Source organism: Nicotiana sylvestris, chromosome 7 (genome assembly GCF_000393655.2).
Source record: "Nicotiana sylvestris chromosome 7, ASM39365v2, whole genome shotgun sequence".
Taxonomy (NCBI): domain Eukaryota; kingdom Viridiplantae; phylum Streptophyta; class Magnoliopsida; order Solanales; family Solanaceae; genus Nicotiana; species Nicotiana sylvestris.
The window spans coordinates 123,307,117-123,379,205 of record NC_091063.1 but is presented as its reverse complement, the minus strand read 5'-3'; the positions used below and the strand labels follow the sequence as shown (position 1 = coordinate 123,379,205).

General features: G+C 41.2%; 4 protein-coding genes across 4 annotated transcripts; 1 reads left to right on the top strand and 3 right to left on the bottom strand.

The window, feature by feature from the left end:
- The first annotated feature begins 13,705 nt into the window (after positions 1-13,705).
- LOC104217189 (probable serine/threonine-protein kinase PBL11) lies at positions 13,706-17,820 on the top strand. The gene is made up of 5 exons (XM_009767364.2): positions 13,706-14,001; positions 14,604-15,290; positions 15,909-16,166; positions 16,348-16,467; positions 16,976-17,820. Exons 2-5 carry the CDS (start codon positions 14,637-14,639, stop codon positions 17,597-17,599), a joined length of 1,656 nt encoding a protein of 551 aa, XP_009765666.1. The 5' UTR covers positions 13,706-14,001; positions 14,604-14,636; the 3' UTR covers positions 17,600-17,820.
- A 911-nt stretch (positions 17,821-18,731) lies between these two features.
- On the bottom strand, positions 18,732-20,270 carry LOC104217190 (pentatricopeptide repeat-containing protein At1g62680, mitochondrial-like). Its single transcript, XM_009767365.1, has one exon. The coding sequence runs from the start codon at positions 20,268-20,270 to the stop codon at positions 18,732-18,734; it is 1,539 nt and encodes a 512-aa protein (XP_009765667.1).
- Positions 20,271-37,813: 17,543 nt separating this feature from the next.
- On the bottom strand, positions 37,814-38,555 carry LOC138873717 (uncharacterized). The gene is made up of 2 exons (XM_070152194.1): positions 38,500-38,555; positions 37,814-38,372 (listed from the first exon to the last, which is right to left on the bottom strand). The coding sequence occupies exons 1-2, from the start codon at positions 38,553-38,555 to the stop codon at positions 37,814-37,816; spliced, it is 615 nt and encodes a 204-aa protein (XP_070008295.1).
- A 27,884-nt stretch (positions 38,556-66,439) lies between these two features.
- Positions 66,440-67,561, bottom strand: LOC138873716 (uncharacterized). Its single transcript, XM_070152193.1, has one exon. It carries the CDS (start codon positions 67,559-67,561, stop codon positions 66,440-66,442), a length of 1,122 nt encoding a protein of 373 aa, XP_070008294.1.
- Between the last annotated feature and the right edge of the window lie 4,528 nt (positions 67,562-72,089).

Sequence of the window (72,089 nt, the reverse complement as noted above, 5' to 3'; positions counted from 1 at the left end):
GTGAGAGTTAAAGCCTCAAGTTCTTGTTAATTAATCTTTCCCAATCCCAAATTATATTTCTCAAAATTAATTCGAAGTAAATGGGAGATTCTTAGGGTTAGCTAATCCCTTTGGAAACATTAAAGAACAATAATAATTAAAAAAACAATAACTCGCTTCATAATAAACAAAAATAATTCAATACATAAGCACAACAAGATATTTAATCCATATTTTAAATATGAATATTCCCATAAATAACATTCAAGTATTGAAATAAATACTACACACTTAGATATTCAATACAAAGCCAAATGAAGAAATGAGCATAAATGAGTAAGAGATTCTCAACCAAAAGCTACAAATCTTCAAGACCCAAGTGTGTGTGCAAGAACCCTAGCTCCAAAACTTGTGTTCTCTAGTCAAGAGATGTCAAAGACTGTCAAAAGATATCTTTCCAATAAGCTAGGTCATGTATTTGTGGGTTTGGAATCGAGAAAATATGAAATGCCAAGACTATCCATAGCTGAAGCTCGTTGATTGCACCTGCGGAAGATCATCGCAGGTGTGGCTCCGCAAAAGTGGGCTCTCTTTTGCAGATGTGACATTTGGTGGAAAATGTTTAACCTACAGAAGCGGACACCTGACCGTAGAAACGGTTGCGTAGCAGCAGAATACAAGCACAGAAGCACCTCTGCAGAAGTAGTTCTTCACGCGTAGATGCGATCCCAGCAAAGGCTGCTTAACTTCGCAGATGCGAGACCGCATAAGCGTATAGTGTTCCGCATATGCGGAATCATTGGAGGAATTTGCACTTGTTTTACCCTTTTTTCTCAACTCCACTCCAATTGAATTCAACTCTCTTCGTGACATCATTTACCTGAAAATCTAGCAATACATACCATAAACAACCTCATATCATAATTAATGGATACAAAAACTAAAGAAAAGAGACTAAAATAAATGGTAAAATCTACACTCATCAACACCCCGAACTTAAAGCTTTTGCTTGTCCTCAAGCAAACCAAAACTAAATTCAATGAGGTTTTACCATTTAAAGCACAATTAGCATCGCTATCATTTCCAAATCATATTCTCCACTTAAGCATAACACTTATGGATTTGGTTGGTACTAATAAGTAGGCACAAGCGTGTGAATCTCAACCAAATAATTCCCTCATTTAAAACAACTCAAGAATGCAATGGAGTTTCAAAATAATCAAGTGACAACAACCAAGCCTCAATAAATGACTCAAAAGCACTAGCCTACTATATATGCTCAATTTACATAATTTGAAATATATCAATATTACCAATCCATCATAATCCATGTGCCCTCACAAAAAAGAAAGTCCCAAAATCACCATATATACAATAACCACACAAGGGATAAATGCACAAAGACACTCACTCTCACCAAAGAATTTCGAGTGTTTCAAAATATCATGCCATAAGCTTGCCCTTATTTTAATTCGCCGCCTATTCAAGAACATTCGGTTGGAGATCCCATAAGGACTTTTTAAGCTTGTAATGCAGGATTAGGAAAGGGTAGGATATGCATTTGGGATACAAATGACTACACCCTCCTTGAACACTGCTTACTTTTGTCTTTCTTTTTACACTTTGCTTCTTTTTAAACCACATAGCCTTTATTGACATCTAGTTACCAATATAGAACCACCTTAAAATACCTCTATAATTTTTTCAAGACTCCATATTTTTTTTTATACAACTATTTTCTTTTGGAGCTTCAGTATCTTCATATAAACAACTTTAAGGTATATGTTTCTACACAATACATCTTCACCATTTCCTATTAACACCAACACCCCCAACTTAGGCTTTTAGACTCATTCTTAACATTCAAGGAGGGACGGGTTTAAAAGAGAGAATTATTTCACAAAAGGCTAAAGGTTTGTAATGAGGTAGCCAAAGAAAAGATTAATGGCTCAAATGGGGTAAACTAGTGATAATATTTATGCAATGGTAGGCTCAAAAGGCTAAAGAGACTTTTTCAAAGATCACAAAGAATGCCTAAGGTCATCCCTCCAACCAAACATAATTGACATTAGCATTGAAAGACCAATTGGGGAATTTCTAGATGATAAAGGTAAACACAAGAATTATTTTTAACAAAAACTAACACACATGGCATATGAACTGATCAAGACGAATCAATTTCACTCCTTAATAAGAGCATTGAGAGCAATATCAAGCCAACTAGTGGGCAAAGAGTCACCGAATGAGCCAAAAAGTTATCACAAAAATTATTCTTCCCATGCAACTTACTTTTTCAGTTTACAACCAAAATTTGGAAGGATATTGTTAATTTACACTTCACATACAAGAGACTAATTTTATTAGTACCAAACAATCCAAAAGTCTCCACAGAACAAAACAAGACTAATTCCCTTAAGAAAGTCATCACGCCATCCATCATTAGGGAAAAGTTACCTGGTTCAACACAAAAATATTCCTCGGGAAAGAACCGTAGCATAAAGAAAACCCAAGAAAATTATTGAAAAGTATATTACTACTAAAAGAGATAAAAGTAAAATAAACAAAAAAAATACTAAAGTAAAATACAATAAACACTAAAGGAATAAAAATGAAATAACTAAAAACTACTAAAGAAAATAAAATAACAAAAGTAACTAACACTAAAGGAACAAAAATAACATAAACTAAAAACTATTAATGAAAAGAAATAAATAAAGAAAAATAAAATAGAATAACAAAAGCGACTAATCCGCAAATATATCACCAATCACAAACTACGCTCGGCGAGAGCACATTATACGCAATAGTAAAACAAGTCCGTCATGGGCACACAATATCCATACAAAAGCATAAGCCCGACACGGGCACAAGTCAAGCATCAATGTACAAATAAAGAATACTCCCTAAAGCCACCCCCAACTAAAAACACTGCAGTGTCCTCACTGCACAATATCAAGATAAAATAAAAGTAGTTTGAAGGTCTCCCTGAGGTCTGCATCAGACTAGCAGACTGTGGGAGAAAGGCTAATCACTGCCGGGAACTTGTCCTCATCATCATTAGTATCATTAGCATCATCACCAGCAACACTCGACATAAAGGAATATTCTTTGCTATCATCGTTGTCCTCAACTGGTATCTTCTTGTTCTGTTGCCCCCATTTGAAGATGGCCTTGATGCCTCTCCACATCTTTATCATAAACTTGCCCTTATTATTATTTTTCACTTTATCCTTTTGGAAGTCCGACTGAAGATCTACATGTGCCTTGGTCATGTTGTCATAGGCTTCCTCGAGTTTGCTAATAGAAGCTGCCAACTTCTTATGAGACTCTGCTTGCTTCTTCTAGTTGTCCAGGTAGGTCTTCATTTCTTCCCTGGTGAAATACTTGGGCCTAGGCTGGGGGTGTGAGGGTCCACTAGGGAGCTGTGATACTAAGTCAGGGATAACGCCAAGCTGCGAGTTCAACATCCCAAATGGTCCCTCAGGAAATGCTCCATGTGAGGATGACTCTAGTCCTGCAACAGTTGTGACTTTCCTCTTCTTACTCTTTACTGCACTACCCTCGCCCGTTAATCTCAATGGATGAAAGGGTTTGTCAGTCGGTAACCAACGATCGGTGCTACGCACCTCAACATCTGCCCGCCGGCACAACTCTGTAATCAGTGAAGGGAACATCAAGCCTGAACTGTTGTCTATCAAATACTCTTTCAGCTCCTGCAGGATATAGTGGATGACATTCACATGAATGCGGTCTAGTATGCATGCAGTGATCAAGGAACTGGTATATGAGACATCGAAACATTTCCACAAGGTTATACTTTGTTGCAAATGATGTAGAGCCATATTTTGGCTTCAGTTGTGAAGTCGATGGACTTCAAACCCTTTCTCTTGTTGGCCCACTTTGCTCTCATGCCTGCAGGATAAATTTTAGAAATAAGACATTCTCCATTGTTTTAATGATCCTTTTCTCGCACTGGCTCAAGTGGATGGTCAGGAAGCCATATAATGGCATTGATCTATTCAGTCCCAAACCTCATTATTTTGCCTTTTATGGTGAGTGGTGGGTCAGCAAAGTTTGTACTCTTAATATTTGCGTAAAACTCATGAACACACTCTTCATTGGCTTTGTGCGGAGTAGGCATGAATCACGATCAGCCGGAGGTTTGTAGATGGCCGTAGGATTCTAGAAAAAGCTTGGCCAATTTATCCTCGACGATCCCCTTTTCAAGCACGATGTTTTTTGTGAGAAGTTTTTCATAATACCGACAATGAGAATCAGAAGACATGAAGCTTGCATTGTCAAATTGTTCCATAGCTTCTTCCTCAATTTCATGACTAAATGCCACATTTTCGTTCATGTTCGGATCCATTTTTGAAGCTTAAAGTACCTAAAAAATCAAAACCAAGTTGGTCGGGCATTATAATCATGTTAAGCAATTCAAAACAATGCAATTAGGCCAAAGAATCAAGTCGAACGGGTCCAGCAAGCCAAAATTGCAAAGCTACTAGTTTTTGCAAAATCTGCCAGTTACCCGCACCTGCGGAAAACCCATCGCAGGTGTAGTCCCGCTTGCGGGATTTCTTTCGCTTTTGTGGAGTTTCCCATCTGACCAGAAAGGCATCACAGGTGCGAGGCCGCATTTGCGACACTTTTTCGCTTTTGTGGTGTTCATCAGGGGTTTCAAAAACCCAGCAACTATCGACTCTACTTCAATTTAAATCACATTTTTGGCACAAAATTTATAATCAAGACTTGTAAATTTGTGCTCTACAAGTTTACACGGTGTGATTAAACATGATTTTAAGGAACTTAGCAACAAAATTTCTTTCGGACAATTTGTCGAACACACTATAGGCAGAGTACGCTTCTTCAATGTAATTTGGTACTCAGACTTCCCAAAAACATTATTTTTCATCAGTAGCAATAAACATAAACACGCTCTCAACGAATGTCCCTCGCTTCTAAAACTAACATTGATAGAAGAAAAAGGAAATGGGACTGTAAAAAAAAGCCATGGCGATAAGATGAAGAAGAAGAAGATAAAAGTAGAAGAGAGAATTGAGAATGATACATGTGTTGTCTTGTGTGTGAGATCTTGACTGTGAGCACATCAGATTGTGTGAGAGATGAGAGAGGAAATTTTTGAGTTTGAGGGAAAAATTTAGAGTGTTATCAGAGACCAGTATGGCTTTAATCTTTGCCCGTTAGTTCGCTTCTCTGAATGTTTATCCTTATATGCACTTACGCTTGTGTGGTAAACTAACCACTTCTGCGAAGTATGCACATCTGTGGTGCTTTGGAGCGCTTATGCGAAAAGAGTTCCGCAGATGCGGTTTAAGCAGAGTTCTGCTTGGCAAAACTGGGCAGCCACTATTTTGGTTTGATTTCAACGCCTCAAACTCCTTAATTCAACTCCAAAAAAATTGAAACTTTGTAGATTAGTCAAAAATAACATAATAAACTATTCTAAAAAGAAATTTCAAAAACTACTAAAAATTTGAAATGATGGGTTGCCTCCCACCAAGCGCCGCATTTAACGTCATGACACGACGTGAATCAACTTTACTACTTTTCTCGACACTTGGACGATATGAATTGGGTATCTAACTTGGAATCAAGTTTGTGACCACGAGCAACGGGGGGTGGTAAGTAGATGATAAAGCCACACATTAGTTTCTTCATTTTGCATTTCTTGGCTTTTTTGTGAGGGATGTCATTTTGCCTTCTTGAATATGCAAATAGCAAAATGTATGGCTCTTGTTTTTCTTCTTTGCACTTCCATATGGATTCGCATGGCTCAATTCCCATATCACCATGCAATTCTAAAGTTGAAAAATGCTTGGAATGCGACCTCAAGACTTCAAATTGTAATTCTTCCCAGATTTTGACATCCTCTTTTCCCCCCGAACTAGAGTCAACTGCAACCATATTTTCAATTACACCGGTTGACTCAAATTCCATATTTTTCTTGGAATCACTAACAAGAATGGATTCGGTTGGCGGATGTTAAATTCTCGATTCCTCAAAATAAAGCTCACTTTCTTCCTCGAAGTTGGACTCTTCTTGATCTCTTTCCACACTCTCAAGTTGGTGGGCATAGTGAGCCTCAACCAATATTTTCATTTGATTTTTCAAGGTGCGGATATTATCATCATTTTGAGTTAGTTCTTGTTTTAAGTCCTCAAGTACCAAACTTTGCTTCTCCTCATTTTCAAGAATGGCCTCCAACATGAGCATCACCTCTCACTTTGAGAATTTGAGAGTTCTTTTTGGTTTTTATCAAGTGCCAAGGAAGGATTTTCGGCTTCAACATCTAAGGAAGGTTCTTGGATATCATTCACTTCCGGGGTTTTTGGGACCTCTAAAGCTACAAGCGTTTCTCCCATTTGTAAGCTCAACCTTTCAAGTGCCAAATCATTTTGGAGATTAGTTTCCAAAAGCTCCCCCCCCAAGGAATTGTGCTCTTTGTTTCCTCCTTCAAGTAGGCATTCTAACATGAGCTTGAACTCTCAAATTTTACCATGCTCAATTTCTTCCATTTCCATATCTCTATAATTTTCATCACAAAAAATAGAATCATCATAGCGGTGGATGGGGTTAGGGAAAGACACATAAGCATAATTATCTCAATGACCATGATGACCACACTTATCACAAATACTTCACTCATGGGTTTGAGATTATGCGCACAATCCACCCCCGGGAGAATTTAAATAATTTTGCCATGAGTGTGGTCCTCCACTATAAAGACACGCTATGAACAACTACCATCCGATTAATTTTCATTGTGCGATGCCATTTTTCAAAACTAAGAAAATAAATAAGAAACAAACAAGAAAAATGAACCAAGATAAGAAAATAATTACACAACTATTCACAAGTTTGGACCAAAGCACTTACGCTTATTTCTCAAACAACCAAAGTACGCCAAATTATTCCCTGGCAACGGCGCTAATTTTGATGACATCCAAATCCACTACTAAAAAGTAAATGGACATGATCACATGCAATATAATTTATCCAACTATGAGTTGGGGTCGAATCCCACAGAGAACAATTTGTAGTCGATTAGGTTTGTAAGAGAATTGTCACTTGTTATGCTAATCCAAACACTTAAAAAAAATTGAGAAAATATTTATAACTAAATACGAAAATGTAAACTGACCTAGAAAGCAAGTAAAATGATCAATGGCTAGCTCCAAAACTTGTGTTCTCAACCAAAAGCTTCAAATCTTTAAGACCCAAGTGTGTGTGCAAGAACCAACAACAACAACAACAAACCCAGTATGATCCCAACAAAACTTGTGTTCTCTAGTCAAGAGATGTCAAAGATTGCCAAAAGATATCTTTCTAATAAGCTAGGTTGTGTATTTGTGGGTTTGGAATTGAGAAAATGTGAAATGCCTAGACTGTCCATAGCTGAAGCCCGTTGACCTCACCTGTGGAAGATCATCGCAGGTGCGGCTCCGCAAAAGCGAACTCTCTTTCGCAGATGCGACATTTGGTAGAAAATAGTTAACTCGCAGAAGTGGACACCTGACCGCAGAAGTGGTTGCACAACAGCTGAATCCAACCGCAGAAGCGGTTCTTCACGAGCAGATGCGATCCCAGCGAAGGTTGCTTAACTTCGCATATGCGGCCTTCTCCTCGCAGATGCGAGGCCGCATAAGCGTACAATGTTCCGCAGATGCGGAATCACTGAACGAATTTGCACTTGTTTTGCCCTTTTTTCTCAATTCCACTCCAATTGAATTCAAGTCTCTTCATGGCATCATTTACCTGAAAATCGAGCAATACACACCATAAATAACCTTATATCATAATTTAAGGGTACAAAAACTAAAGAAAAATGACTAAAATAAATGGTAAAATCATCACTCATCACCTAAATCTATAGAAACATAACCAAATTTAACCATAGTTAGGAAGGTGTTCTTAGATTTAACCCATTCTGACATTTCATCAAACACCTAATATGCGAAATTGATTACAAGGTCCCGTAATAGAAATTTCTCTACCCTCACCATGAATTTTCAATCATCCAACCAATATACAATATCCCTACAACACCCATCAACCGTCTTTAGTCACATGTATGCCCAATCATTTGCTTCAAACCCACAAAAATCACATTTTCTAGCCCTCACATACTCCCAAATTCGTGATTGAGGGCTTATGGCTTCCGGTTACATCCAACAATCCCCACGATGATAACATACTACCTAAACCCATTATTAAATATTGTATTAAAGTTAGGGATGAAGTTTTACCTTGTAAGTAGAAGGTCTTGTAAGTTTCCCTCTTGAATTCCCAAGATTTGAGCAAGAATTGGAGAGTATAATTTGACATAGATTCTCCCTCTCTCTCTCTCTCTAAATTGATACCTCGCTCTAAAACATCAAGTTATATCTTATAAAATAACCCCTTAAGGCCTTATATCAAAATACGGCCGAATAAAAAAAATCCAAAAATAACCCTCGAAGTCAATTATGTGGTGCAATTATGTAGTAGCAGAATGGATATGTGGCCAGCAGAATGGCCACAAAATGGTATATCAATTTTACGATGCAATTTTGCAATAGCAGAGCCACAAAAATAATTTTCAAATTCTGGGTTCTGGTCCATTCTGCGATAGAATAATCATTATGCGGCCAGCAAAATCATTATGTGGCCAGCAAAAATAGTTTCAAAATTTGAGTTGCTTCTGGTTTTCATTAGGTGGTCATTTCGTGGTCAGCAGAACAGATTCACTAAAGCATAATGGACCATAGAATCGTCATTTTCTGCAAATTCTTCCGAACTCCACTATGCATTGTACAATCCAAAAAGTCCGTACCACAGCTCATTTTCTACAATCTTCGAACACATTAGCCTACCTCGGCATCACAAAATCCCGGGTTCTAGGTAACATGGGACCTTACACATTTGGCCAATCTACCTGAGAGTTCGGGTTTGTGAGGAATGCTTTGTAGGGGAAATGTGGTCACCACAGCTATCAGGTGAAATTGGAAGTAAGGCGCCAGCGTCTGAGTGGCAACTACGAGAGTTAAGGCCAGCTTCTCCAAATGCGGGTAACGAGTTTCTGATCCCATTAAAATTTTACTAACGTAATAAATAGGAAATTGCGTACCTTCATCTTCAAGGACTAAAATTGCACTTACCGCCACTTCCGAGACTATAAGCTAGACCAACAATGTTTCACCTTCCTTCATTTTTGAAAGCAATAGAGGGTTTGACAAGTACTTTTTCAAATCTCTTAAAGCCTTCTATCATTTCGGGGTCCATTCAAAATTGTTTTTCTTTTTGGGCATCGCGAAGAAACGATGGCATTTCTCTGATGACCGAGAAAAAAACCTGCTCAAAGCGGCCAATCTCCCTATGAGTCTTTAAACTTCTTTCTCACTTGATAGCTGGTCCAGGATGTCCTCGATGGCTTTGATCTTATCGGGATTTACCTCTATCCCTCTTTGCGATACTAGGAATCCTAACAATTTTCCGGAACTGACCCTGAACGCGCACTTTTCGGGGTTAAGCTTTATGTTATGCTTCCTTAGGATGTCAAAAGTTTCTTTCAAATGCTTAATATGATCTCCTCTTCTTTGATGAAACTATTTATGGCCTCCGCAATAGGGCATTTCTTTTGTCTTACCGGAGGAATAATGGGATCCAAGCTTAGCTTGTGTACGACCAGTGAGCTCAGGGTGCAGTCCTGTCCCCAAGTGGAATTTTCTTTCAAAGAACTTTTCGAACAATGCAACTTGTTTGAGCTCTTCCGTTGTGGATTTTATTGCATCCGTCTCTTCTGGTACCTGGAAATATCTCGGCACCTGATAAGATTTCGATGCTTCTTCCCCCGGCTAACTTCATTCGATTCGGGAGCGGGCGCCAGTTCCTATAGTTGCTATACCGCGTTCTCCTTCCCTTTACTACTGGAGACCGAAATTGCATTCATCTCCCTTGCCTCCGGTTAGTTGCCCTTTATATGTTTGATTCTTTCGAGCATTGGGAATTTCAACAAGTGATGATATGTTGATGATACAACTCTCATTTCGTGAAACCATGGTCTTCCTAAAATAATATTATATCCCATATCACCGTCCACCACTTTAAAAAAGAATCATTTCCATCACTCATTCGTCATTCGTGGGCAGCAAGATTTCTCTTTGTTTTGTCACGCTTACAAGGTTGAATCCGGCAATGAGTTTTGTGGCTGGAATGATGCTTCCGGTAAGTTTGGCTTGTTCCAGTACCCTCTATTATATGATATTGGCCGAACTTCCTGGATCCACTAGAACGTGTTTGATTTTAAAATCTAGTACATTTAAAGAAATTACCAATGCGTCATTCTGCGGTAGCAACGATCCGTCTGCATCCTCCTCTGTGAAAGTGATGTTGTCTTCAACAACTTCCCGAAGTCTCTTGCTATGGTTACTGATATCTTTGTCTTTTTTACTGCCGAGAAGGTGACCCTGTTGATCTTGTTCCCCCCGAAGATCATGTTGATCGTCTGACACACGGTACTTTCCCCTGCTTTCGAGGGTTCCGCATTACCACAGTTGTGACTGTTGTTGTTCTTGGCCCGGTCACTTAAGAATTCTTTGAGATGTCCATTCTTCAATAGTGTCGCAACTTCTTCACGTAGATGTCGTTAGTCCCTACTCCGGTGGCCATTCGTCCCGCGATACTCGCACTAAAAATTGGGATCCCTCTAGTTGGGATCGGACCTCATCAGCTTCAAAAATCATGCTTCTTTTGATGTTCTTCATAGCCAATACCAACTATACTACACTGACGTTGAAGTTATATTATGATAGCCCGGGGTAGGAAGGATCCCGTGTACCTGATGTTTCTTTGTCCTATAATGATATATTATTCTGATCACAATCAGTCTTCCATCGGTAACGAACCTGTTTGTCGATCGAAAACCTCTGTCGCGTCCTTCAACCCATTCGTAGGGTAGAAACCGGCCCCTCGAAGATTATCTATCTGTGTCGAAATCATCTTTTTGATTTTTTCTTATTCTTCTCCTGTCCCTTTGCCGATGATGAAAAGCCAATCTGATCATCTTCAATCCTTATCTTAGACTCTTACCAGTTGTAGACATCTTCCTAAGTCATCTCTTAAAACTTGAGTAAGCTTTCTTCCCAATTTTCGGGAAGCGTCTGAACTTATCGAATTCAAACCCTTAGTGAATGCTTCAGCCGCCCATTCATCCGAAATAATCGGGAGCAACATCCTCTCCTTCTAGAATCGAGTGATAGATTCCCACAGCATGAGCCTTAATAAAAGAGTCTGCGAGCATCTCAAAAGAACCTATGGAATGCTCGGGTAACATCTAATACCACGTCATGGCTCCTCTCGTGAGTGTCTCCCCAAATTTCTTCAGCAAAATAGATTCAATCTCATGGGGATCTAAATCATTCCCCTTCACCACTGTTGTATAGGTGATAATATGCTCCTAAGAGTCTAAAGTTCCATCATACTTTGGCACGTCGGGCATTTTGAACCGCTTCGGGATTAATACTAGCGTCGCGCTTGGTTTGTATAGCAACTGAGTATACTTCTTTGAGTCTGGCCCTTTCAACATCGGTGGAGCGCCCGGAATTTGGTCCATGCGGGCGTTCACTTCCCTTATAAACCGTAAGAGTTCGTTCTTGAAGAGATCGTTCTCGTTATTGCGACCAGATCCACTCCCCCCAGCCTCATCGGAGCTAACCTCACCCCCTGGGGTGTTGTTGTCGACCCTGTGCGTTGTTTAATTTGTGGGAGCGTCGGGAGGAACTAGACCTCGTCTATTCGCGTTATTGATAGCTCTGATAACACGTGCTTTAACTCCGTCATAACCTTATCTTGCCATGTGAGGTAGCCTAGAATGATTGTTTGTTGCTCTTATAGGACCCTTACCGCATCAACAACATACTCCTCTTCAGCATCATCGGGAGTCGCCTCTCGAAAATGTTGCGGATACTGCCTGTCATGGACTGGCGTGGCATCACTCCCTTCATTATGGGTGTTACTGACTGAATCCCCATGATGAGGCTGGTCTCTTTTAGTCTCAAGATTGTGTGTGTTGTTAACACCATTATCTGCCATTTTTGTGATTTTTGCTAAGACAAATAATCAGAATACGTTAGTAAAAGAGGCAATGATCAACTAAATTACACAAGTGTCTAGGCCCCACGGTGAGCCAAACTGTTTACCCGTAAAATGCTACAGTTGAATTTATATGTAGTTTCTAGACAAGTGAATTAATTCGATCTTGAAATAATAAAGGAATTAAAGAAATATATAACACTTAGCCTTGATATGAAGATGAAATAGAAGAAATAGTAATTTCGGGAGCAAAGCTTCCGAGCACAACATAATGAAACCAAAAAGTAAGAAGATAAAATTGTATAGAGCTTTAAATAGATTATAGCATAAGTTTGCCTGAAAATTCGTCCCCTTGTAATGATAATAGAGCTCGCTATTTATAGCTACACCTAGAGAATAAGGTCCTAGGATCATGCCTTCTTTAATGTTAATTATGAGGGTCATTCAAGAAGGTGTAAAGGTGAGCATAAATGCCAAATTTTCTTTAACGGGCAATACATTAAATGCTGTAGAATATTTTCCATTAAATGCTATCGGGCGGAGGGTATTTATTGTATCTTTATGAGTGTCATTCCGTCCGATAACAAACTGAACAATTGCCTTCGATTTTAAATACCCGGCCTGAGGCTTCACGTGTCACTCTCTTAAGCAGCCACTTAGCATCGCATATTTTACCCGATACAAATCTAAACTGTTATCCTGAAAACAAAAATAAGTGATGAATTATCACCAGTAAAATTATATTGGTGATATAAAAATCTTTTATAATGGCAATATATGTATGTAGAAGATAAATCATGTTATTTATGTGTAGGATTCAAAAAGGAGAGAAGATCGTGTGTAGGAGGTAACGAGAGTTTGATTACACCGCAAAATTAAATGACAAAAGGGTAGATTTCAGTGGGACCCAATGAGTGCTTTGAAAGGCAAATTGTAGCCGTAGATCTCTCCTGCACAAGCCAAACAAACGGCCAATATACGAGAGTCAAAGACTCATCACTAAGGTCTCTTTGACCGCCGGGAAAAAAAAAAAAGAACCATCTTTTTCCCAAAAAAGAAAAAATAATTAACTATTATTATTTAATTGTAATTATTATTACTGTATTATACAGTTGCTGTTGCTATTTAGTAGTAATAATTTTCCAAACTTTGACTGGGGCTGTCACTTTAATCGAGGGCTCCTCTTGGTTGAATTTCGAGGTACTTTTTCTCTTATAGCATTTCAATTGACAATCATGCCCCTACAACTTTTTGTTTTTGAAATTTTCTTATCCTTCCCAACAATTTTAGTTGTTTAAGACTTTAAGTAACCGAAATTATCCACGGTTATTGACAAAGAAATCATTTTAAATTGTCATACTCATGATAATAGTTAGTATGTTATTTAAATTGAACTACCGCTTGACTGACATCCGATTTGATGAGATTTTAGCTGAGTCATGAGTGAAGTTAATATGAAACCAAAAAAAAAAAAAAACTCGAAAATCTAGCTTTGATCATAGTATTAAATTGGAAATTTGATAATTTATTTTAGGGAAGTGTATAAAAAATTTGTTTGAAGGGGCAAAAATGTCTTTGTGATGTGGTGTGTGGAGATAACAATAAAAGGGCATCTTTCTTAATTGAGAAATTTACTCATTGGGGGGGTTTTTGGTTGGTTTGAGTGTTTGACTACTGCTTCTTGTACTCCATTTCTATGAACTCTCTTTTTTCCTATTTCTCTCTCAAAAATCTGCTCGTCTTTACCTTTCCTCATTTTGTATTCATTTGACTTGTCTTTAGGGTTTCTTTGCTAACCAAAAAATCTAGCCATCAACAGATTTGGAAATTTCATTACTTGGGGTTGTTCAAGAAATCAGTAAAGTTTCAAACTTTAAGCTCAGAACAGTTCAAACTTCAATACAATTTGCTCGGGTGCAATTTTCTAAGGTTGGTTTTTTGCTTTTTTTCTTTTGTTCTTAGTTTCTGTGAATTGATAGTCCATTTTCAGAATTTGATATTGTGGATCCTTGTAGTTGCCAAAGATCTTTTTGTGGTTGTTTAGATTGGTTTATCATTATTTCTGCTTTTTGATAAAATAAAAAAATTCTATTGGATCATCCTATTCAATTTGAATGTTAAAATCTAAAAGTACAATTTTGGCCTTCTCTTTTTTGCAAATTTAGCAGCTCATATATTTTGTGACAGTACTCCTTCATAATTAATGATATATCACCTTTTGTTTTGTGGAAATTTGGATAAATTTTGGATTTATCTCTGTTTGTTCTCTTGCTCATTTGTCCTGTAGAACCTAGAAATTTAATTCTAACTAAATCTTTAATCCTGTACTGTTGAAGATTGGGCAATTTTTGTATATCCTACTTCAGACATAATAATCACTGTCCTAGGTGACATCAATGATACAATTCTATTTTGTATGTTACAAAATTTGTAATCCTATAGATTGATGATTTGTACCACATGAAGATTATTGAGTTTTTTAATATGTCAGAGTGGAAATCATAAGTTTCTTTATGCTACTGATTTGGCAGGAGGATATAAAACCTGAAATTGTAGACGCGAAAATGGGTTGTTTCACAGTTTTAAAAAGTAAGAAAAAGAAGTCTGAACAGAGTATCCACATCAAACGTGTGAATCCTCAGGAACATTCTCCTACTGTGTTGCCTGAGCCCCAAGTGCACACACGGGCATTGCAGTCGGCACCCCCAAGTTTTAGAACTAGAGTAAAACCTGTACAGTCGAGTAACAGAGTAACAAGCAGTAGGACACGGGCACTCTCTGCCCCATCGAGCCTGGATGCAGCAGAACAAGATACTCTAGCATCGAATGAATGTGAGGAACAAGAAGAGTTAAGGAGTCGTGTTGGTTCAATCAAGGAATACCAGTCACCAACTCCTCAGCCTCTTCCTCTTCCTTCACCACAGAGTGCTGCTACTCTCAAGACTATGGGAAGCTTTAAAGTTTTGAATGCTAGCGGCCCTTTGAATGCCTCTGGACCGCTGCCGTTGCCTCCTACACTGCCTCCAACCTTGCCTTCTACCGGAGCACTCAGGAACTTCTCGTTTGAAGAAATTGCTTCTGCCTGCCACCGGTTCTCTCCTGAACGATGTATGTCTGAAGGTCTCTCTTCTGTTATCTACAAAGCTTCTTTTGGCGATGATGCCACTAGTACAAAGAAGCTTGAAGCCACTGTAACCCGCCTTCATCCTTCTTCGCAGGTAATGTACAATTTGACTTATTGACTTTGAATTATCTTGTCTGTTCATCATCTTTTGTAATCCCCCTCTGTGTTTTTGTTTAGGGGGGGGGGGGATCTTTCATCTGATTGCCATGTGATATGTAAGTTTGGGATGGCTCATATTTGGTTAGATTGGTGACTTTGGTTCTTCCATCATGTGAGGGCAAAAACTGTCTGATTCCATGGTTTAAATTTAGGATGCAATTTGGCAGGTATTGGCAATTCTTTATGGGGTCGTTTGGTTGGAATACGGCTTATGCCGGTATAAGTTATGCCGGTATAAGTTATGTTGGGACAAGTTATGCTGGGATTGTTGTTTATTCACTGTTTGGTATGTTGTATTAAGAATAACAATTGCATAATTTATAAGAAGAAGGTATAAGTTATACCGGTGCTAATTACCCCACCCTCTATAAGGTATAAGTTATTCCGGTATTAAAATTAACACCGGGATAACTTATACCTGGTTTGCTAACCAAACAGAGTGTTAATGTGGTATTAAATTTTTATACCACCCCTATACCTTCGTATACCTCATACCAAACGATCCCTATGAGTTTTGGAAGGCTTACTATCTTTTACTTTTTGGCTTTTCCAGGGGTTAAAGGAATTTGTAACTGAGGCCAACACACTAGCTTCTTTACAACATCCGTCACTTTGTAAACTGATTGGTTTTCATGCACGGGAAGGTTCCGACCACAGAATGTTGGTTTATGAGAGGCTTTTCCATGGAAGCTTAGACCGGCTTTTGTTTGGGAGGTCAGATGGTCCCCCGATGGACTGGAATGCTCGAACGAAAATTGCATTGTGTGCTGCTCAAGGTCTCACATTCCTGCATGAGGAAGGACCTTTCCAGGTGTCAATGCTGCTTCCTGAATCTGTAGTCTAATGAGAGTTACCTTTTATTTTCCATATGCAACCTTGTAATATACCGTGTCACCTCTGTATCTCTCTTACTAAGAATCTCCAGCTTTTGTTATTGGGCTTGGGCCTATGCTAGTCACATAGTTTGCTAAGTTTCTTATTTTCCGTAACAGGCAATGTTCCATGAATTTTCCACTGCAAATATACAAATAGATAAGGATTTTAGTGCAAAGCTTTCGGGATATGGATGCATTACACATATACAAGAGACAGACATATCTTGCAGTTCAGCTGTAAGTTTCCTCTGTTAATAGTTGCAGAACATTTTTTCTCTGTTAAAAGGCCGGTCTTAGCTCCTAGGTTTGTATGGGGGGGGGGGGGGTTGTTTGTTCGTTAGAAAGGATTCCTCGTCAACCAAGTTTGGGGGGTCAGCATGGAGTTAGATCTGATGCCATTAACTATGTCGTAGGAAGGTTTGAAGAAAAGAGAATTGCTTTTGTTCAAAGTATTACTCACAGATAAACCCTTGTGCTGTGCATGCTCCATATAATAGTTGAGTCATGTATACTGGATGTGGCTTTTAATAGGAGTAACCACGAGGCCTGTGCATCTTGCCGTATAGATTAATATCTTTTTGCGAAAAAATTGTGTTTGTGCCTTCTGAAAAAAATAATCGTGTTTGTATCAGTCTCTCTAGGTCTAATTGGCAATTTGACAGGTGTTTTGCTTGCAGTTGTTCACATTTTCCTGACTTCTTCAGAGATCCTAAAACTTTCTTGTTAATAACCTTGACTTTTTCAGGCTCTGGGAAATCTCTCTGAAGAGACTCTGGAGCGAGGATTGTTAACCCCAAAGAGCAACGTTTGGAGTTTTGGGATTGTTCTTCTTGAGTTGCTGACTGGCCGGAAGAATTTAGACAGTCGGCATCCAAAAGAGGAGAGGAATTTAGTGAAGTGGAGCAGGCCTTTCCTAGCTGATGACGGTAGATTATCGCTAATCATGGATCCTCAGTTAAAAGGTCGGTTCCCTGCGAAAGCAGCAAGGACAGTGGCTGATATTGCTCAAAGATGTCTGCAAAAGGATCCATCTGGAAGGCCCACCATGAGAACTATAGTGGAGCAACTCAAGACTATACAAGTGATGAAGTACCCTTCTAGGTTTCCTCTGCAAGAGCCAGGGGCAATTAGTGTAAAACACATGTCAAAGTCTCCGAGCTTAAACGGAATCATTACACCAGCACCACGGTTAAGCTTCTCCCCGTCACCACCGATGCACCCTCTATCTATTTCTCCCACAAGGACTGCTGCTCCATTCTTGTCTCTACCTTCATGTTCCTCCAACCTCTCCATGGAGGACCTTGATCGACTGGAAAGCCGGAGGCCATCATCTTCATCTGTTCGGAGATCTAGTGTTGAAGGATTTTGATTGTTTGTAGAGAGCATTTTTTCATTATTGTTTTTTTTTCTTTTTTCTTTTTTCTTTTTTGGGGCCTTCCCTTTTTACATGAAAAGATATAGAAGATAAACTTGTGGCTTTCCACCTTCCCTTTCCTCAAGGAAGAAGATGTGAGAAATAACATTTTGTAGATATGGTTTCTATTTGGTTTGAGTAGTGTTCCCTAATCGAGATCCTGAGGGAGATGTTAATATGGCTTCTTTTTCTTTTTCTTATTTACCCCCAACCCCTCTCCTGGAAAAGAAATGTAAAAAAGGAAAACGAAAGAGGAAATGAAGAAAAAAATTCCCCTCCTAAAGTTCTGTATTTTGTTGAAAAAGAATGTATATTTGCATAGTGGTTATCTTAAGGGCAATCCTACTTAACAAGAATTCTGCTTGACAATGGTATGGCTGGTGCAAGCTTGCTACTAGAAAGAAAGAGCAAATATCAGCTAATGTAATAAAGGAGACAAAGCTGTTATCATATAGTGGAAACAGATTCATAGGTTTTATGTAATTTATTTAAAGATGAACAACGTTGCTACTCACATCTTCTTCATGATTGTAGTTATCTTCTTGATACTATTGGAGTGGCAGAAATAACACATGTATATCGGGAAGGCAACGTTGTAGCTGACGCTCTGGCAAAATATGGAAGCACTAGGCAACAAATAACAATGGAGGAAGATAGTATTATATACTGGGAAACACCTCCGGTTTTTATTTTACAAGTTTTTATTAAGACAAATCAGGAAAAACTGCAATGCGATCTATCCCTATGTAATGTAACAACTAAAACTTCTATGCTTTTAATATAATAGACTACCCTTTCATTAGCAAAAAAAAAAAAAAAAAAAACAGTAAATGTTGAAGTGCTCTTATATCACTGATAAAACTACATGACCATTAACAAAGGGGAGTGTAAGCAATACATTTCTCTTTTCTTGAACAGCCAGCAGATACACCAGTAATTGCAGCAATTTTTCTTATGCTAAATAGTAAATATACTAGATATTTCTTTATAATAAAGCTCGCCACCAACAATGAACTAAGCCTCAATTCCTAACATGTCGACTATATGAATCCTCTATATCAATTCCCGCCATTCAGACCTATTTCATTCATGAAAAAGCACACAGTGACAATGGAGTCAATACACTTCCAGGGTTGAATACCTCGTTCCCGCGCATATATACCACCTCAGGTTTATTTCTTGGCACCACCCCACTTTTCAATGCAACACCATACAAGTAACAAGCAGTCAATGGCTTTCCTTGTTGATTCAGCTCATTGATCAACAAGCTAAATGGAACACTACTGGTAGATTTTCCAACTTTCAGCATGAGAATAAAAACTAACAATGCCTTATCAACTTTTCCCTCCAAACAAAGTACACGAATAACATTAGAGAAAGTGAATGCCTTAGGAGAATACCCAATTCTAACAACCTCATGTAAACTCTCCAGTGCTTTATCCAACTCCTTACCACTACAAAAAGCTTCAATGACCAACTCATACCCAACAGGATCAACAACCAACCTTCGGCTCTGCATTCTTTCAAACACTTGATATGCATCTTTTAACAACTCTTTTTCCTTCCTAGATTGCCTGCATAACCCTCTCAACAAGGAATTCATCATCCTTCTATCCACCTCAAAATCAAGATTTAACATCTCCTTATAAATTTTCAAAGCAGCTCTAATTTTTCCCCATTTCAACAACCCATGTAACAATGTACTATAAGTTATATGATCAGGCACGCAATTTTGTTTCTTCATTTTTTTCAACAATTTAATCCCATCTAAAGGCCTTCCTTCTTTAAAATACCCGTTGAACAAAGTATTATAAGTAACCACATTAGGTATCAGCCCCATTTCAAGAGCTTCCTCAAGCAATTCTAGTGCTTCATTAGACCTACCAACCTTACAAAAACCATCCATAACAGCAGTATAAGTATAAAGATCAGGTTTTTTATTAGATTTCTTGATATTCAAAAGCAACTCATAAGCTTCTTCCACTCTACCAACAAAGCACAAACCTTTAAGCAAGCAGTTGTAAGTATAAATTGTGGGTTCACATCCAATTTGACCCATGACTTCAAAAACCTCATAAGCTTTTTGCAATTTTCCACCTTTGCAAAAAGTATTGATTAAAGTTGTAAAGGTGGCAACTTTGGGTTGAAACCCATCTTTCAACATGTTACCTAAAATGGATTTGGCTGTTTCAGGGTCATTTTTTTTGCAGTACAAACTGACCCAAATTGAGTATGTGTTACCATCTGGTGCTAATGCATAAGATAATGAGCTTAGTTTCAAGGCTAACTCAAACTCATCTGCTAAAACCAAAGAGATAAGCAAATGATTAAAATCAGATATGGTTTTAAACCCACCATTTTGCTCAATTATTCGTGAAATTTCAAGATTTTGTAAAGTGGATGAGGCTTTAATAGCTTCAAGAATATCTTGCCACTGGGAATTAACAGTACCCTTATTATCAAGATGAAGACTGCAACTTGACTGAGTTTTTATCGGAGCAAAGTCAATATGAGTTCTATGCAAGGGTTTGAGCGTAATGTTAAGAAGAGGTTGAACAGTGGAGATTAGAGGTGAAATAGAGAAAAGGGAGTGTTGCTGGCTAGGGGAGATAATTAAAGAAGGCATAGCGTGGTTGCACCTTTTTGCTTCTGTTGCCACAATAAGGAAGAACTTTGACTTTTGTTATGAATAGTTTGTACATTAGATACTACTTTGGATACTATATTGGATGCCCATGTTGTGAATAACTTAAGATTAAATTTCCTACTTTATGTTCATCATATTTACTTTTTATGCATATAAAAGACCATGTAATTGCAATGGAAAAATCACCAAAGTGAAAGAAGAAAACACTTCTCCCTTCTTTCTATCTCTTCTTATTTACATTTTACTGCATTGCTTTTATTTTATTACACGTTATCAGCACGAAGTTCTAATTTTATTCTTGACTCCCGCTAAGTTGAGCCATATTTTATTAAGGTATGTATCATTATAATCATCTTATTTATGGCAGTACATATCATATGCTCACTGTTTGCAGATTACTTGTGCGCTTGGGCATCTTAAATAGCTTAAGTACATTGCAGTGATTAAATAACTATTTTCCTTCCGTGCTCAACTCTTAGAGGACCTCAAAGTCATCAAACTAGCTATGCACTAATGTCATGGACTCCCTGGATCAAAACATATCTTTAAGGCATTTTGAAGAACTGTGAGAAATGAATTGACAAACAATAATTTTTTAATTACTTTATATTTATTGGAACATATAAATAATGTTAGTCACGTTCAATTCTATTAACACATATATATCAATAATATAAAGTGAAATGAAACAAGTATGTAATTTCTACTTTATGGCAAGAATAAAATGAAATAGTAGATTGTTAACATGATATAGCTCTATTTTCATTTCTTTTACCTTAATCGTTTTGTTTTCATTAATTGTTTATTATTATAATTATTTCTCTAACTTATTCATCTTTTATGATAGTTTTCACTATGTCAAATTTATCAAAACTTGAATTTGTGGCACTTGACATCACCGGAAGGAACTATTTATCATGGGTTCTTGATGCTGAAATTCACCTTGACGCTAAAGGTCTTGGAAATACTATTATACAAGGAAATGAAGCATCAAATCAGGATAAAGCGAAGGCCATGATTTTCCTTCGTCATCATCTACATGAAGGGTTAAAAACTGAATATTTAACCGTAAAAGATCCACTTGAATTATGGATTAATTTGAAGGATCGATATGACCACCTAAAACTTACGGTATTACCGAAAGCTCGGTATGAGTGGATACATTTAAGGTTGCAAGACTTTAAAACCGTAAGTGAGTATAATTCTGCTATCTTTAAAGTAAGTTCTCTATTAAAATTATGTGGAGACACTATCACAGATGAGGACTTATTGGAAAAAATATTTTCTACTTTTCACGCTTCAAATGTGGTGCTACAACAACAATACCGTGAAAAAGGTTTTAAGAAATATTCTGAGTTAATCACATGCCTACTTGTGGCTGAGCAGAATAATACTCTATTAATGAAAAATCATGAAGCCCGTCCCACTGGGTCAGCTCCATTTCCGGAAGTGAATGCTGTAGCAACATATGATAAGTTTGAAAGAAAACAAAATAATTACCGTGGTCGTGGACATGGTCGTAAACGTGGACGTGGCAGGGGGCGAAACAATTATCGTCATTATGGTGGAAATAAATTGGAGAACAATAAGGGTTCTCAAATTAATCATTCAAAAGGTAAAGCTAGTATGTGTCACCGATGTGGTATGAGAGGTCATTGGGCACGCATTTGTCGTACGCCAGAACATTTTGTCAAACTTTATCAAGCCTCCCTCAAGAAAAAAGAAAATAATGTGGAGGCACACTTGACCTTTCAAAATAATGATGATGAAGCAGGTCCCTCAAATAAATATGATTCTAAGGCACATCTTGCATATAAAGATGATGATTTTGAAGGCCTAACAAATATTACTCATTTAGAAGTTGGAGACTTCTTTGAGGATATTGACTGAAGAACTAATCATCTTACTGGGGAATGAAGCTATAAAAGTTGTTATTTTTATGTTTGCAACTAATTTATTTTTCTTGAGTGTATTTTCCTAATGCATCATGTGTTGCTAGTTTCTACATTCCTAATGTATTTCTTAATGTTTTTTTTCGCTTGTCTTTCATATTTCTTATGATGTATTATTTGTCTTTTTTATGAAGAATATGAAAATTCCCCAGTCTTCAGTTGGACTCAAGATTAATAAAGATGATATATGTCTTCTGGATAGTGCTACAACACACACTATTTTAAAAGATAAGAGATATTTCTCTTATTTGGTAATGAAAAAAGCGAATGTTAATACAATATCCGGTAGTACAAGATTAATTGAAGGTTCTGGAAGAGCCAATTTATTACTACCAGGAGGAACAAATTTGGCTATTGATGAAGCACTATATTGTAGTAAATCTCAAAGAAACTTATTAAGTTTCAAAGATATTCGCCAAAATGGCTATCATATTGAGACTACAAATGATGAAAAGATTGAATATCTTTATATTACTACAATAATGTCCGGTAAGAAATATGTGCTTGAAATGTTACCTGCTCTTTCCTCCGGCTTATACTACACAAGTATTAGCAGGATTGAAACACATGCCATAGTAAACGAGAAGTTTACTAATCAAGATAATTTTATTATTTGGCATGACCGGTTGGGCCATCCTGGTTCTAATATGATGCGTAAAATAATTGAGAATTCACATGGACATGCAATGAAGAATCAGAAGATTCTTCAATTTAAGGAATTCTCTTGTGCTGCATGTTCTCAAGGAAAATTAATTATTAGACCATCAACTATTAAAGTTAGGATGGAATCCCCTGCATTTCTGGAACGTATACAGGGTGATATATGTGGGCCCATTCACCCTCCATGTGGACCATTCAAATATTATATGGTTTTGGTAGATGCATCTACAAGATGGTCACATGTGTGCTTACTATCAACTCGCAATATGGCATTTGCGAGATTGTTGGCTCAAATAATAAAGCTAAGAGCACAATTTCCAGATTATGCAATTAAGACAATTCGTCTTGATAATGCTGGTGAGTTTACATCCCAAGCCTTTAATGATTATTGTATTTCAACTGGGATAACAATTGAGCATCCGGTTGCTCATGTTCATACACAAAATGGTCTAGCAGAATCATAGATCAAACGCCTCCAATTAATTGCTATACCCATGCTTATGAGAACAAAACTTCCCATTTCAGTATGGGGTCATGCTATTTTGCATGCAACATCACTTGTGCGGATAAGGCCCACAAGTTATCATAAAGTCTCCCTATTGCAATTGGCTTTTGGTCAGGAGCCAAATATTTCCCATCTTAGGATCTTTGGTTGTGCGATATATGTTCCAATTGCTCCACCACAACACACAAAGATGGGTCCTCAAAGAAGGTTGGGGATATATGTTGGATATGAATCTCCTTCTATTATAAAATATCTAGAGCCGATGACTGGAGATATATTTACGGCAAGATTTTCTGATTGCCATTTTGATGAATCAGTATATCCAACATTAGGGGGAGAAAATAAGCAGCTGAAAAAGAAGATAGATTGGAATGCATTATCACTGTCTCATTTAGATCCTCGAACAAATCAATGTGAACAAGAGGTTCAAAAGATTATTCATTTACAAAATATTGCAAATCAATTGCCAGATGCATTCACTGACCTACCAAGGGTGACTAAGTCACATATTCCAGCTGCTAATGCTCCAATTCGAGTTGATATCCCGGCAGGACAATTAATTAAAGCAAATAAGTCTAAGCCATGCTTGAAACGTGGTAGACCAATCGGTTCTAAAGTTAAAAATCTTCGAAGAAGAAAAGGAGCAAGTGATCAAAGTGAACATAACACAGAGGTAGTGGCTCAAGAAGAGCCCCAAGACGTAACAAATGATAAGACCCTAGGAGAGGTCCAGGTACCTGAAAATAATGAAAATGAAGAGATATCAATAAGTTATGTCTCAACCGGGAAAAAGATGGAACCGAAATAATATTGTTATTGATAACATTTTTTCTTATAATGTTGCTGTTGAAATAATACAACAAGATGAGGATCTTGAACCAAAATCTGTCAATGAATGTAAACAGAGAAATGATTGGCCAAAATGGAAAGACGCTATCCAGGCAGAGTTAACTTCACTTGGAAAACGTGAAGTCTTCGGACCCATAGTTCGAACACCTGAAGGCATAAAGCCAGTAGGGTATAAATGGGTTTTTGTGCGAAAACGAAATGATAAAAATGAAGTCGTTAGATATAAAGCACGACTTGTGGCACAAGGGTTTTCCCAAAGGCCTGGAATTGATTATATGGAGACATATTCTCCTGTAGTGGATGCTATCACCTTCAGGTATCTCATAAATATGGCAGTGCAAGAAAAACTTGATATGCATCTAATGGATGTTGTTACAGCCTATTTGTATGGATCATTAGACAACGAAATTTTTATGAAAGTACCTGAGGGATTTAAAGTGCCAGAAGCATATAAAAGTTTTCGAGAAACTTGTTCAATAAAGCTTCAGAAATCTTTATACGGATTGAAACAATCAGGTCGTATGTGGTACAATCGCCTGAGTGAATACCTGTTGAAAGAAGGGTACAAGAATGATCCAATTTGTCCTTGTGTCTTTATAAAAAGGTCTGGATCTGAATTTGTTATAATCGTCGTGTATGTTGATGATTTAAATATCATTGGAACTCCTGGGGAGCTTCCAAAAACAGTAGACTGTTTGAAGAAAGAATTTGAAATGAAAGATCTTGGAAAGACAAAATTTTGTCTTGGTCTACAAATTGAGTATATGAAAGATGGAATATTTGTCCATCAATCAACATACATCGAAAAGATTTTAAAGCGATTCTATATGGATAAAGCACATCCATTGAGTACCCCGATGGTTGTGAGATCACTTGATATAAAGAAAGATCCATTCCGACCTCATGAAAATGATGAAGAGCTTCTTGGTGCCGAAGTACCATATCTTAGTGCAATTGGGGCATTAATGTATCTTGCCAATAATTCCCGACCAGATATAGCTTTCTCAGTAAGCTTATTGGCAAGATTTAGTACTTCGCCAACACAAAGACACTGGAATGGTATTAAACATATATTCAGATACCTCCAAGGGACCATTGATATGGGTTTATTTTATTCAAATGAATCCAAGCCATCATTGATTGGTTATGCAGATGCAGGATATTTGTCTGATCCACACAAAGGTCGATCTCAGACAGGCTATTTATTTACAAGTGGAGGTACAGCCATATCATGGCGTTCGACAAAACAAACTATGGTTGCTACTTCTTCAAATCATGCAGAGATAATAGCCATTCACGAAGCAAGTCGAGAATGCGTTTGGTTAAGATCTATAACTCAACACATTCAGCAAACATGTGGTCTTTCTTCGAAAGAGAATATTCCAACAATATTGTATGAAGACAATGCTGCATGCATAGCTCAATTGAAAGGAGGATATATCAAAGGAGATAGAACAAAACACATTTCACTGAAATTCTTTTTCACTCATGATCTTCAGAAGAATGGTGAAATAGATGTACAACAAGTTCGTTCAAGTGATAATTTGGCTGATCTGTTCACTAAGGCGTTACCAACCTCAATATTTGAAAAGCTGATATATAAGATTGGAATGCGTCGTCTTCGAGACATTAAGTGATTTTTCATCAGGGGGAGTAACTACACGCTGCACTCTTTTCCTTAACCAAGGTTTTGTCCCACTGGATTTTCCTGGTAAGGTTTTTAATGAGGCAGCAAGCAATGCATATTATAAATAATTATATACATCCCAATATTTTTGTTGTAAGTTTTTAATGAGGCACATTATCTTACATGGACATCCAAGGGGAGTGTTATGAATAATTTGTACATTGGATACTACTTTGGATACTACATTGGATGCTACATTGGATGCTACATTGGATGCCTATGTTGTGAATAACTTAAAGATTAAATTTCCTACTTTATGTCCATCATATTTACTTTTTATGCCTATAAAAGGCCATGTAATTGCAATGGAAAAATACACCAAAGTGAAAGAAGAAAACACTTCTCCCTTCTTTCTATCTCTTCTTATTTAACATTTTACTGCATTACTTTTATTTTATTACAACTTTCACCTTTTATGCATCAACATATATTGCATATATTTGTACGTATTTTGTTAATTTCCAAATTAGCCATATATGAAGCAAGCTTTGGATTGGACAACGATGTAGCCTTCTAATAGAGGCACTAATATAAAGGACTTTGACGAGAAGATTTTGAGAAAAATGATAAACATGGTGCTAAGTCCATCTCTAACCATTGCCTCTATTTTCTCCTCCAAAATAGAGTGAAGTTACTCTAACTTTTGCTTAAAAAAAAATATTTCATTTTATATTCTTTTCTCTCTTCAATGTTATATTATTATCTTTTATTTAAATTTTATTTTCTTATTTCTATTAAAGAAATTCTATCTTTTTTTTCTTTTTTACATATTCATCACATATAATTTATATTTCTTTCTTATATAATCATTTAATATAAAATTAGTTTATACCATAAAATTTTAAATAATATATTTATAAGCAAATATTATAGATTACATATGTGGCGACCCGACCAGTCGTCTCATGAGTTACCGTTCCGTTTCTCCCATTTCTGCTTCTTTATGCTTCGTGTATCCGTGTTATGTGGTATCGGGTTGGTCGTATCGAATCCAGAATGATTTTGGTAAGGTTTGAGATACTTAGTCTCTTTTGAGGAAGCTTAAGTTGGAAAAGTCAATCGGATGTTGACTTATGTGTTAGAGGGCTCGGATGTGAGTTTCGATGGTTCGAATAGCTTCGAGAGGTTATTTGGAACTTATGAGCGCGATCAGAATGAGTCTTGGAGGTTCGGAGTAGATTTAGGCTTGAATTGGCGAAGTTGATATTTTGGCGATTTCCGGTTGGTAGGCGAGATTTTGATATAGGGGTCAGAATGGAATTCTGAGAGTTGCAATAGTTCCGTTGTGTCATTTGGGATGTGTGTGCAATATTTTAGGTTATTCGGACGTGGTTTGGTTGAGTTTTTGATCAAAAGCGTAATTTAGAAGATTTTGGAATTCTTAGGCTCGAATCCGATGCGAATTTGGTATTTCGATGTTGTTTTGAGCGTTCCGAAGGTTGGAACAAGTTTGAATGAGGTTATGGGATATGTTGGCATGTTTGTTTGAGGTCCCGGGGGCCTCAGGTGAGTTTCGGGTGGTCAATCGGACCATTTCATGATGTTTAAAATTGCAGAAAACTACTGTGTGTTGCAGAAGATTTAGACCTTCGCATTCACGAGTAGGTCCTCGCGTTCGCGAAGGGTCAGTTGATAACGACTGGGATTTAAGCCTTCGCATTCACGAGGAAGGCTACGCGTTCGCGAAGGGCTGGAAGTTTGTGCTTCGCGTTCGCGAGAAGGGGAGCACGTTCTCGTAGAGGAAATTGGTCAGCTGGGTTTGAGGTCGAGTTGTTCATCGTGTTCGCGAGAGAGGGAGTGCATTCGCGAAGAGCAAGTCTGAGGAACCATCACGTTCGCAATGGGCATGTCGCGTTCGCGTAGAGGATTTTTGGTCAAAGTCATTTTTGTGCTTCGCGAACGCGAGGCATTGACTACGTTCGCGAAGAAAGAATTAAGGCCTGGGCAGAAGGTTTAAAAGGTCATCTTGTCCGCGATTTTGGGATTTATTTCTTCCATTGTTGGTCGTTTTTGGAGATTTTTGAAGGGGATTGAAGAGAGATTCAAGGGGAATCACTTGGAGGTAAGATTCTTGGACTTAAAACTCGATTCTAATGTGAATTCCACCTAAATAATCATGGAAATTAAGCAAAAAATTGAAGAACTAGGGCTTGGAAACTTAGACCTTTGATTGAGGATTTGAAGGACCATTTGCGGTCGGAATTCAGAACTTTTGATATATATGAACTCGTGGGGAGATAAGGAAATTATTAATGTAAAAATTATCGAATTCCGATACGTGGGCATGGGGATCGGGTTTTGGTAATTTCGGAATTTATGTTGTAAATTGATTATATTCGCTTGGGCTTCGTTTCCTTAGCATATTTTGACGTCCTCGTTCTAATTTTGGATAGATTCGACGCGAGTGGAGGCCGATTCGAGGGGCAAAGGGGTCGCGAGCTAGAGATTTTATCGGTTCGAGGTGAGTAATGATTGTAAATGATGTTCTGAGGGTTTGAGACCCCGGATTGTACATCATAGCACTATATTGAGGTAATACACACGCTTGATGACGAGCGTGGGGTCGTGCACTGTTGGGGATTGTGACTTAGTCCATCCCGAATGACTATTTTACCGCATATTTGACTGAAATATATTTGCTATCATCATGATTTGGGTTGAATGCCGTATTTAGGCCTTGTGCCAACTATTTGAACCCTTCGGGAATTTTTACTGGTATTTCCTCACTGTTTTGACTTTATACTTGAACTCAATCATGCTATATTTCACTGTTTTTCGTACTCAGCCATGTTTACTCTGTTTTAACACTTACATGATCTTTTAAATGATATTTTTGGGCTGAGAATCATGTTTTACTATCGCTCGAGTGGCTTGTGAGAATTTTAACTGAGTAAGGCCGAGGGCCTATATTGTAAGGAAATATTTGATACTGATTATGAGGCCTAGGGCCTGAGATATGTACGCCACGTGGTGGCTTGATTGATATGAGGCCGAGGGCCTAGTGATGATGCCACGAGGTGGCTTGATATTGCGCTTGGGCCGTAAGGGGCCCCTCTAGGAGTCTGTACGCCCCCAGTGAGTGCGGATACCCATTGTGATGTGAGATTGAGCCCGATGGGCTGATATTGTTCTAAGATGTTGCCCGAGGGGCTGGTACTGTTCTGAGATATTGCCCGAGGGGCGGATTTGTTGATACTGTGCCCGAGGGGCGAACCTTATGTGTTTATTTTCCATAATTGACTGTCAATTATGTGCTTAATTGTTGAAAAAGGCTTTTCAGGAAGTTAAATTTGAGTTAAAGGATTTTTACCTATCTTTCGCTGATTTACTGTTTTAAAAAAGGGTTTTTACTGCCTCATTATAGCATGCTTTTGTGCCTTACGTGATTTTCTGCTTTCAGTCTTCATTTATGATTATTACTCACTGAGTTGGAGTACTCACTTTACTCCCTGCACCCTGTGTGCAGATTCAGGCGTATCTGGTCCCGCTCCCAAGTGCTGATCATTTCCGGCTTAGGCGGATCCGAGGAGTCTCTAGGTAGTTGTTGGCATTCGCAGCCCGAAGCTCTTCCCTATCTTACTTCTACATGTTCTTAGTTTTTGTATTAAACTGTAGTTATATACATTTGGAGTATTCCATTTTGTTAGATGCTCATGACTAGTGACATCCCGGTATCGGGCTGTGTTGGGTTATTTTCCGCGACTTATGCAATTTTACTAACTTTGGATTATCTTATCATGCTTTAAATTTATTTCTTATGGTTTAATTGTTAATAATTGGATATGGAAAGTGTCGGCTGACCTTATCTTCACGAGAGGCGCCATCACGACCGGGTCCGGATTTAGGGTCGTGACAAGTTGGTATCAGAGCCTAGGTTACATAGGTCTCACGAGTCATGAGCAGGTTTAGTAGAGTCTCACGGATCGGTACAGAGACGTCTGTATTTATCCTCGAAAGTCTGCAGAACTTTTAGGAAAAATTTCACATTCATGAATTCTTATCGGGCGTCCTTAATTCATCTTGAAAAGGAATTCGCGCATGAGCGCTCAGTATCGGATATGCATCGATGACTTGTGATTCCCTGATCGAGGGGAAATATGTGATCTTTGTGCGTTGACGTCGGGCCAGTCTGGAGGACTCGAGGCCGGATTTTTGCCTATATCTTGAGCCCTGAGCTGTTGACTTCATGAGTACGTGTTTCTGGATCCATATGTTCTGTTGTGTCCCTATTAAGGGAGGTGATGACTGGATAGTTACGTGATGAGTTTGATGTGACTGCGAGATGTATTCATGTGAATTGGAAGCGACGAGAAGGGTCTGCTGGAGGATAGAAGGACTATTAGGTGCTCGATTTTCATCTTGATTTGAGGTATAGCCCCGAGTTACGGGAGTGTGAAGAATCTTTCCATGTTTCCTAGTTGGGAGTGGAGTAAATTTCATGTCGCGGTCTAAGTTCAGACTCAGGAAGTTTAAGTGACTGCGAAATGTTTATAACGGTGGAAGGTATACAAAAATGGTAGTTTGAGGCAAAACAGGTGAGGTTATCTCCTGCGGATTGTTCTGAAGTTTGCGTAATACCTTGTGTCATTTATTGGAAGATCTCTGTTACCAGGGAAATATATGTTTTACAATTTGAATTTGGGTTGCTCAAGAGAGTAGGCTTGACTACTATGAGAGTGAGTGTGAGATTTGCAGAAGATATAAAGTACCAGATGGTCTGTGTTCCACGAGCTTATGAAGGATTGAGTTTAATCTCACCATGGTATTATGGCAGTAATAAAGTACATGCGTTATGAGTTATTATGTATGTTTTGGTCTATGGCTTTGAGCCAAGTGGGGGAGTCCACTATTAATTAGTCGATAGCATGGTTATGTGCTATGTTGGTTCCAGTTTAAGGCGTGCGGGTGAATCAGTCATCGGCTTCAGCGCCAGTTACTTCACCACCACTCGCCCAGTCAGCTAGGGATCACCCTATAACTGAAGGTCGATCAGGTAGTGGTCAGGCCCGTTTCTATGCACTTCCGGGCAGACCCGATGGCATTGCTTCAGATGCTGTTATTACAAGTATTGTTTTAGTCTTCCACAGAGATGCCTCTATATTATTTGATCCCGGTTCCACCTTTTCATATGTGTCATCATACTTTTCTTGTTATTTGGGTACACCCCGTGAGTTTCTTGCTTCACCTGTTTATGTATCTACCCCGGTGGGCGATACTGTTGTTGTAGATCGTGTGTATCGGTCGTGTGTGGTGACTATTGGGGGTCTGGAGATCTGTGGGGATCTTTTATTATTGAGTATGGTGGATTTCGATGTCATTTTGGGCATGGATTGGCTATCTCCGTGTGGTGATTTTCTGGACTGTCATGCTAAGACAGTCACATTAGCTATGCCGAGTATGACACAGATTGAGTGGCGAGGCGTGACTGATTGTGTTCCCAATAGAGTGATCTCATTCTTGAAAGCCCAGAGTATGGTTGGGAAGGGTTGTCTTTCGTATCTATCCTTTGTGAGGGATGTCGGTGCAAAGACTCCCAGTATTGATTCTGTTCCAGTTGTGAGGGATTTTCCCGATGTGTTTCCTGTAGACCTGTTGGGCATGCCACCGGACATGGATATTGATTTTGGTATTGACCTGCTTCCAGGCACTCAACCCATTTCTATTCCGCCGTATCATATGGAACCAATGGAGTTGAAAGAATTAAAGGAGCAGCTTCAGGAACTCTTTGATAAAGGGTTCATTCGGCCTTGTGTGTCACCTTGAGGTGCGCCGGTTCTATAAGAAGGATGACACTATGAGGATGTGCATTGATTATAGGCAATTAAACAAGGTAATGATTAAGAACAAGTATCCTTTGCCTCGCATTGATGATTTATTCGACCAGCTTCAGGGAGCGAGAGTGTTCTCCAAGATTGATCTCCGTTCAGGCTATCACCAGTTGAAGACCAGGGACTCGGATATTCTTAAAACAGGTTTTAGGACCCGATATGGTCATTATGAGTTCTTGGTGATGTCTTTTGGGCTGACCAATGCCCCAGCAGTGTTCATGCATTTGATGAACAATGTGTTTCGGCCTTATCTTGACTCGTTTGTCATAGTCTTTAGTGATGATATCCTGGTATATTCGCGTAGTCAGGAGGAGCATGCAGAGCATTTGAGAGTTGTGTTGCAGAGATTGAGAGAGGAGAAGCTTTATGCAAAATTCTACAAGTGTGAGTTTTGTTTACCGTGAAAATGGTAACAACAATTAAATTTGTAAATGAGATTCTAAAAATACATGATCTATTCCCGAGCTAGTTGTTAGAGCAATTGATGCTAATAATATGGAGTTTAATGATGAAATGTAAGATAAAACGAGATAGTAATCGAACCGAAGGGCCTGCTGCCCGGGTGTAGGTCTGGCCGATGGGGGACCTCGGGGTCAACATCAGGGTCAGATTCGAGTTATCGGGGATAGTCGGGTATGGGATAATAGTTGAAGATATAATTAAACAAGGCTCCTTACGGTTAATACTAAGCTATATGATGAAGAACAAGTAAGAGAGTGATGGATATTAAAGTGACCTTGGGCCAGTGAGAACAAGTAAGTTAGAAAGAAAAGAGAGAGAGAGAGAGAGGGGGAGAGAGAGATATTATTGCACTCGTGGAGAAAATGGAGCAACATCAGCTGAGCCTACAAAGTAATGGGGATCCCCTTTATATAGGAGGGGAACCTGTTATGGTACATAATGTATTAACCAGAAAGTTATGGAGATAGGACAGCTAGACATGACATCTTGAAAATAGGCCCCGAATAGACCAGCCATATCAGGTTAAGCCGTGTGCCTTGGGAACTTCCTTCGTGCCTGTCGTATCTTGATGTACTATTCAGAATACGATATCCTTAGGACCAACATGTATTGAACCTCGAGGATGTGTCTCGACCTTGGCTTTAAGCTTCGAGGGGCATGACCGCGAGATGGTTCTATGGTGGGGGAATCAGGTCCCTGGATTCGCCGCATACAGATAGTCTCCGCGTTTCTTATAGTGAAGACGACAAGAAATGATAAGAAACGGTTCTGAAACCCCTGGTGCCCTTGCGAATGGATATAAGGTATTAAGGCGCATTACGCGCACCATTCCTGTAGATTTTAGCATTGACTGCAGCGGTTGGCTTCCTTTAATATACCCATGATGCTTTTATAAGTACCCGTATCTTCCTTTCTAGATTCCATCTTGTGTTCAAAACCCTTAGTGAGGTCTGTTTCCCTTCATTCTCACTCTTTCCCAGGGACGCAACCCCTTTTTTCTTCTTTCCTCAGATTTTCCCCTAGGATGACGAATATTTCCACTTCTACTTCCTAGAAGGTTACGGGCTCATCTTCTTCGCTTTTCTCTCGAGGTGAAGTGGCCACTCCCCCTCGTGCCGAGGAATGCATTCCGGGACCCTTTGTGATGACCTTCGATTTTAGGGTCAAGAGACCTTCCTTGAAGTCAAGGCGTCGCGAGCCTGTAACTCGATATATTAGCTCTATAACGGACATCAAAAGAGTGAAGGCAGACTACTGCTGGGGAGATACCGTGCTCATGGAGATTCCCGCTCGGGATGAGGATATTATGGCTCATAAAGCCGGATTTCTAAGTGTTTACACCTACCTATTCTCTTTGGGGCTAGTGGGGCCATCCTTGCCCCTGATCGACCCCGTGATTCTTGACTTCTGCCGAAGTTACCATGTAACTCTAAGTCAATCCATCATTCGTTCTGGTGCATGGTTTATATGATCAGGCATTATTCAAGCATGATAGAGGGAATGCCCTTCACCCTGAACCATTTAATCTGGATGTATAGCCCTCATCTGCTTTGCGGAGGCTTAATCAAGCTTCATTGTCGAGCCTCAAGGTCCCCTTTTGCCCCCTACCGAGGAGTTTGAGGATGATGGGTGGTTAAGCGGATTTGTCTGAGTGAGGACGTTTGATCTGATTCTAGCGGAAAAGATGTCGCTCCCTGAGAAGTGGAACACTGAGCGTAAGTAGACGTGGTGCCCTTGCCCTTTCTTGATAATTTTTCTTCATACATCTAATTCTGCCTTTCTTGTCTTTTTAGCCGTAGCGATCTACCCTAGTGCGGTGCCGGACCTTCAGGGTTGGGTTGGTCATTTGCACTCGATCTGCCCGTATACCAACCAAGCGTGGCGGGATTTATCCCGAGCTCGGTGGGAGGCCGGAGGCCCTAGTAAGCCTTGAGTCTTGATGCATCCGTGCATTTTGATGTAGCTTGCTGTTAGTAGTTTTCTCAGTACCATGCATTTTAACATCTGCATCTAAGCAGGTCTGGGAGGGATCCTACTAATGAGGGAGGTGCCGTCCGTTGGAGGGGACATTCTGATGCATGACGAGGAGAGAAAGAGGCAGGAGAGCCTATCGGTTGAGCCACCAGATCCCAAGAGGATCAGAGTGGAGGATTCCAAGGTTGACCCATTGACTCCAGTATCCAGGGCGACAATAAATCCTTGTGCTGAAGGTGAGGGAGAAAGCAATTTCTCGGCACTCTTCGAAGAGCGTTTGGGGTTGATTGATCCTCGGGCTGTGGTAATAGATGCTTTCGGACAGGAGTTTGATGCTGGCATGGCTCAGATTCGTGGTGGTAAGGAAGTGGATGAGGTATCGAGCACTAACCTTGAATTGATAGGTGGCCGGAGTTCCCCCGATCCAGCACATCTTTGACAGGCGGTTTGGAGGGACCTCGAGCTAGGACCCGTGATGAACAGAGGACGGAGATTCAGGTTAACCCCGTTGGCCCGTTGGATATCATTGATTCTCCAAAGGGGGAGATCCTTCCACCTTCCGGAATGCAAGAGGAGTCTCGCGAGGAGCCTTTCGTGGCGGGAGCACTGATCAAAGGCAAAGACGCACTTGGGAGGCCGACGATCATTCTTGAGGGTAATTCCGAGGTCAACGCCTCATTTATTTTTGGCGAGATGGGCAGGCTTTGTGAGCGGGTAACTTCATCTAGCCTTATCTGCTACTTTAGGTTGCTCTGCCCTTTATCCTCTTATCTTTTTTATGCGGTTTCAGGCCGAGGAGCTTTATAACTAGGCCCTCGCCCAGTATTAGGATGAGGTAAGTCTTTGTGAGCGCGAGAAAGCCCTTTTCACCAAACAGGTTATCCATCCCTTGTTTTCGCTATCATTTGAGACCTTGTTAAATTTTACCGCTTTTAACTCTTCGTGCCCCGATCTATGCAGTTTGAGAAGGAAAAGCCCTGCTGAGAGGGGAGCTTCGGGCCAGGGATGCTGAAATCTCCAAGCTTAGCCGGCATATGAACGAGGTGTCTTCTGAAAGGGACAACCTCAGGGAGAGAGTTACCTTGATTGAGTGTCAACTTCAGGGCGCGAAGGAGGATAACGGCACGTATAAGAGCCTTTATTCTAAGTTGGTGCTGCATTGCTTTGGATCAAAGTTGAGGCTGAGGTGCTTGTATCTTTGCATTGGGGAGGAGCAGTTGTCGCAGATTCCTGCATTGAGAAGGCGTTCGAGGGGGCTGGCCCAATTTTTCCTCGAACCGTGGATCACACTTGTCTGGGTTCCCCAGGGATAACCATTGAGGGCATATTGGAAGGCAGCTCGAGTGGGGTTAAAAATGGTGGTGGATCCCTGGAGAGGGGGGACGCCGTCGAGAAGGGGCCATCGGGGGATTTGTAATCGCCTAGATGCAACCTCTGGGGCCGTCGGTTCGGCGATAGATTAGGATCTACTATTTTTTCCTTTTGATTTCCCTGTTTGTTGTACAATATTTTTATTTTGGCATATGTATGAGGAAAATTCCTCAACTTTGTTTCCTTTATTCCCTTTTTGTTTTGAGTTCAGCAGCGATCAACGAAAAAACCTTTAGACCTGCGATATAGCCCTTTGGCCCTTTAGGGCTGGCTTGGGAATTGTCGTTTGGCTAGTTGATTCGGCCTCCGACGTGAACTGCCATGAGGGATCTCACGCTTTTGCGCTGCCGTCTTGTGTTGGGCTTCCAAGCTGGGTTTGTCCTGAGCCTTGTTGATTTTCGCTCTCCCGTGCCCGCGCGGTCGGGTGATGACGGTTCTTATCTTTTGCCCTTGGGAATTTTGCTGTTTCAACCATTTTGGGTTCAGTCTCCGAGTCAAGTCACGATTAGAGCTTTAATTGACCCTAAAGTTCTTTCCTGCCTTCATGGGCGAGCAACAATGACCTTTTGTATTTCAGGTCGAAGTGACCTTACAGGCACGTGGCCCGGAGGCTTACTCGGCTGGTCGATAGTAGCTTTTATGCCGGCCCTTGAGGCATGTTGTGGTTTAACTATTTCGGGTCCAGTCTCTGAGTCGCATTGCAATTCGAGCTTTAATTGACCCTTAAGAATTTTCAGACCGGCGATAGTGCCTCTTATGCTATTTTGGTCGTTGAGACCTTTTAATATGTGTCCCGGAGGCTTGCATAGTTAACTATTTTGGATCTAGTCTCCGAATCGGGTTACGACTGGAGCTCATTTTAGTCCTCAAGTTGTCAATTTTTAAGCTGGCGATAATGGCTCTTATGCTGTTTTGGTCATAGAGACTTTTCGATGTGCGGCCCGGAGGCTCGTTTGGCTGGCGACAATGGGTCTTACGCTATTTTTCCCCTGGGCTATCTGTAGGCTTTATTTTCCGCTCGTTAAGGTCTTTTGAAATAATTTTGCCTAATTCGTCGTCGGTTCTGGAAGAACCTCGATTTCAAGTCTTTATCGGCGATGTTTGAGCACCTCGGAAGGTTCATAGCTCGTAGGTTGAGTAGGTCGAAGCCTTGTGATTTGGAACTGACATGGTCGAAGTTCGTTTTTGCCTATTGAGGGAAGCCTGTTTTAACAGGTTCTTTCTGAAGTATATTCAAAGTAGTGGCATGCGATTTTTGTTTAGCGACGGTCGGGCATCCCCGAGTCGCATTAGTTTGGCTGTATCAGCCGTTTTGACCGTAGTCATATGTGTTTGGTCTGAGCCATTTTGATCCCGAGTGCTAGTTCATGCGTCTACACCGAGGGTATGCCCTTTCGGGACTCTTACAAATGCGACGTATAGCCTGAACTTCGGGATTTTCATGCCTGTTGAGGTCTTACAGTTTGTCATGCCTGTTGAGGTCTTACAGTTTTTGTTGTAATATAGAATAGATCTGGTTACGCCAAGTCTGCCTGATAGGGGTCTTACAGTTTTGGGTTTTATAGCGCATGGCGATTAATGACAATCTCAGAGTTATCGAGTTTGTTTAAGCTTGAAGACCACTTTTTGTGAGCTCGAAATTGCCTTGTAGGGGCTTTATGAACGCGGAGTTCCGACCCTGGGGTCGTGCGAGTGCTGAATTGCTGGCGCTAAGTCTCCGAGTATCACTGGATGCGTTTGGTGGAGAGGCCTTTGCCGTGGGCATGTTGAAATCCCCTTTTCTAGAGTACGAGATGCCGAAAGATATTCTTTATTGCTTGGCATAAATATATGCTGTTTTATTTTTGCGAGGTCGGCCCGCACGAGTGCAGCTCCTTAGGCCGTTCGACCTGATTTGTTGTTCCCTATCGGAGCCTTATTCATCTTTTTCCCGAGGCGGGGTTGATTGCAAATGAAATCATGCAGGCTCTTCGAATCCTTATTGGGAGATGTATGGACGTCGTCTCGTTAAAAACTTTGCTGGCAAAAACACGTGTCGGGATAAAAAACTTGGTCGAAGGAAAAGAGTGTGACGTTTGCTCGAGGATATGTGTGGGGTTCCTCATCCGGCCGCCCTAGCAGTAATACCGCTTAAGCATCGATACATTCCAATTACTCGGAAGCTGCTCGCCCTCCATGGTACCAAGTTTATAGGATCCTTTGTCAACTATCCCAAGAATACGGTACGGTCCTTCTCAATTTTGACCCAGCTTCCCTTCATTAGAGTTTTTGGTATTGAGAGTATCCTTCCTTAGGACCAAGTCTCCGATTCCGAAGTATCGGAGATTCGTTCTTCTATTGTAGTATCTTTCGATTTTCTGCTTCTGGACAGCCATCCGAACCATCGAGGCTTCCCGTCTTTTGTCGAGCAGCTCGATGGCCATTGCCATGGCTTCGTTCTTTGATCCCTCGCTAGTGTGTCGAAATCTGGCACTTGGTTCCCCGGTCTCCACCGGTATCAGTGCCTCGACACCATACACTAGGGAGAAAGGTGTCTCCTCGGTGCTTGATATTGGAGTTATCTGATATGCCCACAGCACCTCGGGCAACGTTTCTCTCCATTTTCCCTTGGTGCTTTCCAGCTTCTTTTTCAAGCTTTGAATAATGGTTTTATTTGTAGATTCAGCTTGTCCATTCGCACACGGGTGGTATAGAGTCGACAGGATTCTCTTGATTTTGTTGTCTTCAAGGAACTGTGTTACCTTGCTCCTGATGAATTGCCTCCTGTTGTCGCATGTTAATTCAGACGGGATCCTGAACCGACATATGATGTGTTCCCATATAAAATTGATGACTTCCTTCTCTCTTATTTTCTCGAAGGCCTGCGCTTCCACCCATTTTGAAAAATAGTCAGTCATAAATAAAATGAATCTAGCCTTACCTGGCCCCGTCGGCAAAGGACCGACAATGTCCATCCCCTACTTCATGAATGGCCATGGTGATAAAACGAAATGCAGTTGCTACCCGGGCTGGTGGATCATGGGAGCGAACCTCTGACACTTGTCGCATTTTAGGACGGATTCCCTGACATCTTTTTCTATGCTGTCCCAATAGTAGCCCGCTCTGATCACTTTTCGGACTAAGGAATCTGCCCCGGAGTGATTTCCGCAGGTGACCTTGTGGATCTCCCGGAGCACATAATCTGTGTCGCCCGGTCCCAGGCATATCGCCAGGGGACCATCAAAAGTTCTCCTGTAGAGAGCACCATTTTCGTCGAGTGAGAACTGGGGCCGCTTTGGTTCGCAGGGCCCTTGATTCTTTTGGATCCGTGGGTAGCTTCCCGTCCTTCAGATAAACGATGTATTTGTTTCTCCAATACCATGTCAGGCTGGTGGAGTTAATTTCCGCGTGACCTTTCTTGACCACAGATTTGAATAGTTGGACGAAGGTTCCAGGGAGAAGGTCTTCTTCTTCAGCGGAAGATCCTAGGTTCGCGAGGGCATCAACCTCACAATTTTTCTCTCGAGGTATATGGACTAAGGTCCATTCTTTGAAGCGACGTAATGCGATTTGGATTTTGTCCAGATACCTTTGCATCCTGTCATCTCGGGCTTCGCAGCTTTCGTTTACTTGTCTTACCACGAGGAGCGAGTCGCATTTTGCCTTGACAGTCTCAAATCCCAAACTTTTGGCCAACTCCAAACCTGGAATCATATCCTCATACTCGGTTTCATTGTTAGTCAGCTTTGTGGTTTTTATGGATTGCCTGATTATGCCGCCGACAGGCGGCTTTAGGACTATACCGAGTCTGAATCCTCTTACGTTTGTGGCACCATCTGTGAACAGGGTCCATACCCCAGAGGATGTGCTTTATTTTAATAAAAGCTCCTTCTCTACCTCGAGCACGAGGGTTGGCGAGAAGTCGGCGACAAAATCCGCCAGGATTTGGGACCTAATGGCCGTCCGAGGTTGATACTCGATGTCATACCCTCCGAGTTCGATGGCCCACTTGTCCAATCAACTTGACAACTCAGGTTTATGCACTACACTCCAGAGGGGATAAGTTGATAGGACGCAGATACGGTGTCACTAAAAGTAAGGCTTCAGTTTGTGCGAGGCGCTTATTAGTGCAAGAGCCAATTTTTCCAGATGGGGGTACCAGGTTTCGGTGTCCCCCAAGGTTTGTCTTACATAATAAATAGAAATATGCGTACCGTGCTCTTCTCAGACCAGTACACAGCTAACTGCTATTTTGGATACGGCCAGGTATAGGTATAGCGTTTATTCTCCTTGGGTGTGTGCAGCAAAGGCGGGCTGGACAGGTACTGTTTGAGTTCTTCCAGGGTGTGTTGGCATTTTGGAGTCCATTCAAAGTTGTTCTTTCTTTTGAGTAGGGCAAATAAATGGTGGCTTTTGTCCGACGATCTCGATATGAATCTGCCCAGGGCCCCGATCCGCCCTGTTAGCCATTTAATGGCTTTTACGTTGTTCACCACCGTAATCTCTTCGATGACCTTTATTTTGTCAGGATTGATTTCGATCCCCCTGTTTGAGACCATGAAGCCCAGGAATTTTCCCGAGCCTACTCCGAAGGCGCACTTCTAAGGATGTCGAAGGTTTCCTGCAAATGGATCAGATGGTCCTCTGCGTGCAGGGACTTGACTAGCATATCATAAATATATACCTCCATAGATTTTCCTACTTGGTGTTCGAACATTTTATTAACTAGCCGTTGGTATATTGTTTTCGCATTTTTTAGCCCGAAGGGCATTACGTTATAACAATGCGTACCATATTTAATGATAAATGAAGTTTTTTCCCTATCCTCGGGGTTCATCTGGATTTGATTGTACCCTGAGTAGGCATTGAGGAAAGTGAGGGTCTCGTGGTCGGCCGTAGCATCGATCAGGCGATCGATATTAGGCAATGGGAAGGAATCTTTTGGGCACGCTTTGTTCAAATCTTTATAGTCTACGCACATCCTTAGCTTATTCCCCTTTTTTGGCACTACCACTACATTAGCTAGCCATTCAGGATACTTTACCTCCCTGATGGATCCGATTTTAAGGAGTTTCGCCACTTCCTCTTTGATGAAGGCATGCTTTATCTCAGACTGCGGTCTTATCTTTTGCTTCACGGGTTTGAATTTGGGGTCAACGCTTAGTTTGTGGACGATTATCTCTGATGGGATACCTGTCATATCTAAATGGGACCAAGCGAAATAGTCGATATTATTACTAAGGAATTGAATAAACCCTGCCCTAAGTTTGGGGGTCAGCCCCATCCCCAAGTATATCTTGCGATCCGGGAGGTGTTTGATCGAGACAGTCTGCTCCAGCTCTTCGACTATTGACTTGGTCGCGCCAGATTCCTCGAGGGCGACAAAGGTTAGGGGTGTGAAGAAGTCAACCTCGTTGTCTTCAAGGGTCCGCACGCTTCCCCCCTCGTCCAAGGCCGGGCATGCGAGGGTTGGCGTCTTGTGGTGGACCGCAAACATTTCCCTCACTGCCCATTGTTCTCCTTGTATGGTCGTGATGCCATCCCTGGTGGGAAACCTTATCACTTGGTGCAAGGTCGAGGTCACCGCCTTTATGTTGTGTATCCAAGGCCTGCCAAGTAGGGCGTTGTATCTCATGTCACCGTCGATGACCTGAAACTCGGTATTCTAGGTTGTGCCAGACGTGTCGATCGGGAGGGTGATTTCTCCCTTCATTTCCTTTCTGATCATGTTGAAATCGTGAAGGACCCGAGGGGTGGGAACAACTTGATTGAGTAGCCCTAGCTGTTCTACTACTTCTGCCCTGATTATGTTGACCGAGCTGCCTGGATCCATAAGAACGCGCTTTATTCTGGTGTTGTTTGAGAGAAACGAGATTACTAGCGCGTCGTTGTGTGGTTCCATCATAGCTTCGAGATCCTCTTCGCTGAATACGAGGGTTTCTCCAGGTAAGCGTTCTCGGGCCGGTCCCTCCTCTATAGTGGATGTTTTCGCTCGTTATGACATGGGTCCTTGGGGAATGTTGGCTCCCCCAGTAATCATGTGGACACCGGCCTCTAGGTCGGCCGCGCCATTTTTTCTGTCGCCTTTGAGGTTTCGGCTTCACATTTCACTAGTCGAGTCAGGCGCTTTGTCCTGAAAGAAGAGATCTTTGGACGAGAAAAAGTTTGAAAGATAACGTGCGTTTTTGCAATGGAACCAGCAAGAAAATAATCACTATTATTTTTAGCCCCCCGGTGGGCGCCAAACTGTTTACCGTGGAAATGGTAACAACAATTAAATTTCTAAATGGGATTCTAAAAATATATGATCTATTCCCGAGCTAGTTGTTAGCGCAATTGATGCTAATAATATAGAGTTTAATGATTAAATGTAAGCTAAAATGAGATAGTAATCGAACCGAAGGGCCTGCTGCCCGGGTGTAGGTTTGGCCGATGGGGACCTCGGGGTCAATGTCAGGGTCGGATTCGAGTTATCGGGGATAGTCGGGGATTGGATAACAGTTGAAGATATAATTAAAGAAGGCTCCTTACGGCCAATACTAAGCTATATGATGAAGAACAAGTAAGAGAGCGATGGATATTAAGGTGACCTCAGGCCAGTGAGGACAAGTAAGTTAGAAAGAAAAGAGAGAGAGAGAGAGAGAGAGAGAGAGAGATATTATTGCACTCGTGGAGAAAATGGAAAAATATCAGCCGAGCCTACAAAGTAATGGGGATCCCCTTTATATAGGAGGGGAACCCGTTATGGTACAGAACGTATTAACTGTAAAGTTATAAAGATAGGACGGCTAGACATGACATCTTGAAAATAGGCCCCGAATAGACCAGCCATGTCAGGTTAAGCCGCGTGCCTTGGGAACTTCCTTTGTGCCTGTAGTAGCTTGATGTACTTATTAGAATACGATATCCTTCGGACCGACATGTATCGAACATCGAGGATGAGTCTCGACCTTGGCTTCGAGCTTCGAGGGGCATGCCCGCTAGATGGTTCTATGGCAGGGGAATCAGGCCCCCGGATTCGCCGCATACAGATAGTCTCCGCATTTCTTACAGTGAAGACGACAAGAAATGATAAGAAACGGTTCTGAAACCCCTGCTGCCCTTGCGAATGGATACAAGGTATTAAGGCGCATTACGCACACCGTTCCTGCAGATTTTAGCATTGACTGTGGCGGTTGGCTTCCTTTAATATACCCATGATGCTTTTATAAATACCCATCTCTTCCTTTCTAGATTCCATCTTGTGTTCAAAACCCTTAGTGAGGTCTGTTTCCCTTCGTTCTCACTCTTTCCCAGGGACGCAACCCCTTTTTTCTTCTTTCCTCAGATTTTCTCCTAGGATGACGAATATTTCCACTTCTGCTTCCCAGAAGGCTACAGGCTCATCTTCTTCGCTTTTCCCTTGAGGTGAAGTGGCCAGTCCCCCCCTCATGCCGAGGAATGCATTCCGGGACCCTTTGTGATGACCTTTGATTTTAGGGTCAAGAGACCTTCCTCGAAGTCAAGGCGTCGCGAGCCTGTAACTCGATATATTAGCTCTATAACGGACATCAAAAGAGCAAAGGCAGATTGCTGCTGGGAAGATACCGTGCTCGTGGAGATTCTCGCTCGGGATAAGGATATTATGGCTCATAAAGCCGGCTTTCTGAGTGTGTACACCTACCTATTCTCTTTGGGGCCGGTGGGGCCATCCTCGCCCCTAATCGATCCCGTGATTCTCGACTTCTGCTGGAGTTACCAGGTAACTCTAAGTCAAGTCCATCCTTCGTTCTGGCCCGTGGTTTATATTATTAGGCATTATTCAAGCATGATAAAGGGAATGCCTTTCACCCTGAATCATTTGATCTGGATGTATAGCCCTCGTCTGCTTCGCGGAGGCTTAATTAAGCTTCACTGTCGAGTCTCGAGGTACCTTTTTGCCCCTACCGAGGAGTTTGAGGATGATGGGTGGTTAAGCCGATTCATCCGAGTGAGGACGTCTGATCTGATTCCAGCAGAAAAGATGTCGTTCCCTAAGAAGTGGAACGCTGAGCGTAAGTAGACGTGGTGCCCTTGTCCTTTATTGATAATTTTTCTTCATACATCTAACTGTACCTTTCTTATCTTTTTGGCCGCAGCGATCTATCCTGGCACGGTGCCGGACCTTTAGCATTGGGTTGGTTGTTTGCACTCAATCTGCCCGTATACCGACCAAGCGTAGCGGGATTTATCCCGATCTCGGTGGGAGGCTGGATGCCCTGGTAAGCCTTGAGTCTTGATGCATCCGTGCATTTTGATGTAGCTTGCTGTTAGTAGCTTTCTCAATATCGTGCATTTTACCATCTGCATCTATGCAGGTCTAGGAGGGATCCTACTGATGAGGGAGGTGCTGTCCGTTGGAGGGGACATTCTGATGTATGACGAGGAGAGGAAGAGGCAGGAGAGCCTATCGGTTGAGCCACCGGATCCCAAGAGGATCAGAGTGGAGGATTCCAAAGTTGACCCATTGGCTCCAGTATGCGGGGCGACGAGAAATCCTCATGCTGAAGGTGAGGGAGAAAGCAACTTCTCGGCACCCTTCGAAAAGTGTTTGGGGTTGATTGATCCTCGGGTCGTGGGAATAGATGCTTCCGGATAGGAGTTTGATGCTGGCGTGGCTCAGATTCGTGGTGGTGATGCAGTGGATGGGGTATCGAACACTGACCTTAAATTGATAGTTGGCTAGAGTTCCCCCCGATCTGGCACACCCTTGACAGGCGGTTTGGAGGGACCTCGAGCTGGGACCCGTGATGAACAGAGGACGGAGATTCAGGTTAATCCCGTTGCCCCATTGGATATAGTTGATTCTTCAAAGGGGGAGATCCTTCCACCTTCCAAAATGCAAAAGGAGTTTCGCGAGGAGCCTTTCGTGGTGGGAGCACTGATCAAAGACGGAGACGCACTCAGTGTCACACCTCCTTTTGCGCGCCCGCCCCAAAGGGTAAATATGCGAGGGAGTTTTTCCAATTTAAGTGGCAATATTCGAAAATGGGATTATTTATTTAATTCAGAGTCGCCACTTGGGAAAGGTTTGGCTTTTGGTGTCCCAAGTCACCGGTTTATCTTGAATCCCAATTCGAGGAAAATATTCGACTTTCCAAATGAAGTTTGCGAACCAGAAATTCTAAGTAAGGAATTCTGTTGACCCGAGGGAAGGTGTTAGGCACCCTCGAATCCCGTGGTTCTAGCACGGTCGCTTAAATTGTTATAATGGCTAAATATCTGATTTAAATACATGTTATGACTTATGTGCTTTTATTAAGTTTAAACCGCTTTTATTATTATCATTTATTTTTTATAGAATTGCAACGTCGTGAAAATGCATCTCGAACCACGTCACAATCAATGCACCCGTAGTTGTTAACACATTTCGACTCCGTTGAGATTTGAATTTGGGTCACATAAATGCGCACCCGAATTTAAGAATGTAATTTAATTAAGTCGCGCCTAAAGAGTCTGACGCGTTATTATCTTTGGGGAAGGTAGTGAAATTCACTAAACAGTCCTTCCCAAATTCTAAGTATTTATTATGATCAATTATTGAGGGCCCCGTGATTTGCATTTTTATTTGGCGAGGCTCGTCTCATTATTTGAAAGGATAAACCTACAACGACTACATTTCTATTATGTTTGTCTCTAAAAAATAGAAGAAAGAAAATACATGCTAATTAAATTACATGCTTGGCCAATTCTGGCCTTTTTTAGTTATTGGATTAATTATTTACGAGGCGGGGAATCGTTTCGAGCCTTATTCCATGAGCGAGCATGCTTTTAATTCGCTAAAGGAGATTAACGTACAAGATTAATGAAAATGCTAAACTTACGCTAAATGTTCTTCAAGTTCGAATTTAAACTAACTTATTTAAACTAGATTAATGGAGTTAACTACTAGAAACTGCTACTAATGGGATTCGAACATGGTTCTATAGATTGCCTAACGGAATCAGATTTAATAAAGTTAGCTCAAATGATGAAAAAGAAACTATATTACATTTGGCAAGATTAGAAACAGTACCTTATGTACAAAATATAACTAAAGATGAAGTCTAGTTATTGCTATTACCAACTACTTGTGCATTTTACAAATTGCGTAATTATCATACATACAACTGAACCGCTATAAATCACAGTACCTAAACAACTAAGTTTCAATTAAGTACGAAACTAACTGTTGTATTATGCTATTTAGTTACAACCTAACAAATTACACAAATCTAACAACATCTACAAAGCTATAATTACGCAGCAAATGATTAAACTTCTTCACATCTTTCATTTCATGCTTTCACCGTTACAACAATGTGAGATTCTAGTGTGTACCTGGATGTTGAAACGCAAAGAAGAAGAAGAAGGTAGAGAAGTCAGCAGCAGTAATAAGAATAGCAGCAACGACAACAAATACAACAGCAACAGTAGAGCAGAATCAACCCTAGATGGACAAACCAGAAGTAGCCCAATGAAACAAGTACCCAATACCCAAACAATCACACTCAGCAGACTCAGTTGAGACTCGGAAGTACCAATGTTAATCAACAGGCAGTAATAGGTGAATCCGACACAATAATGGAATACAATTTCTGATTTTTCAAACACTCAAAGGAAGGACCCTAAGTTTGACAGAACAAATAGCAGGTTAAGGCTAATTTCCAAACAGAAAAAGGTGAGGAAAAGCAGAGTTTTCAGCTTCAATCAAACAGCAGAAATCTTCTTTTCTATCTCCCTCAATTCTTTTCTCTCTGAAAACCCTCACTTTTCTGATTTTTCAGAACTATTTTTGCCTCCCTCTCTTTTTGATGTCCTGATCTCCTCCCCTGAACTAATGGAAACCCTTCTGTTTTTATAGCTTCCATCAGCCCATTCAAACAGCCTGTTTAACAAACTGAACCCCCTCCCATGTTCTCCTCCTGTTTTTCCACTCAAAAGATTAAAATAAAAGTATTCCCCATGAGATTCCCCCTGACAGCCCTCTTTTCCTTATGAAAAGTTTATCCTTTGTTAATTTAAGCAAGTATGGGCAGCATGAGTGTGTCCTGACAGCACATGCTGTCCATTTTACTCTAATTCATTAAACAGCTGACAAAACACATGCTGCCCAAAGCCTAAAGTGAGTAAACATGCTATCAATTTAAACCACAATCTGAAATTTATGCTAACACTAACAGCTATCCAATCCTTAGGTGATTTCTGATTCAAATAAAAGGCTAACACACAATGTAATCACTTCTCAACTGATTTGAATAAAATCAAACCAACAGGAATCAAATTACTATCATTCCAAATTGAAACTATTTGACGACATGTATCGAATCGACTGTGTGAATTATACTGAGTACATTCAAATCATACCAAAGGAATCAGAATCGAATGGTACTAACAGGGGGTGCAAATTGTACTGCCCAAAACAAAGTTAACCCTGAAACTAATTAATCGACCCAATGTATTTTCAATCGATTATATAGTTTACACACATACACTTAATCAGTTGATAGAAAAACTTGAACAAATAAAGGTCCGGGCAAGGTGGACAGGACAGTCAACACAAAACAAATCCACTACCATTTAAACACATGAACAAACATTAAGCAAAACAAACAATATGAATTGGCAAGGAAAAAGAAGAAGAAAATACCTTAAAGAATTGAAAATCAGATGACCATGTCTCGGATTTTGACTCGAACCTCTTTTGGGGTTGAACGGACTTTAATCGAAGTGTTCTCAACTGAGAATACTTCAACTAAAATCTATTAGACCTCAAACTTCTTGTTTAAACGGACAAAAACTCGGATTCTGGACTTCTAGGGTTCCTGGGGCAGATTTGGGATTCAAGTTTTTCTGGTTAGATTCGGACCAAACCAAGCCTGGTTTGGTCACGAGGGAGGTCAGGGGAGTGCCTGGCATGGATTTGGGGGTGTTTGGCATGGGTTGGGGTTTGGCTTGAATCTTCAAATGAAGATTCGAGACGATGTAGGTTGATTCGAGCCAAACGGTTCATAGATTCGTGTTCAGGGGGTCAAGGTGCACTAGAGGTGTTAATTTGGTGACCGACGGCATTGATGCCGCTGGGTTTTAGGCGATGGGATAAGGGGGCGGCGCTAGGGTTTCGTGGGGTTTGGGTCTGGTGAGGGAGACGACCTAAAGGAAGGGGGGGGGTCTGGCTTAGGGGGCGTGGGGGTAAGGGATGAGGGATTATATACGGGGTGGTCGTTTGATCATAGCCGTTAGATCAGTCGAGATCAACGGCCTGGATCTCTCACTTAAAGAAAACGACATCGTTTGGTTAAGTGAGACCGGGTTGGTCTTTGGGTGGAATGGGTCGGGTCAGGTAACGGGTAAGGAAGATGGGACGAGGGCCATCAGATCAACTTGGTTTGAACGACTGAGATGGGTTGTTCTTGAAACGACGTAGTTTTGGCATCAAACTACGTCGTTTGGTGGCCTGGGAGATGGGACTCTTGGACCGGCTGCCTTGGGCTGGTTTTGGTGCTTTTGGGCCTCGAATTTTCCTAAAGAAACTGGCCCGGTCCGATTTTTAGACCAATTTGCACTCTTTTCTTTTATTTTCTACTTTAAAACACAATACCTAATTAAAGTAAAACTAAACACATATTAATTAACACTTAACACAATTATCACACACATATTAAAATATTTAAATAGGTAAAATCACACCATGGCAACAAATAGAATAAAAGATGCATATTTTGTGATTTTCCTTTTAATAACCGAATTATGGTTTAATTACACACGACATATATTTTTTTGTATTTCTGTTTGATAAGACTAAATAAAAACGTGCTCACAGCTGCCCCTCTTTGTCCGAAAACACGAAGAGTTTTCGTGCAAAGATGAAGTGAGCGGATATGAGCGATTTTGCCCATTGGACTACTCCGTGTGAAGCACATTTTGAAAGATTTGACCGAATCTTTGCTTCAAAGATTTCCTACATATCCTGGGCTAAACAGGAATCAGGTCAATGTAGTTCGTGAAACTTTGGTAGCTGGGGCTACCATGGGATTGCAATGCTTGCTGTTACTGCTGTCGCTGTTGCCACAACTGCTTTAACTGACCTCCTTATTACAACCAAAGGAAATTGAAACTGAACTAACTATTTATGCTTGTCAACTGCTAGTTACAAGATTCCTATCTATAATTCTTTTGCAACTTGATATTGGGTCTTAGCTGATTCTGCTTGTAGACTTCGATCCGAATCTTGATGCTTGCAAGTTGTAGGCGCCTGTTTATTTCTACGGTATTGAGTGAGACGGGATTGGCAAAGCTCGGGACTTTGATCAACTTTTGGAGCGACCCGCCGTTTGTTTGTTCTAGTATTTGGGAACATCTTCTCTTTTTATTCTTTTCTTCTTTTCTTTATTCAAGATTGAGACTCATCCCGTAGGTCATCTCGATCCATGCGCCTCGAGGTCAAACCTACTGAGACAAACAAAACAAACGAACGAAATTTTTCTGCCCCAGTTTCACTAGGACAATTTCGTGAGTTAATTGCCATAATAAAGCTACAGTACTGATGCGGGGATTGAGAAAAAAAAACTATAGTCTACAAAACGCAACTCAGGGATTGGAGACCTAATGTCGCCAAAGGTAAAAATGCACGACTCAGGGATTGGAGCCCCGATGTCGGCTGAAGGAAGGTTGCTTAACTCAGGGATTGGAGCCCTAATGTCGGCTAAAGGAAAAACGCTCAGTTCAGGGATTGGAGCCCTAATGCTGGCTAAATGAAAAAGTGCTCGACCCAGGGATTGGAGCCCTAATGTCGGCTAATAGAAAATAAACGCTCAGTTCAGGGATTGGAGCCCTAATGCTGGCTAAACAAAATGCTCAACTCAGGGATTGGAGCCCTAATGTCGGCTAACAGGCAAACGCTCAGTTCAGGGGTTGGAGCCCTAATGCTGGCTAACAGAAAAAATGCTCAGTTCAGGGGCTGGGGCCCTAATGCTGGCTAACAGAAAAAAGTGCTCAACTCAGGGGTTGGAGCCCTAATGTCGGCTAACAGAAAATAAACGCTCAATTCAGGGGTTGGAGCCCTAATGCTGGCTAAGTGAAAAAGTGCTCAGTTCAGGGATTAGAGCCCTAATGCTGGCTAAAACAAAATGCTCAACTCAGGGATTAGAGCCCTAATGCTGGCTAAAACAAAACGCTCAGTTCAGGGATTGGAGCCCTAATGCTGGCTAACAGAAAAATGCTCAGTTCAGGGGTTGGAGCCCTAATGCTGGCTAACAGAAAAAAATGCTCAGTTCAGGGGTTGAAGCCCTAATGCTGGCTGACAGAAAAAATGCTCAGTTCAGGGGTTGGAGCCTTAATGCTGGCTGACAGAAAAAAAAATGCTCAGTTCAGGGGTTGGAGCCCTAATGCTGGCTAAGTGAAAAAGTGCTCAGTTCAGGGATTGGAGCCCTAATGCTGGCTAAGTGAAACAGTGCTCAGTTCAGGGATTGGAGCCCTAATGCTGGCTAACAGAAAAATGCTCAGTTCAGGGGTTGGAACCCTAATGCTGGCTAACAGAAAAAATGCTCAGTTCAGGGGTTGGAGCCCTAATGCTGGCTAATAGAAAAAATTCTCAGTTCAGGGGTTGGAGCCCTAATGCTGGCTAAAAGAAAAAATGCTCAGTTCAGGGGTTGGAGCCCTAATGCTGGCTAAATGGAAAATGCTGGGGATTCTAACTGACCAATTTTTTTGAGTTTTCTTCTTTTAGTAAAATGTAAGAGAGAATTTTGGGAAAACTTCCCTTTTGAGTAGATTCCTTATTGCCACACTGTTTCTTGCATTCACGTATTCCTTTTCTTTTTGGGCGACCCCTGCTTCTTGCAATGGTTGCTTTGGATCACAACTGTTTCAATTTTCCAAACAAAGAACAATTGTTAGTTTGAAAATGGTGGTTGGTTCGGTGACCTTGATTGTTCCAATTGCTTTTTCGCGTCCTTATTTCTGTTGAAAAACTCTTCCATTGATTGGATTCACAGGCGAAACCCTTTTAGACTGCTCAGACTCGCATTTCCAGATTTTGTGATGATTTGCCCGTGTAAGGCTTTGGTTCTTCCATCCCATTCTGCTTGGGGATTTTCAGTGGGGATTTTTATTGGGGAGACTCTTTGGGGATTTGTACAAGACAGACTCGTTGGGGATTAGCTGGGGCAGACTCTTTGGGAATTTTTACAAAGGGAGGCTCTGTGGGGATTTTTACAAAGGGGGACCCTGTGGGGATTTGTACAAAGGGGGACCCTGTGCGGATTTGTACAAAGGGGGACCATGTGGGGATTTGTCATTTTTTTTTGTGTGTGTGTGTGTGGGTGTGTGTGGATTTACTTCGAATGCAGCCAACATTATGATCCATCGGGATTGGACAAACGTACCACTGAAGCGGGGTATTTACTTCTTACGAAATGGAGCTCCGTGAAACCGGCCCTGCCACCTATTCTTTCCAGTATATCTGGAACTTGGGGTTAAAAATGAAAGGGATTCAAAGAAAAGTAAAAACAAAGAACGGAGAAAGCAAATTTTAGAAGAGAAGTGTCTCTTTCGGGACAAGAAAGACTTATCTGAGGGAAACATGCTAACTTTAAATTGACATGACATGCTTTTTAGACTGGACGCCTGACCTTCACAAACTTGTACTTCCTCATGAACCAAAGCGGATCTATGTTTCCAAACCGGTGGAATTTTGCCAAGACTTTCTGATGCGGAATTATCTTTTCGGCCGACAACGCCCTTTGCGGGTTTTCGCTAGTCGACCTCTCTCATTTCTCTTCTTGTTGTCGTTTGATAGCACTCTTTGCGAGTTTTTACTGAACAAGCTCTCTCATTTTTTATTTCTCTACTCCCGTCGCCTCACGGTGCCCGAAGGTTTTCACCGACAAGACTCTCTCGTTTTATTTTCTTTCAATTATGAATGTACCGGCCTCCAATCATGACATCTCTTGGCCTCCCCTGCCTTTGGCAATTGATCCGAAGGACTTGTGCTTGGTAAAAGAATGGTAGATGAAACTACAACTTCTAAGCCGTTTGGTGTGCCCCGATTTCAATTTCAGGGTATATTGGATTTTATTTTGGTGTGACTGAACCCCAGAAAGAGGCTGCCTACGTATCCTTTCGGAATCAAGTCAGACGTAGTTCAGGCTCAATCAATGTTTTTTTTCTTTCTTTTTTTTTTCCTTTTTTTTCTTTTTCTTTTTTAGGTAGCCAAAGAAATGCAACCGGCTCAAAGGGCTTGTGGAGAGAGTTGATAGTGTTTGGGCAGTGGGAACAAATCCTTCATCATCTCAAATGTGCCAAGACATCACCGAAGTAAAACTCAGACGTAATATCTTTTGACTGCATCTGCATTCACTGCTGTTTCAGGATCATTTCCTTCAATATCGCCCAAATACAATGCTCCTCTCGGCAATATCTTTCGGATGATGTATGGGACTTTCTAATTAGGAGTGAATTTTCCTTTCGCTTCCTGGTGATGTGGCAGAATGCGCCTTAGTACCAGTTGACCCACTTCAAAATTCTTGGGTCGGACCTTCTTGTTGTAAGCACGGGCCATTCTTTGTTGGTACAACTGTCCATAACAAACCGTAGCCATTCGTTTCTCGTCAATCAAAGTCAACTGTTCCAATCGAGTCTTAACCCACTCACTATCTTCAATTTTTGCTTCGACAATGGTTCGGAGCGAAGGAATTTCTAGCTCTGCTGGTATCACAGCCTCGGTCCCATAAACCAACAGATAAGGGGTTGCTCCTACTGACGTGCGTACTGTGGTGCGATATCCCAGCAATGCAAAGGGTAACTGTTCATGCCATTGTCGGGAACTCTGGATCGTCTTCCTCAAAATCTTCTTGATGTTCTTGTTTGCTGCTTCAACAACGCCATTGACCTTGGGCCGATAAGGAGTGGAATTCCTATGCGTTATTTTGAACTGTTCGCATACATCCCCCATCAAGTGACTATTCAGGTTTGCCGCGTTATCTGTGATGATAGTTGCAGGAATACCAAAATGACAAATAAGATTTGAATGCACAAAATCCACTACAGCCTTTTTAGTGACCGACTTGAGAGTGACAGCCTCTACCCATTTCGTGAAGTAGTCGATAACAACCAATATAAATCTGTGTCCATTTGAGGCCTTCGGCTCGATCGGACCAATGACGTCCATGCCCCAGGTAACAAATGGCCAAGGTGCAGACATGGGATGCAATTCCGTGGGAGGTGTATGAATCAAATCACCGTGCACCTGACACTGATGACACTTTCGAACGAAGCTAAAACAGTCCTTTTCCATGGTCATCCAGTAATAACATGCTCGAAGGATTTTCTTTGCCAAAACATACCCGTTCATGTGGGGCCCGCACACTCCTGCGTGTACTTCATGCATGATCCTTCCCGCCTCCTCGGCGTCAACACATCTTAGCAGATTGAGGTCCAGGGTCCTTTTATACAATAACTCGCCGCTCAAAAAGAAACCACCTGCATGCCGCCTAATGGTTCTCTTTTGATCTCCAGTAGCATGTTCGGGGTATTCTTGTGTCTTCAAGAACCTCTTGATATCATGGTACCATGGCTGTGTACACGATCCTGCCTCGATTACGTTACAGTAACCGTGTCTTTCCCTGATTTGGATTTCCAAGGGATCGACGTGGGCGTTGCCTGGGTAGGGTAACATTGAAGCTAAGGTGGAAAGTGCATCCGCTAGTTCATTGTGACACCGCGGGATATACCTGAACTCTATTGATTTAAAACGCTTGTCGAGGTCCTCTACGTGCTGTCGGTAAGGAATAAGCTTGACATCCCGAGTTTTCCATTCACCTTGGGCTTGCCGGATAATCAGGTCAGAATCTCCCATAATCAATAAATCTTCAACATCCTGATCGATCGCCATATGCATGCCCATGATGTAGGCTTCATATTTAGCTGTATTGTTCGTGCAAAAGAAACGCAGTCTAGCTGTAGCAGGATAGTGCTGACCAGATGGCGAGATCAAAATTGCCCCGATTCCTACACCTTTGGCGTTTACGGCCCCATCAAAGAACATCTTCCAAACGTGAGTGTTTTCCGAGACCACTTCTATGGTATTTATTTCTTCATCTGTAAAATAAGTACTCAATGGCTGGTATTCCTCATCAACCGGATTTTCGGCTAGATGATCTACTAACGCCTGGGCTTTCATCGCCGTGCGGGTGACATAGACTATGTCAAATTCGATAAGCAAGATTTGCCACTTGTCCAGTCTTCCCGCAGGCATTGGCTTCTGAAATATGTACTTCAAAGGATCCAACCTGCTTATGAGGTAAGTAGTGTGAGCCTGGAGATAATGTCTCAATTTTTGAGCAACCCACGTCAAAGCACAACACGTTCTTTCCAGCAGAGTGTACTTGGCCTCGTAGCCGGTGAATTTCTTGCTCAGGTAGTAGATCGCTTGATCCTTCTTTCCGATTATGTCATGTTGCCTGAGGACGCAACCGAAAGAATTTTCCAAGACTGTCAGATACAAGAACAGGGGTCTCTCTGGCTCTGGCGGGACAAAAACTGGGGGATTTGAAAGATATTCTTTGATTTTGTCAAAAGCTTCTTGACACTCAGCCATCCATTTGATCGTTGCATCTTTCCTCAATAGCTTAAATATGGGCTCACACGTGCTAGTCAGCTGGGCAATGAATCGACTGATATAGTTTAACCTGCCCAACAGACTCATCACGTCTTTCTTCGTTCTTGGGGGAGGTAGATCTCTGATAGATTTTATCTTTGTTGGATCTAATTCGATACCTCTCCTGCTTACTATGAAACCCAAAAGCTTGCCTGATGGGACTCCGAAAGCGCATTTGGCTGGGTTCAGCTTCAAGTCGTACTTCCTTAGTCTCTCGAAGAATTTCCTCAAGTCTTGGATATGATTGTCCCGCGTCCTGGACTTGACTATCACGTCGTCCACATACACCTCTATTTCTTGATGCATCATGTCATGAAAAATGGCAATCATGGCCCTCGTGTAAGTTGCCCCAACATTCTTCAGACCGAATGGCACAACTCGATAGCAGTAAGTGCCCCAAGGTGTAGTGAAAGCAGTCTTCTCGGCGTCTCCTTCATCCATCAACACCTGATGATACCCAGCGTAACAATCTACGAAAGACTGGATTTCATGTTTGGCGCAATTATCAACAAGGATTTGGATGTTGGGCAATGGGAAATTGTCTTTGGGACTCGCCCTGTTCTAATCTCGATAATCCACACATACCCGAGTCTTCCCATCTTTTTTCGGCACTGGAACTACATTCGCCAACCACGTGGTGTACTGGACTACCCGAATTACTCCTGTTTTCAGCTTCTTGGTGATCTCTTCTTTAATTTTGTCACTGACATCAGTTTTGAAGTTTCTTTGCTTTTATTGAACTGGAGGACAATCAGGGTGAATTGGCAATTTATGAACCACTAGATCAATACCTAATCCCGGCATGTCATCGTATGACCAAGCAAACACATCTTTAAATTCAAAAAGGAGTTGAATTATCACGTCTCGTGTTTTCTCATCCGTGTGAATGCTTATTTTGGTCTCTCGGATTTCTTCAGGAATTCTCAAATTAACCGGTTCAGTGTCATTCAGATTCGGCTTAGGATTATTCTTAAAGTGTTCCAATTCTCGATTTATCTCCCTAAAAGCCTCTTATTCGTCATATTCTGATTCTTGGTTCATTATTTCACAATTAAACAGCTCGTTGTGATCTGGGCGTGAAGTCCGCAAGCATGTCATATTATTTAAAGCCGCATTATTATAACTGAAAGAAAAGATAAAGGAAAAATAACAAAAAATCAGAACAAAGGAAAAAATGAGAAAACAATGATTTTTATTTCTTGGAATTTGGAAGATAACAATGTTTATATTTCAGGAATTCAAAACAACAACTGAAGGGAAAAACATCCAAGTTATATCCTGGGGATAACTCGTGATGCAGGAAAGGTGGCAGGACAGGTCTACCCGGACTCCTATCTAGTTAGGAATGACGTGGCCTCCCAGTTTCGAAGCTTGGCGTATGGCCCCACATATAGCATCTCAGCGGTGCTTGTGCCTTCTCCCGGTTGAACTATGTGAGCTTCGTAGAGCATTCCTCTCATTGCCCCACATATCTCCTCGATCTCTTCGGTCGTGAAAACCTCATCGTCTTCTTCTTTGATGTATTTCGGTCCGACGAAAGTCTCGTACAAATCTAGCAAAGGCCGAGGCAGTTTCCAACCCTCATTTTTCCTCTTCCTTGCCCACTCTTCGTGTTTTGGAGTGGATTGAAAACCTATCACAAAAAGTTTCTTGGTGTAAAGCAGGGCAATGGGTTCCGTTATTCCTTGCAATGTTCGTCCGAGCCCTTTCCCTGGCCTGAATCCATGTCGGATCATTTCTTTAGCCACCATGATTGAGGCGTTGGACAAGAAAGGTTGGGGGCAAGGTCTTCCTTCTTCATACTGCTCTGCTAGCACAACTTCGAAAGCCTGATAAACCGTGTGCTCGCTCCCTTCCCTTGATTCAAGATATGGGATGGATGGGTCCCGATAAATAGACTGTTCGTCTTCTCCGTGGAACACAATTTCCCGATCTTCGTATTCAAACTTCACCATTTGGTGAAGAATGGAAGGTACAGCCCCTGCCGCATGAATCCAAGGTCTGCCGAGGAGAAAATTGTAAGACGTATCCATGTCAAGCCCCTGGAAAGTTATTTCAAACTCCACTGGTCCTATAGTCAACACCAAGTCTATTTCCCCGAGGGTGTCCCTCTTGACGCCATCAAAAGCCCTTACGCAGACATTATTGGGGCGGATTCTTCCAGTCCCAATTTCCATTCTCTGCAGTGTGGAGAGCGGACAAATGTCAACACCTGATCCTCCATCCAATATTACCCGCTTGACGTAGTAGTCTTCGCATTTAACTGTCAGATGTAGGGCTTTGTTGTGAACTGCTCCCTCTGGAGGTAAGTCGTTCTTGCTGAAAGAAACCTGGTTAATGGCGAAGAACCTCTTCGTCATTCGTTCCAGTTGTTCGACTGAGGTTTCAACTGGTACGTACGCTTCGTTCAGGGTCTTGAGCAAGATCTTTTGGTGTTCGGCCGACCTCATCAGCAGAGATAGCATGGACACTTGCTCGGGGCACTTGCGTAGTTGATCTACCACTTCGTAGTCTGGCATTTTCATCTTTTGGAAGAAAGCTTCCGCTTCCTCAACGCTTACAGGCTCTTTGGGTGGGAAGCGCTTCCGTGTGGCGTTGTTTAACTCTTGAGTGTTCGAATACCTTCCAATGAAAGTGTTCTCCGGAAGTTCTCCCGTGACTTCTCTGCCTTTGTACGTAACCAACATTCTTTGATAGTTCCACGGTACTGTGGACGGGTCTGTCATCGGCTTCTGTGGCACGCGTCCGATAACCACTGGCTCATTCAGCCGAGGTGGTTGAATCGTCCCCCGGACCACATAGGCCCCTTTTGGTACGTACATTGGTTTTGCCCTTTTGACTTCGAATCTCTGTGGATTCTCTGCTCGACCTCGTGGAACGTAAAAAACTTCACTCCTCACAGGCACCATCGTCATTGTCTTTTCCTCAACTTTCTCTTCGGGCTCAACCTTGACAGTACTGACCTTCTTTTCCCCTTTCTCTGGCTTCGGGGTGGTTTTAGGCTTTTTCCCTGCATCGACGATGGCGATTATAACTTTTAAGGCAGGATCAAATTCTTTGTCCTCACAAATCATTCCAATCAACGGCCCGTTATTGTGAGCGGGCAACGGATTATTGGTCACATTTGGGACTTCCTCGTCCCTTAGTACTATCTTCCCCTGCTCTATCAAGTTCTCAACCAACCTTCTCAAAGTCCAACAATCATTTGTATCGTGTCCTTCTGCTCCTGAATGATAAGCGCACCTAACACCGGCTTTGTAAGCAGGTGATGCCGGATTGTGCCTTATCAGAGGGGCTGGCTGCAGGAAACCCATCTGGACTAGATTTTGGAACAAGGTAGAATATGGTTCACCGATGAGTGTGAAAGTCCGTCTTCTAGGTGGTTCCTGAGGGCGGAAGTTATTTTGAGGAGGCTGTGGATTATAGTGGTTCCGGTAGGGAGGCTGATTTCTAGGAGGTAGATTTAGGCCTCGATTGGCTTGCTGTGGTGGATGGACATAGGGCTGGGTATTCATGACCATGTAGGGTTGAGGAGCATAAGTCACATTTTGGTGGGGGTAGTAATGCTGTGGGGTTCTTTCTGGAAAACGGGGCCTAGGATTACGATATTCCCTCGCTTCTGATGCTGCCATGGATGTTTCTTCCTTTTTCTTTCCTCTTGTCATTCCTCCGGACCCGCTTTGGACGGCTTGGGAGGTTGCCCTTATGGCTGCTTGACTTAAGATTCTACCCGTTTTCAAACCATTATCTACCATCTCCCCGATCTTGATTGCTTCCGCGAAAGGCTTTCCCATGGCTGACATCATGTTCTGGAAATAGTCTGATTCTTGAGCCTGGAGAAAAGTAGTGACCATTTCTATCTCGTCCATGGGAGGTTTTACCCTCGATGCATGCTCGCGCCACTTAATAGCATATTCTCTGAAGCTTTCTGAAGGTTTTCTTCTTCAAGTTTGACAGAGAATTTCTGTCTGGTGCAATGTCGATGTTATACTAGAATTGTCTCACAAAATCTCTGGCGAGATCATCCCATATATGCCATCGAGATATGTCTTGGTCCATATACCACTCTGAAGCCATTCCTATCAGACTTTCTCCGAAGTATGCCATCAGCAATTCCTCTTTGCCGCCGGCTCCCCGCAACTGGTTGCAATACTTTTTGAGATGAGTAATGGGGTCGCCGTATCCGTCATACTTCTCAAATTTTGGGGTTTTGAAACCCACGGGTAGGTGCACGTGAGGGAACATGCATAGATCGGTATAGGAGACACTCTTCTGTCCGCTTAAACCTTGCATGTTTTTCAAACTCTGCTCAAGGCTCCTCATTCTTTTTGCCATCTCATCTTGTTCAGCAGTTTTGGGGTTTTGATCCTGCCCAGGTGCAAACTCGTATTGAGGCTGTTGAGTGCTGGTGGTGAACCGAGTTGGTTCCTGTGAGAAGGATGGTGCTTGGAATGTGAATGAGGATGAGTCAAAATTTGGCTTGTGTGTAACAGGTTGTGACACGATTGGACAGGGAGGTGCAGTAAATATGTTTGTAGCTACATCTGTTGTTGACATCCGGGGATAAGAATCAGAGGGCGATCCAGCAGAGAGGGCTGGGTACCCTAACGGGGTAGCCGGATAGCTTTTGGGGACGTTGGAAGTCCCACTTGTCCTGGAGAACAACTCAGGGAACCCAGGGATCACACTCGGTGGCTCTTTTCCGTTATTCCAGTCATCCAACATTTCCAACATGCGGAGCCGCAGGATTCTGTTTACCTCAGCAGTTGCTGACTCGGGCGTCAAGACGGCCGATATTGAACTCTCCTCGGAAATAGGAACTGTCAGCAAAGGAATTTCTGAAGACATTCTTATGCTTCCCTTTTATCTTGTGAAGTAAGTGTGAATACTCCCTCTCGACTTAACAACGGGTAACTGAACACTCACTTTCGACCTCGTGAAGTATAAATGTGAGGCCAGACCTTCACCAAACCAACCACCTTTTCTACAAACGTGGATGACTCAGCAGCAAGCAATCGGTTAGTGTGAAACAAATAACAGATAGGTAATCGCATGTTGGGGCGTGATGCACCTACACAGTTAAGTGAATTTCTACATGTTTGCAACAAAGACATGCGTCATTCCGGCTTCTCTTTAGGCTTTCCTTTTATTTATCACCATTTTTCTTTCTTTGTTTTTTTTTCTATTATTATTGTTTTCATTATTTGCGGTTAAAAATGTGACCGGATCCGATGAGGATTGCCTACGTATCACGATGCCGCATGAATCAGATCATTACGTAGTTCAAAATAGAGGAGTATAAAAGAAGCACACATTTTATTACTGAAGCAATCCATTACAACCAACATTTGAAAAAGGGAAAATAACAAACCTTGATAATAAGTACAGACTCAAACGGACTAATGCACCCTGATGCGAAAAGACGGACAGAAGATGCTAAGATACAGACTTGACCTATGAATACATTAAGGTTTCGAGAATTGGCGCCCGCGGGGCATCGTTCGGCTTCGCCGCGGTCTTAGGTGTGAGATCCCTTTCAAGTTGTTCCAGCTCATGCATGGTCTGCTTGACATAAACCATTACTGCCGAGAGAACGGTAATGCTGGTCATGTTTTCACATCGTAGACACCTTCTGATGATGGCATGGACAATGGTCCTAATCTTATCTCTGGTTTGCCTCTTCTCTATAAGCAGGCGTTTTATCTAATCACTGCATGTTTTAAAAGCCTGAGAATCCTGCATATGCTGATTCTTCAGTTGCCGCACTTCTACCTCCATTTGGGCCAACACGTCGTAACAGTGTCTGCTCTCAATTTGGAAATCCTCGGCTTGCTTAACTGCTTTAACCTCAAGTGTAGCCACCTTTCTCTTCATGTTGGCATCAGTTTTCTCGTAGTCGTGTTTCAATTGATTCAAGTATCGGCGATGCTTATCTGCTCTTGTACCCCACTGTACCTTGAGCTCTGCCATGACGTTTTCAGATTCTTCTAAACCATCTCGCCATTCCCTGACTTCATTTTTCTGCCCTTTTATCAACTGCTCGTCTGATCGACTCCTTGGTTGTTTATCAGGAGCCATTCTCAATTTATGGATTTGGGCCCTAAGTTCTTCATTTTCTTGGGCCAATCTATTCTTTTCGCCTCGATCCGCGGCGATTTGCATACTGTTATTGAATTTCAGACTTTCAACCTGTTGCTTCAACTCACCGATCTTCGCCCGATACCCCTTTTCCTTTGCTAACCAGTTCCATTGCTCTTGGGATGACTCAATGAAATCTTTGAGATGAGGTCTTTTAGCTGGTCTCTCGCAGGACATGTCACCTCTAAACCAAGCGTGATACCCTGGGGAAACTTCTCCTTTAGCCGTATCCAACACACAAGTGTTTGCCGTCAGATGTTGACACTCACTCCAGATCTGGCGAACTTCTTCTTCGGGGAACCGATCGTCCGGACTGATTTCAACCACTTGGGTGCTCAAGTCTTCATCTTTCGGCACTACTTGATACCTCCCAAGTTGCCTCAAAACCCGATACAGTGCATAGGGTTGGATGCTTTTAAGTCCCATCAATAGAAAGTGGGGCCTGGTTGCCGGCATGTATATGATTTCCTCAACAGGCAACCATCCGAGCGTCCACTGGATTTGGTTGGCAGTGAGAGTTCGGAAAAATGACGTCCATGCTGTGACTCCCTCGGGTAGACTAAACCCTTTGATTCTTGTGTAGAATTCTCCAATACAAGTCTTCTCGGGCAAACCATAACCCAAGAGCGGGGAGCGGTGGCATAAATGATCGGTTATCCACATTTGCAACAAAAGGTTACATCCTTCGAAAAAGTCACCCCCGGCTCGGCAAGCAGTGAGAGCCAGGAAGATGTCAGCCATAATCATAGGCGCCAGAGTACTTTTATCTTGGGTGAGCAAGGTACTGACGACCCCAACTACTTTTAGATCGATGTTTCCGTCTTTCCTTGGGAACACTATAAGACCCAAAAAAGCTGTCATAAAAGCTACCAGCCTGTGTTCGTCCCACTTTTGTCGGTTACCTCTACTGCATAGTTTGATGTCTGGCTTATTGAACCCGCCCACGTGGCCGTATCTAGCATATATGAGGCGGAGACTGCAGAAACCTTTTGCAAGATCTGGATGGTGAAATGTTCGGGGTATTTTTAGGAAATCCAGAAACCGGTGTACCGTGACGGCCCTAGGTGCAATCAAGTACTTGAACCTTAACGGAGCTTCATCACTTTCGATGTATCCCGCTATTTCTTCCAACGTCGGGGTGAGCTCAAAGTCCGAGAAATGAAATACATTGTGTGCTGGAATCCCAGCAAGTGACCAATGATCTGATAATATCACCCTGAGGCTGGATGTCTAGTAAATCCGGGAGATCTTTCAGATACTTCTTTACTTTGTCTTGCCCTTCCTTGCCTAGGTCATTCCACCATAATCGCAACTCAAAAGGGATCTTGGTTATTATTGAAAAGGGTTTGTTTTGTATTGTGCTCATCCTGCACATTTATTAAGGTGATTATACCAACGAAAAACTTTTATTAGACTCAGAATAAAACTATCTATGCTCTTTTCCAAGATTTTTGTTTTCAAAACGATGGACTCGGTTTTCAGATGCGGCTTTTAGCACTTCGGGAACGAAGATTTTAAAGCTGCGGGGATCAACCGGTCAAAAATAAAAAATGATGACCCAAAATGGCCGCTTATGCAATGTCCGCCTTCCAGCGTCCCGCTTAGGAACATTCGGCCATTTTTACAAAAATGGCATCACCCGACCCTTTTATAAAAGTGGCAACATTTCTCAACGGGAGGTTGGACCCGATGGGGGTTGCCTACGTATCTCACACCCTGTGAGAATCAAACCGGCGTAGTTCGGTCTTGATCAAGCGTAGAGTAAATAAACTAAACCCCTTCTAAATACAATCTTTTATATTTTCTGGATTTTTATATTATTTTTTTTATTTTTTGAAAAGAGATAAAGACTAAAGAAAAATCTTTTTAAGGAAGTATTTGGACTACTAGTCTGAATTTATAAAAGAGATACTACAAAAGAAACAATACATTTTTTTTGAATTTTGAATATTCCTTTTTTTTACTTTTAAATATATATTTTTTGATTTTTTTTTGGCAAACCTCTAGGCAAGTGCCTAGGGCTAATATTTTTATATATAAAAGTAAAAAATAGAGTATTACAACTATTACAAAAATTCCGGTGGTCTTAAACGATGAAAGAAGTAAAATATAAGACGCACATACATCCTATTACCAATGTTAAGTAGAATACTCATCATTGATAGTACAAATTGTATACTAATAATGCGCCTAATGTGATGATGTATAATCTGGAAAATTATACTTTTTAATCTTAGTAGCCACCTACGGATACAACACACTTGATAATAAAATGATTGTTGCTCCTTTTGGCTTGACGAGCGTGTTTGAAGCAAAGCATGTTCAGTACGTGTGATATCTCCCTGCTTTATCATGTTCGCCTCCATAAGGATTCGAACATGAATATTGCCTGTTCTTTGAATGTCCCAGCGTCTGCTTTTGTTGCTTTCTTCACATGAATGCAGCCGCCCAGACTTGTCATATGAGGGAAATGAGCATCCCTTTTTATTGCCATACAAGCACTGTGTTGTCGCTGGTATATTGTTGTACCAGATTTTGTGTGTACGATTGGTTCTACTCGTTTTGCTGCATTGGTCGTGTAAATTAGAGTAGGAATCGAATCCCAGATTTGAGCCACTACCTTGTTCCCACAGTTCTGGAAACGGCATTATGAGATGGTCCACAGATGTAATAAAAAATTCTTGTTCAGTTCTGCCCCAAACATTATTTTTGTATGCATAGATTTGTCATCCATTTTCTTGTACCAATGACTCGATGTTTGTACTGGGAGTCGTATTGTGTATTTGCTGTGAATTTCTGGCAGCACACCTGTCCATTGGCCTTGTCAAGTATATGTTTACTTCTAGTTTGCGCACGAGCTGACATCCTTCCTGCTCACAAGCCAAACTGTGTGAGCTTATTGTAATTTTTTCTCCGACCGAATGAACATTATTTGGTAACATCCCCCTTTGAATTCCAAACCACAAGTATGGTATAAAAATTGTTCCTGCAAAAAAGAAATCTGAGTTATTGTAAAATTGTAATCTTTCAGCAGTCCCCATCTCGTTTGTCTTGCTCATCCTTATTGTCTCGCAACTTTCACCCTTAGATATGGGCATTGTAATTTGTTATTATTGACAATTCTCCTGCCTTTTGTATCTAGTTCCTGAAAACTATGTGCTTCGATATTGCCCATGTCAAGTGATTGATTCGCCAGATGGTCTGCCAAGCAATTCCCTTCTCTCAAGATATGTGACAGATTCACATGAATTGTTTACATGACCTTTGCAATATCTTCTACATATTCTGCAATGACCCAAGGAACATTCCACAATCCTTCTATAGCGTTCTTCAAGAGTAGCGAATCAGTTTGCAAAATAACTCTGTTGAATCCTTTCTCCTCACAGCATTTTAGAGCTTCCAGAATTGCCAATGCCTCTGCCTCATTGTTTGTTGTGTCATGTATCAACTTTCCACAAGCATACTTTATATTGCCTTCATCATCTCGAAGTGCATATCCAATTGAGCTCCTGCCCGGATTTCCCCTCGATGCCCCATCGCAATTAACTTTAATCCATCCTTGTGTTGGCAATTCCCATAAGAATTTAGTAATATTCAATTTAGGCGTGTACTGTTCCATGATTTGCAGGATGTCTGGCCAGTTCTGAGGAATGTTAGCTACTGCAGGTTTCCTCAATCTAACAAGCGATTGAATGGTTGTGGACACCTGATAAATCACCCTTCTAATCGTCACTGCTTCCCCATGTTTGTAACTGTTTCTTCTCTTCCACAGCTCCCACATAATGATGGCAGGAAGTGCTTGAAAAATTGGCTGCAATCTTGATATTACTCTAAGTGTCCAACACTTCACAATTGCCTGGTGCATAGACAGTCCCTCTATTTTAATTCCAGCATGCATTAGGAAGTATGACCACACTTTTTTCGCAGCAAACGAGGTAAAGAAAAGATGATATAACGTTTCTTCTCCTGGTTGCACATAGCACCAGCATCGAGAAGGCATTGCGTATCCCATTTTCTTTATATGGTCGTCTAGGGGTAGTTTTGCTTTCCATACTTTCCACATAAAGAACGATATCTTGAATGGTAAACCCTTTACCCACATCTTTATGTATGCTTCCCCCGTGCCCTTTCTCTGCCTTAAATACTCCCACGCTGATTTCACTGAAAAATTACCTCCAGTCTCAAGGCACCAGTAAGGTATGTCAAGCAATTGGTGCTCCCCTGGTGGTTTGATATTGTCAATAATGTGTGCTGCATATTCCTTAGGCAGAATGTTGGTTAACTTGTCTGCATCCCAAGATCCTGTATGCATAACATCAGTAACATTGTTAACTGATTCATCAATGTAAAAGTCATCAGGTGTGTTGAAGTATAATGCTCCCAATCCAGTCCAGTTGTCAAACCAAAAAAGCGAAGATCCCATTTTCAGACGCCACCTAATTTGATGTTCTATAATGTCCCGACATTCCAGCATTCGTCTCCAAACATGCGAACCATTTTTCCAAGGTACTACAATAGGATTTAATTTTTTGCAGTATTTTTGGGACATGAAAGAGCTCCATAAAGTTGGTTTTGTCCTGAAGTTCCACCGGAGCTTACAAAAAAGAGCTTTTGCAACATCGTGTAGAGATCGAAAACCTGCTCCTCCTTCTTCATAAGGTCGACATAGAGTACTCCATGATGCCCAGTGCCTACTTTTGCCACCAATAGAGCTACTCCAGAAGAATTGTGCGAATATCTTGTGTAGCTTATTAATGACAAATGGAGGTGGATTCATTGCCGATAAGAGATGGATAGGCATGCTTTGTAGGACATGTTTGATTAAAATCGCCCTACCACCAATCGATAATAATTTTCCTTTCCATGCTTGCAATTTGTCCATGACTTTATTGATCAAACCATCATAGTATTCCATTTTCCTTCGTGTGTAGAAAATTGGGCATCCAAGGTATATGAAAGGGAATTCCTGCTTGCAAATACCCGTGATTCTTTGAACCTTATTTACAACATCTTCAGGTGAAGAATCATGCATGTAGACTACTGATTTGGACTTATTAATGAGTTGTCCAGAAGCTCTTTCATATGCTGCCAAAATCCCAACTAGCAGCTGCAACGACTTAGCATCTGAAGAAGAAAAAATTATAGTGTCGTCGGTGTATGCTAGATGGTTTATTTTTGGACTCCACTTTGGCATTCCAAAACCACAGAAGTACAAATTAAGGTGCAAATCATTTAACGCCCTTGAAAACGCCTCAGCTGCAAGTATGAAGAGGGTTGGTGATAGAGGGTCTCCTTGCTTGACGCCCCTAGTAGACTTGAAAAATCCATGTGGCTGACCGTTGATAAGAACGGTGTACCAATTGTTAGACACAATTCCATATACCAAGTCAATAAATGTTTCACAGAAACCCATCTGCCTCAGGACTTTAGTGAGGAATAAACAAGAAAGACGATCATAGGCTTTCGTCATATCTAGTTTAATCACTACGTTTGGTCCGGGCTTCGATCTCAGTCTAATATCAGTGATTATCTCTTGAGTGAGGAGCACATTTTCAACTATGTTTCGACCCTTTACAAACCCCGCTTGTTCGTCAGAAATAAGAGTAGGTAGTAGACTAACTAGCCTCTCGTGGATGACCCTTGAAATAACTTTGTTGATGAAATTGCTCAGGCTTATTGGACGTAGATCTGAAAATGTTTGCACATCTTTCTTCTTTGGTAATAGAACTAGATTTGTTTGTGTAACATATCTTGGTAGTTCATGACCATTGAAGAAACTCTTAACCATGTTAAAGACATCGTCACCAATGATATCCCAACATGAATGAAAAAAAGCTCCTGTGAAACCATCCGGGCCAGCTGCGCTTTCTCCATTTAACCCCATCGTAGCCTGTTGGACCTCATCTTTTGTGGGCTGCTTCATCAGCTGAATGTTCTGCTCCGTTCCTACTAATTTTGGAACATGACCTATAATTTCAAAATCAGATGGGCATCTTTCTTCATGGAACTATTCTTTAAAGAAGTGAACTGCTTCTTCTGCGATTTGAGTATTGTCATCTATCTAGATTCCATCGCTGTTTTGAATCCCTCATAGTTGCAATCTCTTCCTTCTGCCGTTGACTTGAGCGTGGAAGAATTTATTGTTTCTATCTCCATCTTTGAACCATGCCATCCCTGCCTTTTGTTTCCAAAATTGTTCCTCAAGAGCAAGAAATTTGATAAGTTGTGCTTGAACTTTACACAGTCTTTCCCTATTTGCCCGAGTTGGATTTATTTCAAATTGAGCCTCATGAACCTTGACGACCTCTTCCAAACTAGATATCTTCTTGAAAATATCTCCATATGTCGACTTGCTCCATTGTGACAGTCCTTTTTTCACTTTTTTCATTTTGTGGTTGAATAAAGTGAAAGGATTTGCTTCAAAATCTGCGTTCCAATTTTCATTGACCACATCTTTAAACGTCGGATGTTTTGTCCAAAAATTGAGAAATCTGAAGGATTTCTTTATCACAGTCGATTCAAGATTACATTTTAGCAACATGGGACAATGGTCGGATCCAGTTTTTGGCAGATGAGTGACTTCTATTCCAGGAAACATTTGTTGAAATTCAATGTTAGACATACATCTGTCAAGTCTCTTGAAAATGCAATCTTCCTCCGCTCTTCCATTCCACCAAGTATATATACTTCCCTTGAATCCTAAATCAAATAGATTACAGGTGTTCATGCAATGTCGGAAATCATCGACTTCTTTCAAAGTCAATGGACGTCCCCCAAACTTCTCCTCATCATCCCATATGACATTGAAGTCACCTCCAACAAGCCAAGGAACATCCATATCTGCTGCCATTGCGTATAATGAATCCCAAAGCTCTATTCTTTCTATTGCATCACACTTGGCATAGACCAAAGTAACATTTTGGACAATGCGTGTTTCTGTATGAGTCATTTGTAATGTCAGCTGCTGCTCCATGTCATATAGAATTGTGACGTCGTACAGTTCATCAACGAAAGCCCACACCTTATTTAAAATGTTAGAAAATGCTTGAGAAAATCCTATCTGTCTTCTGTATAATTCCAGCTTTGAACCATCCTGCATTGGTTCCATGAGACCAACAAAATCGAAATTATGTTGTCTATACATTTTAACGAGCCTCTCAAAGGCTCGCTGCGTATTGACGGATCTAATATTCCAAATAATTGCATCCATTAACAATTATTTGATTTAGAACAACCTCGTCGAGTTTGTATCCCAGCAGTAGGCATGCCAGAATTGTTTCTGTTAATCTTTCCTTTTTTTCCTTTTGCAGCAGAATTAACTTTGGCTATATGAGTTGGAGAGATATCACCTTTTCTTGCCACGTTGATGAAGTTTTGAGTTGTGGATTCCTCATCTAAATCTCTACCATTTCCCAGAATGTTTTCATCTTCTTTTTCTTGATTAATAACTGGTCTTGCCAATTCATGAGAGGGACAACGAGTCATTACGCCTTTGGTATCATTATACTTGAGTATCCTCACCCTACTATTATGACCAACCTCTTTTTGATTGTCATTTTTTTTACTCATCCCTTGTTCCCCTTCAGTGTTGCATATTAATCCATCCAATTTATCATTTTTGTCCAAGTGCATTGATGCGCCTGTATTTGTTGTAGCTGGTTGTTTCCTGGCTTCACTGCAGTCTGCAGCATTATTTTCCTCCTCTGGTATGTTTTTGACCTTTTCTCTATTTTGAAACAGAGTATTTGCTCTGTTTGGATCTCGAGTATGTTCTGCTACAACAATTGCATTATCATTTACACTTTGATCTTCCTCCTCTATGTCCTCCTGATCAGCTTCAGCTTCTTCATTTATTCCTTTTGGAATTTCTCCTTCTTCAGAATCCTCCTCAGCTTGATCCTCCCAAAGTTTGCCACTAGTCAGAGCTAGTCTGTCCTTCTCATTCACTTGTTCTGATGATCCATATGTATCTTGAGATGGGATATCCTGACACGAGTGATTAGTGGTAACTAACTTGCTTCCAAAAATCTTATTAGCCCATTGTGCTGTGGACTCTTGTTTTGTATGCTTTTGATGCTCATTCTCTTTAGCAGAAAGATTAAAAGCCATAGCATTTGGATTTAACTGGTTTGTATCTTTTGAAAATTGTTTTGTACGAGCATCATATTTTGGAAGTTGAGTAATAGCATCTGCAGTTGCAGTCACATTGCCATTTGGTTCCATGTTAGCTCTGTTTTTGGCAGCAGAGGTTTCCCCTATCAACATCAGATTATTTCCTTCATTGTCATCAGGTTTTTCCATTCCTAAAACTGCAAAGCTATTCCGAATCTGGACATGGTCTGCCTGCTCATCTTCGATCTCCACCAATGCCAAAACATTTATCATCTGATTCTCCTTGGTTGCAGCACTCTATGCCATAGTCTCATGTCCTGTTTTTGTTTGAACACAATTCTCATTATTGACAGGTTTCACACGCTTATCCTTCACCTCTTTCCATTGTCCTCCTACATGTCCAGTAGGCTTTTGACCTGTGAAGATCGCCAGAGTTCCTGTAGCAGTAGCCTTACCTTTAGACTTATTCTGAGTATGTGAAGTGTCATCGACCACTCCCTGCATTTTAGTCACATTGTCATTATCTTCCAGCTGATTGGCATCTCTTATTGCATTCAATAATTGCCTTGCATCACCCTGAAGCTGTTCAACACAATTCTCATCAAATCAGTTCGACTATTTTGCTCTGTATTTTCCTTTGCATTTTTATTTCTTCCTTTCATCGCGCGACATGAAATTTCATCATGCCCTTGGTGCTTACAACATGTACAATACATTGGAAGGTAATCATATATAACCTTTTGACTGAAATTATTAAATTTTCCAGAAAGTTTGTCGACGACTGAAATCTTTACTTTTTTTGGATGCTTATCCAGCAGATCCAGCAACACTTTAACCCTCGTAGTGCTTGGCCTTGTTCGATCTTTCGTCGCCTTATCAATAGCAAGAGGTTTTCCAACTGCAGATGCAATTGACATCAAAGATTTCTTAGCAAAATAATTTGGTGGAAGATCTGGGAATGAGATCCACACCACAGCCTTCGATGTCTCAATTCTTGGATCGAATCCAATCGTCCAAGGAAAAGTTCTGAAGAAGAACTCATATCCATTTGAGTTAATGTGCCCAGTAGATCTGGAAACAAAGTTTACATAATCTTCATAAAGATCGAATCACACCAGTAAATGTCTAAACTCCAGCTGCCCGATGTTACATGATCCCTTCAGATCGAACTATTTTGGAAAAATTCTTCTGAGGTCGTGAAGTTCTGGTTTTCCATAAGAGAATTTGATGACAACTGCTTGGTGTAAACCTTCCTCTATGACAAACTCTTTCACCTCATCTGTGGTGAATTCAACGATTGGTTCTCCATGTTCGAATCTAACTGGACATAGCACTGTATGTTGGATTTGTCGCACATTTGCTTTAGTCACAGTTGCTGCATAACTCATTTTTGGAGGAATGTTGATCCCAGGTGCTTGCTCTCCCACAGCCAAGGACTGGGGAGAGTTCAACGCAGCCATTGCTGCCTTACACGAGCATGAGCAAGTTCAAATCGCAAAAAATGCTGCGATGAACAGTAACTCGTATGCAATGCTACAGTGACGGCGGAAATTTTCTAGAGAGAGAAAGTAGAGAGAAGGTAGAGGATTTTGGGGTGGGGTTTTTTTTCTTATTTTTTGATTTTGAAAGTGATTAAAAGATTTTTTTTAATAAATCAAACTAAAAGACAAATTTTGTTTTCATTTTTTTTAAGGAAATTCCGGCGAGGTTTTGACACTACTTGGACATTGGTTTTATTTTTCCAAAAATAAGTAATTATCTCCCTACACTGCTATTTTTCTTTCCTTTTTTTTTGAATTTTTTTTAGAAACCGGTCAGCATGCAGATCTGAAGCAAATAAATGCGCAAAACAAACGGGATGCAGCAGGATGGTCTTTTCATTTCAGGTTGCCTGTCCTAGACGAACCCAACCCCTGTGTTGAGTCCCCTATGTCAAATGCAACATGATGCAAATAAGCGTTCCTACTAGGGATCCGGCATGAGGTTTTGTTATACTAGGTTTATAACCTGGGTATATGTTCTAGACTGTGTACCCGAGCGGACAACTCGAGTCGAGGAGGGGGCAACTTACCGGGAACCAAAAGGCCATCCGGCTTCGTAACTTGTCTGAGCCTCATTTTTATTTCAAGGTATGACACTAACAGAATAGGGAGTCTCAACCAGTAAGCACATCCCCGGAGGTGAAGAGAGAAGGGTTTCGGCATAGTTTATATACAGTTCAGATAATATCAAAGCGGTAAAAGACAACATTTAGCACGTTATGCCAAAACATGTAATAAAGATCAGATAATAAAGCCAAATATAACAATTATTCTAAGCTCGAATTCTTGAACCCTAAACCAGTGGTTCTGGGTTACTATCCTCAGTAGAGTCGCCAAAGTTGTCACACCTCCTTTTGCGCGCCCGCCCCAAAGGGTAAATATGCGAGGGAGTTTTTCCAATTTAAGTGACAATATTCGAAAATGGGATTATTTATTTAATTCAGAGTCGCCACTTGGGAAAGGTTTGGCTTTTGGTGTCCCAAGTCACCGGTTTATCTTGAATCCCAATTCGAGGAAAATATTCGACTTTCCAAATGAAGTCTGTGAACCAGAAATTCTAAGTAAGGAATTCTGTTGACCCGAGGGAAGGTGTTAGGCACCCTTGAATCCCGTGGTTCTAGCACGGTCTCTTAAATTGTTATAATGGCTAAATATCTGATTTAAATACATGTTATGACTTATGTGCTTTTATTAAGTTTAAACCGCTTTTATTATTATCATTTATTTTTTTATAGAATTGCTACGTCGTGAAAATGCATCTCGAACCACGTCAGAATCAATGTACCCGTAGTTGTTAACACATTTCGACTCCGTTGAGATTTGAATTTGGGTCACATAAATGCGCACCCTAATTTAAGAATGTAATTTAATTAAGTCGCGCCTAAAGAGTCTGACGCGTTATTATCTTTGGGGAAGGCAGTGAAATTCACTAAACAGTCCTTCCCAAATTCTAAGTATTTATTATGATCAATTATTGAGGGCCCCACGATTTGCATTTTTATTTGGCGAGGCTCGTCTCATTATTTGAAAGGATAAACCTACAGCGACTACATTTCTATTATGTTTGTCTCTAAAAAATAGAAGAAAGAAAATACATGCTAATTAAATTACATGCTTGGCCAATTCTGGCCTCTTATTAGTTATTGGATTAATTATTTACGAGGCAGGGAATCGTTTCGAGCCTTATTCCATGAGCGAGCATGCTTTTAATTCGCTAAAGGAGATTAACGTACAAGATTAATGAAAATGCTAAACTTACGCTAAATGTTCTTCAAGTTCGAATTTAAACTAACTTATTTAAACTAGATTAATGGAGTTAACTACTAGAAACTGCTACTAATGGGATTCGAATATGGTTCTATAGACTGCCTAACGGAATCAGATTTAATAAAGTTAGCTCAAATGATGAAAAAGAAACTATATTACATTTGGCAAGATTAGAAACAGTACCTTATGTACAAAATATAACTAAAGATGAAGTCTAGTTATTGCTATTACCAACTACTCGTGCATTTTACAAATTGCGTAATTATCATACATACAACTGAACCGCTATAAATCACAGTACCTAAACAACTAAGTTTC

What these genes read in the sequence shown, in the direction of transcription:
- LOC104217189 (XM_009767364.2), top strand. Translation starts at nt 14,637, where the DNA reads ATGGGTTGTTTCACAGTTTTAAAAAGTAAGAAAAAGAAGTCTGAACAG. An exon ending in ATGAGGAAGGACCTTTCCAG is followed by an intron (nt 16,167 to 16,347) that starts GTGTCAATGCTG and finishes TTTCCGTAACAG; the next exon opens with GCAATGTTCCATGAATTTTC. An exon ending in ACATATCTTGCAGTTCAGCT is followed by an intron (nt 16,468 to 16,975) that starts GTAAGTTTCCTC and finishes TGACTTTTTCAG; the next exon opens with GCTCTGGGAAATCTCTCTGA.
- LOC104217190 (XM_009767365.1), bottom strand. Translation starts at nt 20,270, where the DNA reads ATGCCTTCTTTAATTATCTCCCCTAGCCAGCAACACTCCCTTTTCTCT.
- LOC138873717 (XM_070152194.1), bottom strand. Translation starts at nt 38,555, where the DNA reads ATGGCCATTCATGAAGTAGGGGATGGACATTGTCGGTCCTTTGCCGAC. An exon ending in TCCTTTGCCGACGGGGCCAG is followed by an intron (nt 38,373 to 38,499) that starts GTAAGGCTAGAT and finishes ATGTCGGTTCAG; the next exon opens with GATCCCGTCTGAATTAACAT.
- LOC138873716 (XM_070152193.1), bottom strand. Translation starts at nt 67,561, where the DNA reads ATGGATGCAATTATTTGGAATATTAGATCCGTCAATACGCAGCGAGCC.